Below are 72,089 nucleotides of genomic sequence, written 5' to 3'. Positions count from 1 at the left end.
TTTTTGACTCCAATAACAGCTGAAATAGCACATATCAAGGTTTTAGTAAATCTATGGTCAGATACAGAGTACAAATTCAATATGGCAGCCTCAGGATTTGCCCAGAAAGGAGCTAGTGCTCCCAGGTTAATTTCCCAATACTTGATTGTCTCAAAATAGAAGTTTATTTTACATATATGTAAGTTTGGAATTGTTATTCTCATTAAAGAAATTTCTAATTCTCCTATATGTTTATTATTTAAACTATTGAGGACAGTATTTAAGTTAGCCCTCCAGTTTTTCATAAGAGCCCTCTCCAAGTGTAATTAATTACTGTTCAAGCAAACCATTCGTTTAATCTTCTGTCTAGTCTCTCACCTCATTCTATGCTCAGAAATCCACTATAAGAATTTCTCTGCCTGCTGGCCCTCAAACCTAGAACCCTGTGTCATCTTCCATATCGCCCAATTCCAGTTTCTCCAGGGGTTCCTTTTTGTAACTATCAATCAGACCCCCTTCACTCCAGGCCTTGGCAGCCTCCACACTGCTATGGACAGCCTATCAGGCTGGCCACTACCAAGAAGATTGAATTGTAAACTTTATAGATGCTCAGTCTCTATACCCTAGCATAGAAAGACTTATCACAGGCATAAGCTCTATAGACAAGGGATCCCTTCAAAAGAAAGTCCTGGCAACCTGTGCCACTGGTTTAAAACCCTTTCTCTATCCATGCCAGGCTGGGCTCCTTGTGCTAGGTCACAAGGAGGGTCAGAGATGTCTGTCCAAAAATTAACGGGAGCATAGAGTACATTTGAAACTTCACCAGGTTCAAAGGGAATTTGGGGGATGCCCTGAATTTCTTCAGGTTAAAACCTCCTGGTAAATGATTCTGGGATGCCAGATTCTTTCTAGGAGTGCTCTCTTGTTCTCAGTTGTAGGTTACTCAACATGAGAGGATCCCCTTTCAAGCCAGAAGAAACACCTCTGGAATGTATCCTTAAGAACTGGAATTTTTTTTTTTTTAATCAAACCATTAAAAAAGGAAAAACAAGTTCTACTGTAGCAATGCCCGACCTTTGTGTAAATTGGGGAGTAGGTAAAAATGGCCTGAAAACAGGTATCTAAATTACAATACCTGTTGCAACTGGATCTTTATTCCCACAGCATAAGAAAGTTGAGTGAGAGTCCCTATATTCCTTAGAAAGACTTTTGTGGTCCTTTACCAAAATCCTACCCCATCTAGCTCTTGTAATTTAAAACCTGGAGAACCAAAAGGCTCTCCCAACATTTTGGATGATCCCCTTCTAAGCCCTCCTGTGGGAGAAACTGAGCTCTTGCTGCTCCAAACTTAGCTCTTCCTGCTCCTGACAGGAAGCCACTTAGCCAGTCTGCCCCTGATATTAGGGAGAAACTCCAAAAGTTACCATTGAGGCCCACAAGCTCCTAGATGTGGCCTTTAGGGTATTTAATAACTGAGATCAAGTTCAGGAGGAAGAGAGAACCCAATGTGAGAAAAAACAGGTCAGGGCACATGCACAACTGATAGCCATTGCTATCAGCCGTGCTTTGTGACTTCAGGACAACCCAACGGGGCCAAGAAAGTCCAACTATTCATCTAGGGGTAAGATCAACAATGGGAAATGTTACAGATGCAAGCCAACTGGCCATTGGGCCCAGAATCACCAGAAAGAGCCCCCCAGGCCATGCTCAGCCTGCAAACAAACAGGTCATTGGAAGAGGGACTACTCTCAGTTCCAAAGTGGGAAGCGGGGCTCCCACTCCCAAGATGGCCATGCTGGATGACTGAAGCAGCCCAGGGATTCTGGCAGCTCCCCTCAATAAGATGTCTATTACCATGAGCCCTGGGTAGTCCTTGAAGTGACAGCTAAGAAGATCCATTTCTTAATTGATACAGGAGCCACGTAAACTGTCTTAATTTCTCATGCTGGACCTCTCTCCTCCAAAAGCCATACTATGATGATGGAAAGCCTTGTACCCATTATTTTACTGGGCCTCTCACTTGCCAATTTGAGCAATGGTTGACTTCCTATGCCTTTCTAGTTGTGCCCCAGTGTCTTATCTCTCTTCTTGGGAGGGACCTCTGAGCTCCCTGAGGGCGATGCTCTGGTTAGAAGTTCCCAAGAAGCCCTTTATCTTGACTTTTACTAAGACACACCAGCCAGAAGAACAAGATTCTATTTCCAGCCATATTCTCCAAGCAGTTTGGGACAAAGGAATCCCTGGAAGGACCATAAACAACGAGCCTGTAAGAATTCTCCTAAGCCAGAAACCACTTTTCCCAATTTTGAACGTATGCAAACAACGGTTGCCAAAAATTCAGTACATTTATAAATGTCTGTGAATGAGTAGAGAATGAACTTTGGATTCAGTTCAGTTCAGTTCAGTCATTCAGTTGTGTCCGACTCTTTGCAACCCCATGAACCACATCTTGCCAGGCCTCCCTCTCCATCACCAAGGAGTACATTAAGGCTGTATGTTGTCACCTTGCTTATTTAACTTATACATAGAGTACATCATGTGAAGTGCTGGGATGGATGAAGCACAAGCTGGAATCAAGATTGCTGGGAGAAATATCAATAACTTCAGATATGCAGATGACAGAATGCCTTATGCCTTATGGTGTATGCCTTATGGCAGAAAGTGAAGAGGAACTGAAGAGCCTCTTGATGAAAGTGAAAGTGGAGAGTGGAAAAGCTGGCTTAAAACTTAACATTCAAAAAACTAAGATCATGGCATCTAGTTCCATCACTGCATGGCAAATAGATGGTGGAAAATTTGAAACAGTGGCAGACTTAATTTTCTTGGGCTCCCAAATCACTGCAGATGGTGACTGCAGCCATGCAATTAAAAGATGCTTGCTCTTAAGAAGGAAAGCTATGACAAATCCAGACAGTGTATTAAAAAGCAGAGGTATCACTTTGCCAACACAGGTCTGTAGAGTCAAAGCTATGGTTTTTCAGGAGTCTGTACAGATGTGAGAGTTGGACCATAAAGAAGGCTGGGTGCCAAAGAATTGATGCTTTTGAATTGTGGTACCAGGGAAGACTCTTGAGAGTCCCTTGGACTGCAAGGAGATCCATCCATCAATCCTAAAGGCAATCAACCCTGAATATTCACTGGAAGGACTGATACTGAAGCAGAAACACCAATACTTTGGCCACCTGATGTGAAGACCTGACTCATTAGAAAGGACCCTGATGCTGGGAAAGATCGAAGGGAGGAGGAGAAGGGGACGACAGAGGAATGAGATGGTTGGATGGCATCACTGACTCAATGGGCATGAGGTTGAGCACACTCCAGGAGATAGTGAACAACAGGGAAGCCTGCCGAGCTGCAGTCCACGGGGTCACAAAGAGTCAGACATGACCTAGTGACTGAACAACAACAAAGAAAGTGCCTATCCTAATAAGAGACAATATTCTATAATGTTGGAGGTGAAGAAGGTTTTACCACCCCTTGGATAAATTTCTAAGCCATGGCCTCTTGAGTACCCTGATAGTCTCCATACAACACTTCTATTCTACCAAGTGTTAAGCCAAACAGTGGATACAGGATGGTACATGACCTTAGAGCAATAAACCATGCAGTTGTCCCCTCTTGGCGAATCCTTACAGCATATTAGCTCAAATCCTTGAGGACACTACATGGTTTACTATACTTAATCTCAAGGATGCCTTCTTTGCATCCCAGTTCATTCCTCATCACCATGTCTGTTTACCTTCAAGTGGACTAATCTTGACTCAGGCCAAAGCAGAAGAATACCTGGACAGTATTGCCTCAGGGATGTTGGGACAGCCCACACCTGTTTGCCCAGGCCTTAGGAAAGGAACTGAGGGAACAGATGTCTGGTGGCACGTAGACCCAAAATTGCTCATACCTCCCTCTGACCAGTGGAAAATTATTAAAGGACTAGATGATTCTCTCCACCTGGGGAGAGAGGCAATGTCTATGATTTTTTTTTTTAATCTTTTACAGGGAAAGAGCTCCTGGAGACAATTATAATAGTTACTCAAGTCTTTGTGCTATCTGTAATCCAGGAGTCAATGTCAAGGAGAAGACTTGTCTAGGAGAAAACTGGCAAATAGATTTCATTCAGAAGCCCTCTTTCCAGGGCTTCTAATACTTATTAGTCTTTATAGATACCTTTGGGCTTCCCTTGTAGCTCCGTTGGTAAAGAATTTGCCTGCAGTGCAGGAGACCAGGCTTCGATCCCTGGGTTGGAAAGATCCCCTGGAGAAGGAAATGGCAACCCACCCCAATATCCTTGCCTGGAAAATCTCATGGACAGAGGAACCTGGTGGATTGCAGTCCATCGGGTTGCAAAGAGTCGGGCACGACTGAGCGACTAACACACAACACACACATAGATACCTTTATTGGATGGATGGAGCTCTTCCCTACTAGAACAAAACCTTTTAAGTTGCTGGAGATGAACTAACTGCTTGGATTTGGATTTCTTCATCTGTAATAGAGTTATATATTCCCATCATTCCATAGAATTTGGAACACTGAGAACATCTACACGAAAGACTGAAACATTAGTGGTTTGAACAATTCCCCAAATGTCAGACCACAGTTCCTTTCCCCATGACTCTCTGGAGTGAATTTGCCAGTTGATTTTTACCCGTAGGGGAAGCTAAGTAGCCAATCCATTGGCTACCAACCAAGAATCTGTGTATATATGGCATTCAGTTAAATTCTCTTGCTTTAATACCTGATAAACAGCTTGTAACTTGGCAAATTGGCTGCTTTCACCTTCCTTATTGTTGTCATTAACTCAGTAGTGACCAGATTATATGCCACCATTTTTCAATAGCTAGTGGGTCCTATATATTCCGTTGATTCATCAGGGAATCATACGTGCCGTTTTTCTCGTGCAGTTAGAAAGTCAAAGGGCGTTCCCCATTTTATAAGCGACTCAGTTATCTCAGGCCTAATTAGAGAGTCTTGCTCAAGGCCTTCAATAGAATTTCAGAAATCTTTTCATTGACTGCAGCGACCCCATGTGGCCCAAGTTTGGCTCAGTTCTGACTATTCCATTTCCATTTTATTATGCTGGACTCCTGGGTTTGCCCAATCCTGTAGGCTTTGGGTGAACTTTGTACCTAGTGCATGATTGGCACTTGAGGTCTTAATATTACAGTATGATCTACAGTTGATTGTTCCATACCAATCAAAGTCCAATAATAAGCCGATAACTGTTTTTCAAAAGCAGCATAGTTTCTCCCAGCCTCTGGAAACTTCCTACTCCCGAAGCCCAAAGGCATTCTTTTGCCTTGCTGTTTTTGCCATAAGCTTCAATTAGCATATAGTTCATCAATAAATATATGTGATCTTATGTTCCCCGGTTGTAGTTAATGGGGTATCTGATCTCCATCTAAAGGTAGACTACTGAGATAAACTTTAGAATAATTCAATGAAACTTTTTAGAGATAAAACATAACAACAAGGAACTGTCTGGGAAGTGAGTCTTGGTCAACATGAATCTCAATTAACAAAACTGGTAGTATTCAATAGTCAGTGAAATACATAATTTGTTTTGTGAGGACATTAACCCTGCAACCAGGAAAGGCTTTGTACCATCAAATTTAAAAAGTGAGGTTTGTCAGGGAGCTGGGAAAAGCCAGGCAGCTGTCTTGGATTTCCCATAGCCCAGGCTCTTTGATTTATAGCTATTGTTTACTCATTTTAAATTCCTTGATTTAGGAGTAGACTTTTGACATGTTATAAGGACCTCAGGATGGCAAGAATCCAATGAGGGGTTAATTTTTTGGAGCAGCAGAGCGTGATCTGTGTGTGTCACAGTCTTCATAGATCATTGTGAAATAATATTTATTAACTTTACCAAAGTAACTCATTCTGAAATAATATATATTAACTTTACCAAAGTAACAAAAGACTGTAAAAACAAATACAAATCACTTAAAGGCAAAGAAATTCACATAGGCTATTACCAAAAGCGACATTCCAAGAAAATCTTATTCTCTTAATGGAGAGAGAAAATCAAATTTCAGTCTAATACCAGCTTACTGTTAATAATAAAATTTATCTAGTTAATTTTAATTTCATCTAAGAAGGTCCTTTCCATAAGTCTTGATGAGATGATAGTATTTTTTTGCAAGAGAATCAGAGTAAAATCGTAGCTGTCAATAATAAAGGCTCAAGGAGGCACATTTAAAATCTAATTATATTTCAATTGACAAAATAACTTTGGTCACTGCTGTGACATGTAACACTTTAATACAATAACTAGAATTACTACTTAGAACATTTTATAAGGACATATCAGATATTTATGAATTCTTTATAATTTTTAGAATATCTGCATTAGTAGTACTTACTGTACACAATAACCTGAGAAGATTTATCCAGTATTTAACAATACTTCCCACATACCTTGAACATACCAAATGAACATAATTAGTTTAATATCTTTCTTTGGGAGGCCTCAGGGGCCCTCTGAAGCACCCCAAATTTACCAGAGGAAATACTAATTAATTTATTCAATTATCCAAATGTCTGCTCTCCCAGCCTTCCTTGAAGGTAGAGTGCTGATATGTGACTGTGGCCAAGACAACTAGATCCAACTCTAGACTTTGAATTGAGATCTTAGGAATCACATCAGCTAAAAGGTGGTTGTGCCAGTGGAAATTTGGAAATTTCCGTTATTCCTATAACGGAAATTCCAATGTCCAGGAGTGGCAGGGCCTGCCAAAGATTCAGAATCTGATATTCATGGTGTGAACGTTCAGTTTAGTCTCTCAGTGGTTTCTGACATTTTTCAACCCCATGGACTGCAGCATGCCAGGCCTCCCTGTCCATCACCAACTCCTGGAGTCCACCGAAACCATGTCCATCGAGTCGGTGATGCTATCCAACCATCTCATCCTCTGTCGTCCCCTTCTCCTTCTGCTCTCAATCTTTCCTAGCATCAGGGTCTTTTCAAATGAGTCAACTCTTCACATCAGGTGGCCAAAGTACTGCAGTTTCAGCTTCAATATCAGTCCTTCCAATGAACACCCAAGACTGATCTCCTTTAGGATGGACTGGTTGGATCTCCTTGCAGTCCAAGGGACTCTCAAGAGACTTTTCCAATACCACAGTTCAGCACTCAGCTTTCTTTATAGTCCAACCCTCACATCCATACATGACCACTGGAAAACCATAGCCTTGACTAGACAGACATTTGTTGGCAAAGTAATGTCTCTGCTTTTTAATATGCCATCTAGTTTGGTCATAACTTTCCTTCCAGGGAGTAAGTGTCTTTTAATTTCTTGGCTGCAATCACCATCTGCAGTGATTTTGAAGCCCCCAAAAATAAAGTCAGCCACTGTGTCCACCGTTTCCCCATCTGTTTGCCATGAAGTGATGGGACTGAATGCCGTGATCTTAGGTTTCTGAATGTTGAGCTTTAAGCCAACTTTTTCACTCTCCTCTTTGGCTTTCATCAAGAGGCTCTTGAGTTCTTCTTCACTTTCTGCCATAAGGGTGGTGTCATCTGCATATCTGAGGTGATTGATATTTCTCCCAGCAATCTTGAGTCCAACTTGTGCTTCCTCCAGCCCAGCATTTCTCATGATGCACTCTACATAGACGTTAAATAAGCAGGGTGACAATATACAGCTTTGACGTACTCCTTTTCTTATTTGGAACCAGTCTGTTGTTCCATGTCTAGTTCTGACTGTTGCTTCCTGACCTACATACAGATTTCTCAAGAGACAGGCCAGGTGGTCTGGTATGCCCATTTCTTTCAGAATTTTCCACAGTTTATTGTGATCCACACACTCAAAGGCTTTGGCATAGTCAATAAAGCAGAAATAGACGTTTTCCTGGAACTCTCTTGCTTTTTCCATAATCCAGTGGATGTTGGCCAGTTGATCTCTGGTTCCTCTCCCTTTTCTAAAATCAGCTTGAACATCTGGAAGTTCACAGTTCACGTAATGCTGAAACCTGGCTTGGAGAACTTTGAGCATTACTTTACTAGCGTGTGAGGTGAGTGCAATTGTGTGGTAGTCTGAGCATTCTTTGGCATTGCTTTTCTTTGGGATTGGAATGAAAACTGACCTTTTCCAGTCCTGTGGCCACTGCTGAGTTTTCCAAATTTGCTGGCATACTGAGTGCAGCACTTTCACCGTGTTATCTTTCAGGATTTGAAATAGCTCAACTGGAATTCCATCACCTCCACTAGCTTTGTTCGTATGGATATAGAAATTTTCCTCACCCACTTATTGAATAAATATCTGCATTTTCCCCAATGCAAAAATAAACATTCTTACTCAATGCAAAAAATGAGCAAGATTACTCAGTAACATGAAGTATACTGAAGGTATAAATTATGGTTTGAAGAGAACAGAATTTTCAAGAGTATAATTTTATGAATCCATTAAGAATTACAGTCCTCAAAACTACCATTTATCTTAGAATTTTTTAAATATATTCTCCCTCAGGGTACGAAAAAAGTGGATGTGCATAATGTATTCATTAATAGGAAAAAATCTTTTTCTTTAAATTTAAAATTCAGTTTATGTTAGAGAAGGCTACATATGTACACACACACACACACACACACAAATCTATCCTCCCACAAAACTTGTTGCTTTTGCTTTTGCTCAAAACATCGCTTTCCACTGAATATTGTCTCCCCTTTGGTCAGCTGTCTCATCTCTGCCACAGAATATCTTCCCGCACTTACTACAAATTCACAGAGTGGTTCTTGTCTCCTATCCTGGAACACTGTTCATCTCCTTGTTCCAATGAGTGGAAGGTATACATTCCATGGCAGGTGGCAGACAGAGCTCCTGACGAAATGCCCAAGTGCTCAATGACTACAGACGAAATGAAGGAAGAAAATGCAATGCCCAGGTCTTCAGTGTGCTGTGCGCCTCCCATTGACGTTGCCCACACAGTCAATTCAAGGCACTGGTGCCATCTGTCACTCTCCTAATTAAACAAGGCATTCTGGGAAGAGAGTTCCTCACTTGGCACCTTCCAGACAATTCTTTCTGTCCTCCTGACAGTGAAGAATAGAGAGGAAGTCGAGGGCACCCCCTCAGGGAAGGAGGCCCGTTGTGTACAGATACAAGAGTCTGTAGAGAAGTGTTTATGCTCTGGTTATTCCTATGTCCCTTCTCACTCCTTCCTGACCAAAGCTTCACTTGCTTGTGCTACATTAAAAAAAAAAAAAAAAGCACCCCTCTCCATTGCAAAAGCTCTCAGTACTCACAACTAGGCCGTGGTTTTCTCATACTAGATATAAACAGTCTCATGGATGCCGATTGCAAACGTGCTTACTCTCACACCATAATGAGACTAGGCAAGGCCACTTTTTCATCGTGTCTAAGCAGAGATAAAACTAGGAACACAGTGCTACCCACAGAACACCAAACATCCCTCTCTTGCTAAATGAATGACCTCTGTTCTTTATTCAACATAAAAGTGCCCCTGTGTCCTGACTGCATCCAATCTTGAGCAAACCCCTGTTTTCTCAGACCCTCTGCCAAATCACCCAACTCAGCCTAAACTCGGTCTGAGCCCCTCTCACTGAGACACTCCAGCTCCCATAGGCGCATCTTCCTTTGCTACCACGTGTCATGACCCAACTCACAGAACAACAGGTGTGTTCCAGGTGGTCTCTGGAGCCCTGGCACCTGCGTAAAAAGCAGAGTATTTAGTGTTCTGAAAATTTGTATCAAGTGCCTTCCGTATACCAGTTTCCCGTTCTAAGTACTAGGAATACAGTAGTGAGCCAAAAAAAAAAAAAAAAAAAAAAACCCTCTGCCTTCACAGAGCTTAAATCCTTGCAGGGGTACATGCATGCTAAGTTGTGTCTAACTCTTTGTGACCCCATGAGCTATAGCCCACCAGGCTTCTCTGTCCATGGGATTCTCCAGGCAAGAATACTGGAGTAGGTTGCCATTTCCTTCTCCAGGTGAAAACAGATAATAAACAAGGTGAATAAATAAATATACAGCATATTGTAATGTGGTAATAGCAAAGAAAATAATTAAGCAAAGATTCTTTTCAGATATGAATGCATCAGCAATGTGAAAAGAAGAGATACGAAAAGAAGATACAGCAGAAATTTGGAGGATGTCCAGGAAAGCATGGAGGTGGGGAAGCAGATACAAAGGCCCTAAGGCAGGCACATGCCTGTCATGTTTAAGGGAATACAAAGAGCCCACTGACTAAGGAAACAAGACAGAAAGATAAGAGAGAGGGTCTTGCATGTCCTTGTTGTGGTTCTGGCTATCAATCTAAGTGAGATGAGAAGGGATTGCAGAGTTTGGAGAGAAGAATAACAGGGTCTTGCTTGAGTTTAACCAGATTCCTCAGGCTGCTGTGTTGAGGCAAGCCTGAAAGGGAAAGTGCACAGGAAAGTAGAGACAGGAAGCCTGTGAGGAGGCTCTTGTCAATCCAGGACAGAGATGAAAGTGGCACGATCCAGTTATTTGGAAGAATTTAACAATATTTTTAACAATCACCAACATAGAAAAATAATATTATAAATCCGTAAATTAATCCTATTAACCTAGTGAGTCAGTGATATCGCTCAGTTGTGTCCGACTCTATGCGACCCCTTGGACTATAGGAGCCTACCATGCTCCTCTGTCCATGGGATTTTTCCAGGCAAGAGTACTGGAGTGGGTTGCCATTTCCTTCTCCATATTAAGCATTTTAAAAAGCAGATACATTACTTTGCCAACAAAGGCCCTTCTAGTCAAAGCTAGTTTTTCCAGTAGTCATGTATGGATGTGAGAGTTACACTATAAAGAAAGCTGAGTACCAAAAAATGGATGCTTTTGAACTGTGGTGTGTTGGAGAAGACTCTTGAGACTCCTTTGGACTGCAAGAAGATCAAACCAGTCCATCCTAAAGGAAATCAGGCCTGAATATTCATTGAAAGAACTGATGCTGAAGCTGAAGCTCCAATACTTTGGCCACCTGCTGTGAAGAACTGACTCCTTGAAAAAGACCCTGATGCTGGGCAAGATTGAAAGCAGGAGGAGAAGGGGACGACAAAGGATGAGTTGGTTGGATGGCATAAATGACTAAATGGACATGAGTTTGAGCAAGCTCTAGGAGCTGGTGATGGACAGGGAAGCCTGGTGTGCTGCAGTCCATGAGCCTGCAAAGAGTTGGACATGACTGATCGACTGAACTTAACTGAACTGAAATTAATCTTGCTAGTTTTAATTTTGATCGCAACCCTAAATTTCTGTGATATACTCAGTGTAGCTTTCTTTCACACAGCATGATGATTCATACTAATCTGTAAGATTAGACAGAATACTTTGGGAAGACTTATAAAAACACACACACTCATATATCTTAATATTAAAGTGCCAGTGGAGGCAATTAGGCTTCCCAAGTGGCTCAATGGTAAAGAATCCGCCTGCCAAAGCAAGAGATACAGGAGACATGGGTTCAGTACCTGGACTGGTAAGATCCTCTGGAGGAGGAAATGGCAACCCACTCCTGTATTCTTACCTGGAGAATCCCATGGACAGAGGAGCCTGGTGGGCCACAGTCCTGGGGTCACAAACAGTCAGACATAACTTAGCAACTGAGCACACTCGGAAGGAATTAATTTTACATATCTACAACTGAACTGTTTGTTTTCTTCATGATATTGAGACTTTTTTCCAAAACCTTTAAGATGCCAAGTGTGTCTGCCCCTAAAATCATAGGATTTAAAAAGATGTGTTGAAGGTCATGATCCCCATTTTTATTGGAAATTTTTAAAGGCAGTGTTTTATTTCCAAACCTTTAAGGAAAGTGCTTTCTGAGTGATATTTTGTTGTCAATAATAAATACATATGCTAAATATTTATCGAATGGAAAACAGAGCAAGGCTGCTGAGTTTAACTCAACTCTGTAGAAATAATTGTTAAGCCGCTTTCTCATAAAAGCTAATTCAAGGAAAAGTCAATAAATAATAGGCTTCTATTTTATTTTTTTTTCTCTGATTGATGCTATTACCTTAGCCAGTTAATTACTGTCTTATACTGATAGGTCTTAATTTCTTTGCCGTTAAATATTAACATCATGAAAGCTGGCTCTAAGTGTTCCACAGAGTAAAAAATGTATATTAATAGACAAAGTTTTCCCAATTAAGTTTTCCCATACATTTTCTTAAAAACTTGATGCCTATAGTATTACAATATAATCTACTAAATGATAAGGTCTCTAAAGTTCCACAATTCATTAGGTTATGAATTTTCTCACAACTCTATTTCACGCCATAATCAAAGAACACAGATGTCTCTCCATCTGAACAAATTTTAGTACTGGACTATCTGAATTGTATAAAACTGCTTCTCTTCCAGTCTTCCTAAAAATGAGCTTCTTTTGTAAGCATATAAAAATGCCTATTTAGTGTCACTTGTGCTAATGGGAAAGTCACTCTTCAGTTTGAAAGGCCATGTTTTTTATGAAGCAGGAGTGTTTTACAACCTGAAAGAGAGTGTAATTGTCATTATGTAAGTGCATACACTTGTCATTGTTGTTTATTTGCTAAATTGTGTCTTTTCAACCCCATGGACTATAGCCTTCCAGGCTCCTCTGTCTATGGAATTTTCTAGGCAAGAATACTGGTGTGGGTTGCCATTTCCTTCTCCAGAGGATCTTCCCAATCCAGATATCAAACCTGCATCTCCTGCACTGGCATGCGGATACTTTACCACTGAGCCAGCAGGGAAGCGCCAGTACATGCATTTAGTCTTTGTCAAAAAGTATTACTTTTCCCTTAGGACTTGAAATTCCTTACATTCGATATCAACAGCTTTCTTGGAAAAGCATGCGAAGTCTTAGGACCACATTTTGCATAAACTGTTCCCTCTGCCATACCAGTTGCCATGCCCTCCTGCGGGGATCCTGCTGTTGTTAACTAAGCTGCTTGAAATAACATTAGGTTGATTTAAATCCTCACTTTTCTACTCAAAGTTGTTGAGCTGTAAAGCAATTTAGTGGCCTGTGAAATGTTACTAAGAGTTTTTCAATGTCCATAGTCAAGATTATAACTTAAAGCACCCCATTATCCCAGAAAATGATGTAAACCAGAAGAGCTGGGATACCAGGCAGAGTAGGCAACAGAAACTAGGAAACTAAGCTAAGGCCAAACCTCAGGTCTAGGGACTGCACTAATATTTAAATGGGAGAGTTTGATCTGGGTTCTCCAGATACCAGATCTGAATGTCAGGGTACAGACTGGAGTGGCAGGGCAGGCACTTGAAGGACAAAGGTTGTGGTCAGGCAGGTCACATTGTTTTGTCTTAGGCAAGCATGACTTACTTTCAATTTCTGCCTTTGTCCTGAGAGGAATGGTTTGGAATCTAGGGTTGCCCTTGCTTTGTTAATGGCACTCTTTTCTCTGTACAAACATACAAATTTTAGCAAGGTAGGAAATTTGAGCAAGGTGAATTGTGCAAGGGCTGGCTCCAAACTGTAACAAAGAGAGAGTAAAGAATGAGGGCATATTCCTGGTGGAAATAGACAACTGGAAATTTCTATCTGAACAAAACTTTCACCTAGAAATGCTGCTTCTGCTGTTCATTGCAGCATTGCCCATCATTTCCAATTTGAAAACAGATGTCCATCAGTCAGGGACTGGTTAAATAAAATGTAGCTTTCCACACAATGGAATACTATGCAGCTATAACAAAGAGGTTGCCTCTCCATATTGATACAGATATTCACCAGGTACAATTACTCTTTAAAGTACATATTTGTTTTATATATATGTCTGTATATATATTTTAAATTGTTGAAGTATATGCTTCCATTATTTTTCTGAGTAAAGGATATACATATGTATACATAAGTATATGATATATATAATATGTATATGTAAATAAATGATCTGTACAAAGGAATATCTCTGGAAGAATGCTCAAGAGTTGACTACATTGTTTGCCTAGAACCAGAAGAACATCTAGGAGAAGAAGAGTGGGCAGCGGTAGGGTAAGATTTTGGGGAGAGGCAACTTCTGTTGAAATTTCTGTGCAGTATTGATGTAACAGCTCTTTGAAACCATTACTCAAATTTAAAAATATATTAATAAAGTTCTTTGGAAATGAGAAAGAAGATGCACATTGATTCTGTGAGGAATAGGCATGGCTCCTTAAAAACTGAGTTGATTTTATTACGAAGATCATTTTTAATAGAGTTACTTGAGAAAATGGTGTTTTTCTGCAATCAAAACTCTTTTCAGGAAATAACAGGGTTTTTGGGGGGTTTTTCTGTTTGGTTTTTTTTTTTTTTTTGGTAGCATCAGCCAGAGCTTTAAGTTACTCTGTTAAGAGCCAATTATAGGTTGTTTAATTATCTATGGTAAAGGAAAGCTAACTGTGGTTAATGGCTCAGTAGATGTTCAGTAGGAACACAGAGATAGGCCTGAAGAAATTGATTAGTGTCATTATGCACCACAAAGGCAGTGCATAATATCACTACATTATTTATTACAAGTGAGAAAAAGTAATAGGATTTCTCAAACTGTAAACAATACAAAGCTCTAGTTACAACAATAAAAGTATTTGGAGGAATTGGTAGTGAAAAAGATGTTGTCCTTTATTTCCTTGACTATGCATTGATTTTGGTGATTTATCCAACTAATTTTTAAAAATTAAGTTGTATTTGATCTATTCAACTTCAGATCATTTTTATTCTTGTATTTTCTTAACTACTTCAATTCCATTGTATCTTATCCAATTGTACCTTTCTGATGGAAATTAACTTTTGACCTCTCTTTTTAAATTCTTCAGTCTTTATGGCATTGTTTTTATTATTTTATTCTTCACCACACCTCCCTATCATAAACCCTTTCTCAAATCTAATTTCTTTCTTTGAATTCTCTCCAACTACCCTGGTGTGTTTGCAACACAAAATAAGGAAATCTCAAGGTAAAATAACAGAATTATCTTCTCCATAACAGAAGCCAGTATGGAGCAGAGGTTATAATCTTAGACTCCAGGGCCAGTTACCATCATTAGCCCACTAGAAAAAGTTTCACTATCTCACCTATTCAATTTTATTCACACTGTTTTAATTTGCCTTCCCAGCATATCACAGTACTGTCTTTGGCAGGAGTGGGGGATGGGGACAATGGTATGATGATAAATAATGAGAGTGTTTTATGTATCCAAATATAGTACTGACATCCATCCTTTGCCATGAGCTGAAGTCCAACATTTGAAATTTATTCTTGTGAACTTAAACCTTAATTTTTAAATGTATGAGTACAGAATTAGATCTAGCTATTCACTCCTTCCTCCCCTCCCCTCTGCAACTTTATAGCGCTTTGGTTGACATTTTCATACAGGGCAGATTTTCTAACCAAGATGGCAATCCCTCTGAATTGAATTTCTCTCTGGACATCTCACCACCATGGCCTGAATTCCTGATACTAAGTCGTTTCATGCCTGAGTTTGCAGTGCCCTTTGGCACTGCAGCTAACATCCTTGTCAACCTTCACTAAGCTTGCCTATAAACTGTGAAACATATTAAATTAAGCCATCTGAAAAGATTACGGCACATAAAAAAGTATGCATTGGTGTAATTATGTTGGCATGTATTTTTCTTCACTTTCCAGGTTTGGATCTTGTTTGTTTAGCTATCTCGATATCTCGTATCCCCTTTTAAGGCTCCTGGCTTCCACTTAGGGTATAACTGCTGAATGAATGATAAAGTTCTTGATGTTGCAACTGGATGTGCTGATCAGCCAGAGCTCCATCAGATTTTAATAGCAAATAGTAGCTACAATCATGTAACCAAGAAATCATGCTTTGTTTTTAAAAAATTATAATAAACTATTGAAACACAAAATATAGTAACTAGTCATTAATTTGTATGAATTTGAAAAAGAGCATTATAGAACTTATTCTCTACTATGGTTGCCTGTTCACATGATATGGGAAATGCATTATACTTTAATATTACTAAAGAAAGTTGAGTTTCTGCATTACTTATAGTAACATACTAACTATAAATGTGAAGTAAATGCTTTTTTATGCAATAGATTTTTAATTGTTTAAAAATGTTTATTTGTTCAAGACTGTTAATTGCATGCAGTCTAACTACATAAGCCATGTAACTTTACGCGGTGATGACCCAGAGAGATGTTATGGGGAGGGAGGTGGGAGGGGGTTCATGTTTGGGAACACATGTACACCCGTGGTGGATTCATGTCAATGTATGGCAAAACTAATACAGTATTGTAAAGTAAAATAAAGTAAAAATAAAAATTAAAAAAAATAAAAAATAAAAAAATAAACCACTTAAAATTAGATCTTAGTTTCCAAATGTAACCTTGAGAGAATCTCCTAATACAATAAGAAAGTTCAGAAATGTTCCATTCATAGTTTCTGGAATGCCTGTGACAAAGCCAGAGCAGTTCCAGCCTAAGATAATAACGAATTCTTGAACCACCCAATATAATGCATCTAAGAAATAGTGGTACTCAAAAAGTGGAATTTGGTTTTTTAAAATATACTTGATGAGAGAGAGCATGGGATTCATTGATTTGGATCTATTATGAACACTGGACCAATGCTTAGGTGGAAAGCTTCAGTCTGTGAAAAAGACAATTTGAGATTGTTCTTGTTAGAAATTAATAGCATCCGCAATTCTATTATATGTAGAAAAATTCAAGAAATGTGTTAACTTCTTAAGGAGGCTAGGTTTCAACAAACAAGTAATTATAGATGACGGTATAGCTATAACTTTAATTTCTGAATTTTCTAAAGTTTTTCTCAAGAAAGAATTCATTTCCTATAGGAGTTTATTGCTAAAAAAAATATAGCATATACTATGACAGAGGAGCCTGGCAGACCACAGTCCATGGGATCTCAAAGAGTTGGACACGACTGAGCAACTAAGCACAATGTGATTTCCAAAACTATTATAAAGAACATGAATGTCAAATATCTGCACATGAATATTTTATAACTTGTTATTTTTTTAAATTTTATTGACATTCTCCATTTAACATCTTTCAATTCTTTCTTCCTGATTCTACTTAACCATTAAGAATCTATGAATACTTCAAAAAGAGACCTTTTTTCTGTTATGAAACTGAATTCTAATTTATATACAAGGCAGAACTAAATTCTCTTAACTATTTCTACAATATCAGTATTGATTACTAATACAATACCTCAATTCATAATGGTTCTAGATTACAGTTAGTCACTTGGGGACTGGCAATGAAGCAGTTGAACATACCAAGTTTTATTGCTTAACCTATCTTATTCAACTCATAATTTTTCAAAATTTTCACTTTAATTTTGATTTATGTAGCCAGTGAAGTAGACAACTTTTTCCCTCCATCATTAGGAAATTTCTTGACTTTCAGATTTACTTTCTCTAATAGATTAAATAATTTAATATTTGTTTTTCTCATATTGTTTTCATACTTGTTTTTGAAAATCACAACCTTTATGTATATGTCTATAGTCTCTTCCCAACTACTGATTTTCTTGTTTGAAGTGCCTGTTAATTTTCACCCTAAATATTCAGTCCCTTTATTAGTACTTGGAAATAAAATTTAAAACCTACTTTTATAACCAAAAAAAAAAAAAATTCTGAACCAATTTAAATGTCATGTTTTCTGAAAACTGCAATACTTGTTCCAAATAAATCCTCTAATACTATCCAGTAGAGTAGGTATATAACTCTGTAACATATCTTTTAAAATATACTTAATTAATGATTGTGCAAAAATAAAATCTTTTGAAATAAATAAATGCATTTATACTATAAAGAAAACGTTTGGGTACATAAAGTTAGCTTGAGGGATTCTTCACAGTTATCAGTTATAACAAATATTAACATTTGGGCTCTGACATAAATCCATATGTTCTATGGCTTATCTAAGTGAATTGACTAACCTGCTTCAGAGAATATATTCTGACTCTATTGTAAGTTAAATATTAGATTATGATAACCCAACATATTGCAACCAGAAATCATGCATGTGGGAGAGAAATGAAACAAGGCTTGAATAATTATTTCATCCTCAAATACAAATTTACATTAAATAAAACATGACATGAACTTGAGTTTAAGTTCTATGTATCACCAACAAATGTATTTTTTTTTACAATGTTAGGTTTATAAAAGCAAATCACATTTTGAAAGGTATTGAATTTGAAAAGAAGATAATTTGGCTAGAAAAGAAATTGGGGTTTTCCAAGAAATGAAACAAAGGTAGTTTTCTTCTAACTCCTCTGAGAAAGCATGTTTCTAAAAACAGCCCTTAATTTTTTTTCCAAACAAAAAAAGTACCTTTGCTTTACCTTTACCTTTGCCTGTGTTTGCTGCCAGTCCTTTAGCCACCTGATGCAGAGCAGAGATTCAGTGGCAAAAGGATGCCCTGTGGCTGTTCAGAGAAACATGGTTTTTACAGAGGTGACCCAGTCCTCCAAGTTACACTGGAGCCTGGCATTACATTTGTTTATAACCAAAATCAGACTCTTTTAAAAGCACGTAGGTATAAGTGACAACTGCTTTCTGAAAGTACCCAGCTGAAATTCACCGACTTGAGAAGAAAACTTTGAGACATCAATTGGAAAATACAGAGGTAAAAATAACTGTACATTGAAAAGATTTTCTAGGATGTGCTATCCTTGATGTTTTTGGAATAATCAACTCTTTGTGGGGTTTTAGCTCTCATTCAGAGTAAATCCATTAATATGTTGGAACCAGTGGCTCAAGATGATGAACTGGGAATATGTATTTACTGTGTCATCTGCAGTACTTCTCCTTAAAAAAAAAAGTATACAGCTGAAAATGAGAAGGGGTGTCGTGTCTCAAAGATCAAAAACAGAATTGAATCAGAGATTTATAACAGTAGAAATTTACTTTAGAGGTGTGAATGTCACTTCCGCTGGACAAAAAATCCTTAGTTGCAGAGATAACAGATTCACGAAACACAAGTGTATGGAGGACCAATTGTCTGAGCAACCAACTAAAATACTGCTTCCAGTAGAGCAGAATCAGTCAGACCATTCAGTTTCCAAGAGTATGTAGAAGGACAAGTAAGAGAGACATGTGACCCCAGGACATTTAAATATAGAGAAAGACCTTCCCAGGGAGGGTTCAGAGCGGCTGTGCAACCAAATACAAGTGAAAGTTGCTCAGTCATCTCCGACTCTTTGCAACCCCATGGGCTATAATCCATGGAATTCTCCAGGCCATCATACTAGAGTGGGTAGTCTTTCCTTTCTCCAGGGGATCTTCCCAACCCAGGGATCAAACCCAGGTCTTCTGCACTGCAGGCAAATTCTTTACCAGCTGAGCCACAAGGGAAGCCCACCAAATACAACAGTGCTAAACTGAATATAGCTGGATCTCCCCAGCAGGCATGGAGGGGAGAAAAAGGGAAAGGCTGCTCAGTCCTCGAGGGACGTTTACTCCTCTTCCAAGATAATTTTCCCCTTACTTTGATAATTGTGAGGGTTCCTAGCAACCTGGCTCTTTTCTGCTCACATACTCCAGACGGACTCTTACTTGTCAACATGCCTCAATCCCTTTCACAGTCTACAGCCCATTCTCTCACTGTAACAGTCCTGTTGGATAAATATATACCCACACAAGTTCAGGAGGTTGGCAGGGATTAGGGGAATCCTCGTGACAGTTTGCAATCACTCTGTTCCTTCATAAATATAAATGGATAGCCAAGGATTACATACACATACAAGAAAGGAATCTTTGAAATTAAAAATATGAGTGTCAGAATATGATGAAGATGAAGCTAGCATTCTAGAAGAAAAAATGGGCAAATCCACGACACAAAACAAAAAAAAAAAAAGCTTAGAATACTTGAAAGATAAACAACACTGAGTATAGCTCAAGAAGAGCTAAGATCCATCTGATGATAATTTCCTAAATGAACAAAGAGAATGAAAATGAGCTGTTCAAAAAATAATGAAAGAAAGTTATCCTGAGCTGAAGCATCTAAGTTAGAAAAGAAAGCTAGAAGGCTTTGTAAAGAATATCTCTCATATACAAATAAACACAATGATATGAATTTACTAAGGACCAAAAAGTATAATTATGACATACTACTTCTGAAATAAAGATATATATTCTTTCTGATTTAAAAATGAGTGGTGTGGAACCAAGTATCTCATCAAAAAGTCTGTTTCCAATCAAGCTTTTTAAATAATTAATTGGAGGGAAGAAACAACACTGCCTTAGACATCAAAGTATCTTTGTTCAGGTAATTTGGAAGTGAGATGGGCGCCCTTAGGGCTCCTAACAGGTATTACCGTCATTTTAGAAGGTATATTTCATTTAATAAAGTGGTTTGTAGTATTTATAAGTATTTTGCTTACAGTTGTACCCTTTATTAATGTCTCTTGGAGAATTATAACCATAGGGATGGTGTTTAAATTCTGGTCTTTTACTCAAGAAAAATGGAGGTGTTTATGTTTGTCTTTGGATTAGATATAATTTATGACCTTTTATGAGACAGTTGTCTGGAAACTCCAAGTTATGCAAGTCAAAATAAGTAACAAAAATTCAATGTCTTCCATGATTTGTTTTTAAATTGCAGATTTTTAAACAAACCAAAAATTTGGAAGAACCTGTTGTTAGAAATGTGGCATCCTTTGGTTTTAGTTTCTTTTGCTTCCTATTAAATTTAAGTAAAATACAATTGTAACTTAAAAAAATTGTTTTGGCTGGGCTGTGGTGCTTACAGGACCTTAGTTCCCCAACTAAGGATTAAACCTAGCCCTTGACAGTGAGAGCACTGAGTCTTTGCCATTGGGTTGCCAAGGAATTCCCCAAATTTAATTTTTTATTTAGAAAAAGCTAAATGATTATTTGTGGGTAATATAGGATTTGGAGTTTCCTTTTTATTACTATGTATTTTCCATATGTCAGCTCATTTTTTCTTGTCTGCCTTAATTCTTCTTACACATTGACTATTAAATAGTGGAGAACAGTCACTTTAGATTTCAGAAAGAATATAAATGATTTTAATCTTACACATAGTAGTTTATGCCTTTGCAATCTTGCCCTCTACCTTAGGTAGCTCTTCAAAGTATTTCTTTCAGACAAGTACTATACTGCCTAAAAGAATAAATTTAGAAAACACTACCTATCTCATTATATGTAAATATCAATAAAAAATTATGTATCTCTTAAGCTTCACATTCTCTTAACCAAGATATCAAGAGGCTAACCCTGACCCTAATCCTTTTTTCCTCTGATTTATGATATGAATCCCACAATTGAACCTAGTGAAAATGTACTTAAAAATATAATTGCCACATCAAATAGGCAATCACGGGAATTTCAGGGTGGGGGCTTCCATGGTTGTTTAGTGGTAAAGAATCTGCCTGCCAATGCAAGAGACATGAGTTTGATCCCAGGGTCGAGATGATCCTCTGGAAGACAAAATGGCAACCCACTCCATATTCTTGCTTGGAGACTCCCACGGACGGAGGAGCCTGGTGGGCCAAAGTCCATCCATATGGTCACAAAGAGTCAGATACGACTGAGCAACAAACAGACCCAACATCCCAGTTCAGCAAAACAACTTAGAAAAACTTGCATAATTAAATTATCCTGTTTGTGTTTCTTTAAGAAAAAAAAGAAAGAAAACAATACAGCGGAGAACAGTGATGCGTATACCATCCTTTAAGTATTCACTAATTAGTGGGTAAAACTGGCTATACCTCTCATTCTCTCCTTATCTTCTAAATGATGATAATATTTGCCCTTGCCTGCCTTACTGTAACTTATTGAATATCAAAAAAGTAATCGTTAAAAAACCTATCATCACTGTAAGAAGGAGCTATTCTTTTTCACTTATCATGGTCTAATACTAACTTTAACAGTGGTAAAATCATTTCTAGCTTGGGCAGGAGAATCTAATTACTGTAATTATACCCTTGGTACAGCAGGATACCAACAAAATTGAGAAACTTACAAATAGCCCCCAATTTAGCTTACTCTATTTCACTGCCTCTTTAACTTTTTACTTTTCCTGAAAATGCATAAATAAATAGACAAACAAATGAAATGGTGTCTGAATCTGACTGTGGTCTACTATCAGCATTCTATGGGGGCTCAGTCACTTCAATCATACAACTCTTTGTGATCCCATGAACTATAGCCCACCAGGCTCCTCTGTCCACGGGGATTCTCCAGGCAAGAATACTGAAGAGGGTTGCCATTTTCTCCACCAGGGGATCTTCCTGACCCAGGAATCAAACCTGTGTCTTCTACGGCTCCTGCACTGTAAGCAGATTCTTTACTCTGAGCCACTGGGGAAGCCCATCAACATTCTATACACCTGGATAAAGTATATACAAGTGTCATAATTGAAAGATATCAGGCAGGAAAACGCCTTCCCTAAACTATGAAGGGAAACAGGATTTGATGGGTTTGGGTGGACTCCGGGAGTTGGTGGTGGACAGGGATGCCTGGCGTGCTGCAGTTCATGGGGTCAAAGAGAGTCGGACACGACTGAGCAACTGAGCTGAACTGAATGTCTTTTGAGTCTTTATAAAACAAAATTATCTGGATTGTAACTAGGTCAGATCAAGTGCCCAAATGAATTTTACAAAAGACTTGCCATTCATTAAGAACTAAAAGGAAATTAATTGCTTGGATACACTATACTTCAATAAATAACAAGCACCACAGCAAAGAATCTCCTATATAAATTCCATCTTATGGGAGTATAATAGGGCTTACTTTCTGATACTGATGACTGGCAAATGAACTTTCAAGAGCCCTAGTGATACTCTGGCTAGAAATGAATCCTACAGTATTCAGTATAGATTCCCTCTAGTCCCACGACTCGGTATCTTGGGGTCATTTGTGTTGTATAGGAATTCCCAGTCTATGGAGCAGAAACAGCTATAACCCAATGGTTGCCTTCCTTAGCTCCCATGTGCATTCCATATCTCATATGACCTTATTACAAATTTATCTGCTATTAACAATTGGAGTCTCAGAAACATTGTAGCAACATCTAATCAAAATAGATGCTCTTGTTGCTATCCAATTTAAGTGCATATTTATTTTTTTAAAAAATAAAAATACATCTTTCTTGATCACTTTCCTTCAGAAATTTCTCTTAAATTATTATTATTATTTTAATTACCTTCATTCAACCCCTTAGTTCAAATAGTCAATGACCTGACTCCTTCCTCCTTCCTCCTGCATCAGCCACACTGGCCTAAACCTGCTCTCACATAACGACTCTTGCATTTGCTCTTCCTTAATCTGAGAATGCTCTTCTCAGACATCTTGTGATCTGATCCTCCTGCCTGCAGGTCCTCTCATTAGGGAGCCATACCTGACCGCCCTGTAAACAATCTCCACTGCTCTCTCTTGTCCTTTACCATGCTTTGTTATTCTCCACAGCACTTAGCACCATTTGATACAAATGAATTTGTTTATTATCATTCATCTCCTCACAAGAATTTAAGTTCCCCAAGGACAGAGACTTTGGTACATTCACATCCTTATCCTTAGAGCCTCGCATGAGGTAAGCATCCAAGACAGAATTGCTCTATTTAATGGCTCTATAGAGCCAAAGATACCCACCAACCCACCCCCTCCTTTTTTTTTTTTTTTTTCCGCTTTAAAGAGAACAAATATTTTAGAAGTATGTTGAGGTTAAAGAAAAAAAAAAAAACCAGCATTTTCTGCTTTTCAGAATTTCAAGGAAAAAATGACACTGTCATGGGGGTAGAAAAATGAAGAGAATCACAGATAAGGTCATGCTGAGAAAAACTGATAATTTAAAGTCAGCAATACGGGCCTTATTCTTCCCTCTCAGGAGATCTGAAGAAAGCTGCTGGCAAGACTCTCCATGCCAGCCATGATAGCAGCGACACACAAACCCATCCTTCATGGCCTTTACTGTCTTCAGTTTATTGGCTGGAGAAAGGATGACTCTCACGCTCTTGCTTAGGCCATATCTCTTACTGCTGCTTCCTGGCAGATGCAGATAGGAGGAGGATTCAGATGTTTTTCGAATGCATCTTCCATTATTGTTACACAGACTTTGACTGCAGAGTTTGGCTGCAGTTGTTACATTAACAGCATAATGGCCCAATGGCCCTTGAATAAATTTTTGCACAGACAAGCAGGTCTCCTGTGGGAAAAACAGAGATCTATTTAGATCACTTTCAAAACATGATTCAATTGTCCAGGTACCATTTATCAATATTGAGGAGAAAGAGTTTCAGTGGATTTAGCATTTAAATGAAAGACTAGCCCATATAAAGTCCCGCAAGTGATGATCCATGCCTTTGGTTAGGAATACTCTAATGAACCAATTTCATACCATTTTCTGAGGAAAAGGATTCCACATTTTTCCATAAGAGTATCCTTTAAGAGATACTTGTACTGACACTTTAAAAAGAAAATCTTTATCGTGGGATGATTTTGTTAAATTCATGAAACAATTTTGGTACTGATACTTAATATATGTTAACATCAGGTCAGATTTTTCTCAGACTACCAAATTATCCCATTCTTCTCCTTATCTCTTCAGAGGTAACAGTTCTCCTGAAGTGGGGAGGGGTAGTACTTGCATCCATATTTTTATAACTTTACTACATGTAAATGTAATTGTGAACAATGTGTATATTATTTTGTGTCTTTAAATTCTTATACAAATTTATATCATTTGGAATATTTTATTTTCTACAACTTCCTTTGCAAACATTTTCAAGATCCTTTCCCCACATTCATACATGTAGCTCTTAAAAAAAATGTAGCTGTGGTTCAGTCTCATAGTAAAAATACATCGTACTTTATATATCCATTGGCTGGGTTGTAGGAGGGATTCTATAAAAGATTATTATTTATTACTAAATTCCTGAGTCACTTGTATACCATATGGAAAGTTAGATTGTCTTCCTATAAATCTGCCACTAGGCACCATTGATTGTCCACAACCTTGAGTTTTAAGGCTAGTACACAGTTCTACCTACTCATGTTCACACTATGCAGTTAGGATGTGCTGGCCGAATTGAAATGACACCATCAGCCAGCCCAGAAGAATCTGGCTAGAATCTTCATCAATGCTTGCCTTAATCCATAAAGGAAGTGCCATGGGAAAATCCTAGTAGATTCATTAATAAAAGTGTGCTTTCTATCAGCACTTCAATTATTTTGATCAATACTAACTCTAATGGAAGGGCTTCCCTGATGGCTCAGCCATAAAGAGTCTGCCTGCAATGATTTGATCCCTGGGTTGGGAAGATCCTTGGAGGAGGAAATGGCAACCCATTCCAATATTTTTGCCTGGAAAATTCTATGGACAGAGGAGTCTGGCAGGCTATAGTCCAAGGGGTCAGACATGACTGAGCGTGCATGCATACACAACATGAATGCATAATTAAATTCCAATTAATTTAAAACAGCAGGACAGTTTGTCTTTGAGAAGAAGCCCCAAAACTGTGAATCTATGTGGAAAGGATTCAGGGGTTCAAACGGAAAGTCATAAGGCAGAATAAGCTACTAATGGCAGGCAGTTGAACAAGGTGTCACTTTGGACAATAACAAGTTCTGAAAACCCGTGTGTAATATTTTTGTTCCAGGTACATTCAGTCTAGGTCAGCCTCACATTATGTTTAGGAATAAATGCTATTTTTAGTCAAGGCATGGCTCCTTATCTGAGGCATCTGAGGAAGTTTGTAGGACAGATGGGAAAAATGGAACAGGGAAACCACCGAACAAAACAAGAAAGAAAGAAGTAAGAAAGAGGGAGGGAAGAGGAAGAAAGAAGACTGAGAGGAGAGACGAATCAAAGAGAGTACAGAGTACAGGTAAACCCAATCAGGTTCAACTTGGGTTTCCCTGTTCTGTCCCAGCCCTCTTCCTTGAAATTCCTTCTTCACTTATCTTCTGGTATATCACACTCTCCTGGATTTTTCCTTTCTCACTGAATGCTCCTTCTTAATCTCATTTACTAGCTCATCTTCCCCACCTCTTAACCCTGGAGTACCCTAGGCTTAATTTTTCACTTTTCCAGCTATACTCTCTGGATAAACTTACCCCTTCTCATTGCCTTAAATAGAACTCCCAGATGTGTATTTCTCAGAATTTATCTCTGATCAACTGTACACCCACCTATCTACTGGACATCTCTACCTGAATGTCTCAGGAACACTTCAACAACCTTAACCCATTCCAATGTGATCCCCCGATCCTCTTCCCAGCCTATCTCAACATGTCAGCTCCCTCTCTCCAGTGCCTCAGGAGCAAAACCTTGAAGGTGCAAGTTGTGTGGGGGTTGGAAGCATCTCTAACCTCATGCAAGAAAGAGACAGACCCTATATGGCAGCCATGTGGGATGGTCTTCAAGAGACCACAGTAATTTTAAAAGCCACCATATAAATAAAAATTACTTTTCCCACTCTGCCTCCTCTCTACCCCAGTCTCCTGTACTCATCCTTGAAGCAAATGAGCAAAGAAATGAATGGTACTCCTCTTCCCCACAACTGAGACCCAAGCTTGGGGTGTGGGGAGAAGAAGCAAGAAGTTTCAACCTGGATAATAACAACCACCACTTACATGGCACTTGGCATGTGCCAGGTACTGTTTAAGTGCTTTACATGTATTAATAATGTAATTCTCATAACAGCCCTATAAGATAGATACTATTATTCTCACCATTTAATGGATAAAGAAATTGTAGAGATTTGTTCAAGGTCGTTGGCTAGTAGGAGACAAAAAGTGAACATTGGATTCCAAGTCGTTCAACCTTAGGCCTCCTCTTACCAATACCAGCTTGCTGATTTGTAGAATGCCAAATGAGAAAGAGCTGACTGTTTTTATATTTTATGAGACCGAATGTTTTAATACTTGAAAAGTGAACTATTTGTTAATGAAGTAAAGTCGCTCAGTAGTGTCTGACTCTTTGCGACCCCATGGACTGTAGCCTATCAGGCTCCTCCGTCCATGGGATTTTCCAGGCAAGAGTGCTGGAGTGGATTGCCATTACCTTCTCCAGGGGATCTTCCCAACCCAGGGATTGAACCCGGGTCTCCCGCATTGCAGGCAGACGCTTTACCGTCTGAGCCACTTCAATACCTGTGGATAAGTGTGTGCTTAGTCACTTCAGTCGTGTTCCAACTCTTTGCGACACCATGGACTGTAGCCCACCAGGCTCCTCTGTCTATGGGATTCTGCAGACAAGAATACTGGAGTGGGATTTTCCCCACTCAGGTATCAAACCCACATCTCCTGCATTGCAGGCAGATTCTTTACCCACTGAGCCACCTGGGAAGCCAATTCATTAATACCTAAATATGAGGAAAACTGTGGTTTCTGCATTTTCACTTAGGTAGTACAACAGGCCACCAACTGAACATGTTCAAAGTCAGTTGTGGAAAATGATAGAATTATTCCATGTGAGAATTGCTATCAAGGGTAGAATGTTAATAAACGTTTATATATACATATATATATATATATATATATATATATATATATATATATATATTTCTCTCCCATGAGCATTTCTATCACAGACAATCAGAAAATAAAGAATCAGTTTTGGAGAATCCATCCTTTGTGTGGTTGAAATATATTTATTTTTAAAATTTGGTATTCTCTTTTTTTCATACATATTATATCATTCTTGCTGTTGTTTAGTTGCTAAGTTGTGTTGGACTCTTTTGCAACTCCCATGGATATAGCCCCACCAGGTTCCTCTGTCCATGGGATTTTTCCAGGCAAGAATAGTGGAATGGGTTGCCATTTCCTTCTTCAGGAGGTCTTTCCAACCCAGAGATCAAATACTCAACTCCTGCATTGGCAGGTGGATTCTTTGCCATTGATCCACCATCTACCAAAATTCTTACAAAGTAGATTTTCTTTCAGTACTTTTTTTTTTAGATGAAGACATGGATACTCAGAGAGGTTAATAAACTTGCCCAAGATTACACCCCTAGAATGTAAAATTTGTATTCTTATTTAGGATTGTCTGATTGGAAAATGTGTGCTCTTTTTACAACACTGTGGCTGGTACAGACAAATCGCTCAATGTGAGTCCCTGTGCTCTCTGAGTTCTGTTAAAGTCAACTGAGCAGATAATTAGCAACCGTTTGTATCTGACATAAAAAATTAAAACAAAAACCAGAAGATGGCAGAGGAATAGGACAGGGAGACCACTTTCTCCCCCATAAATTCATCAAAAGAACATTTGAACGCTAAGTAAATTCCACAAAATAACTTCTGAATGCCGGCAGAGGACATCAGGCACCCAGAAAAGCAGGCCATTATCTTCGAAAGGAGGTAGGAAAAAATATAAAAGATAAAAAGAGAGACAAAAGAGGTAGGGACAGAGATCCATCAAGGGAAGGGAGTCTTAAAATAGAGAGAAGTTTCCAAACACCAGGAAACACTCACTGGTGAGTCTGTGGCCAGCCTTGGAACCTCAGAGGGTAACATAACTGGGAGGAAAAATAAATAAATAATTAAAACCCACAGATTACATGCCCAACGGTAACTCCCAGTGGAGAAGCAGCGCAGATACCCGCATCAGCCACTAGCAAGCGGAGGCGCAGGTTGCATTGCTTAGAGTGAGGACAGGGCCTCAATGCCCCGAGGGCAATCTGAGGGAACTAACTTGAAATAGCAAACCAGACTGTGGGATAACTACCCCGTGAAAAGCCCTAACCTAAGACACCGCCAGGCCCGCTCACAGAACAAAGGACTGACTAGAGCTAGCCGGCTGCGGACCAGCCCATCCCCCACCGGAGACAGGCAGACGAGGGCTGCTGGAGCCAGAAGGGGGCAATCACGGCCCCAGAGAAGCATCATTTACCAAACTGCAAGCAGGCTTTGTTGCTAACCAGGGCTTCTTGGGGTTCTGGATGGTCGACATCCGCCTGAGAAGGTGCGCTGGTTGTACACCCAGAAAACTGAGCGGCAGGGACAGGGGAGGCGATAAGTCGCAGAAACTGCGTTCGCCAAGCACCTGGTCATCTGAGCTGCTCGGACCTGGGAAGGACACAAAACACAGGCCCAACCGAGTCTGCGCCTTTGAGGAGTACCTGAGTACCTGAACCTGAGCGGCTTAGACCTGGGAAATGCATGCAACCCAGGGCTGGCCTCAGACAGTTCCTGGCAGAGCAGCCTAGAGCCTAAGCAGTGTAGACAGGGAAAGCACACATGCCGTGAGCAGGGGCAAAGCCAGTGTGGCCGAGGCTCTGCGAGCACTCCCCACACACACCAGCAGAACGACTGTACAAGTGAGCCTAAAAAATTGTCCACCACCGCCCCCTTGTGTCAGGGCAGAAATTAGACACTGAAGAGACCAGCAAACAGAAAAAGCTAAAACAGAGGGAACTACCTTAGAAGTGACAGATTAATAGATTAAAACCCTGTAGTCAGCACCGACTACATAGGAAGGAGCCTATAGATCTTGAAAAGTATAAGCTGGATCAAGGAACTATCTGAAAATGAACTGACCCCACACTGTCCACAAAAACACCAGAGAAAGTCCTAGATATATTTTTACTATTATCATTCTTTAAATTTTTTTTTTACTTTTAAGTCTTCTATTACTCCTTTAATTTTCATTTTTGTAATCTATTACTACTTTGCAGAAAAGACCCTATTTTTAAAGCAAACTTCATATATATATATAATCATTTTTGTGACTTTGGTTTTTTTCTTTAATATTGTATTTTTGAGAATCTACACTAGATTTTTAATCTTTGCTTTTTGGAATTTGTTATCAATTTTGTACTTTTAAGAGCCCAATCTTCAGTACCCATTTTTACTTGGAAGCGAGATTACTGGCTTGACTGCTGTCTCCCGCTTTGGACTCTCCTTTTTCTCCACCAGGTCGCCTCTATCTCCTCCCTCCCCTTCTCTTCTCTACCCAACTCTGTGAATCTCTGTGTGTTCCAGATGGTGGAGAACACTTAGGGAACTGTTTACTGGCTGGATCTGTCTCTCTCCTTTTCATTTCCCTCTTTAACCCTCCTGGCCACCTCTGTCTCCTTCCTCCCTCTGCTCTTCTCTGCATAACTCCGTGAACATCTCTGAGTGGTCCAGACAGTGGAGCTCACATAAGGAAGTGATTACTGGCTAGCTTGCTCTCTTCTCTTCTGATCCCACCTCATCTCATTCCAGTCACCTCTAACTGCCCCCTCCCTCTTCTCTTCTCCATGTAACTCAGTTAACCTCTCTGGGTGTCCCTCAATGTGGAGAAACTTTTCATCTCTAACCTAGATATTTTATCATTGGTGCTGTATAGATGGAGAAGTCTTGAGCCTACTCTAAAAATAAAACTGAAAACCAGAAGCAGGTGGCTTAAGTCCAAATCCTGAGAACATCAGAGAACTCCTGACTCCAGGGAACATTAATCGATAGGAGGTCATCAAACGCCTCCATACCTACTCTGAAACCAAGCACCACCCAAGGGCCAATAAGTTCCAGAGCAAGACATACCATGTAAATTCTCCAGCAACACAGGAACATAGCCCTGAGCTTCAATATACAGGCTGCCCAAAGTCACTCCAAACACACTGACATCTCACAACTCATTACTGGACAATTCATTGCACTCCAGGGAGAAGAAATCAACCTGCCTGACTTAAGGCTCTACTACAAAGCCACAGTTGTCAAGAGAGTATGGTACTGTCACAAAGACAGATATATAGATCAATGGAACAAAATAGAAAGCCCAGAAATAAATCCACACACCTATGGACACCTTCTCTTTGACAAAAGAGGCAAGAATATACAATGGAGAAAAGACAATCTCTTTAACAAGAGGTGCTGGGAAAACTGGTCAACCACTTGTAAAAGAATAAAACTAGAACACTTTCTAACACCATACACAAAAATGAACTCAAAATGGATTAAAGATCTAAATGTAAGACCAGAAACTATAAAACTCCTAGAGGAGAACATAGGCAAAACACTTTCTGACATAAATCACAGCAGGATCCTCTATGACCCACCTCCCAGAATATTGGAAATAAAAGCAAAAATAAACAAATGGGATCTAATTAAAATGAAAAGCTTCTGCACAACAAAGGAAACTCTAAGCAAAGTGAAAAAACAGCCTTCAGAATAGCAAATGAAACAACTGGCAAACAACTAATCTCAAAAATATACGAGCAACTCCTGCAGCTCAATTCCAGAAAAATAAACAACCCGATCAAAAAATGGGCCAAAGACCTAAACAGACTTTTCTCCAAAGAAGACATGCAGATGGCTAACAAACACATGAAAAGATTCTCAACATCACTCATTATCAGAGAAATGCAAATCAAAACGACAATGAGGTACCATTTCACGCCAGTCACAATGACTGCGATCCAAAAGTCTACAAGCAATAAATGCTGGAGAGGGTGTGGAGAAAAGGAAACCCTCTTACACTGTTGGTGGGAATGCAAACTAGTACAGCCGCTATGGAGAACAGTGTGGAGATTCCTTAAAATACTGGAAATACTGGAAATACGACCCAGCAATCCCACCGCTGGGCGTACACACCGAGGAAACCAGAATTGAAAGAGACATGTGTACCCCAATGTTCATCACAGCACTATTTGTAATAGCCAGGACATGGAAGCAACCTAGATGCCCATCAGCACATGAATGGATAAGAGAGCTGTGGTACATATACACAATGGAGCCATTAAAAAGAATACATTCGAATCAGTTCTAATGAGGTGGATGAAACTGGAGCCTATTATACAGAGTGAAGTAAGCCAGAAAGAAAAACACCAATACAGTATATTAATGCATATATATGGAATTTAGAAAGATGGTAACAATAACCTTGTATGCAAGACAGCAAAGGAGACACAGATGTATAGAATAGTCTTTTGGACTCTGTTGGAGTGGGCGAGGATGGGATGATTTGGGAGAATGGCTTTGAAACATGTATATTATCATATGTGAAATGAATTGCCAGTCCAGGTTCAATGCATGATATAGGATGCTTGGGGCTTGTGCACTGGGATGATCCAGAGGGATGGGATGGGGAGGGAGGTGGGAGGGGGTATCAGGATGGGGAACACATGTACACCCGTGGTGGATTCATGTCAATGTATGGCAAAACCAATACAATATTGTAAAGTAATTAGCCTCCAATTAAAACAAATTTATATTAAAAAATAAAATAAAATAATTTTAAAAAAAAACAATATCTGGAATATCTCCAAGATGCTGGTGGGGAAACCACTGCTTACCTTTGAATCAGAATAGTCATATCCTCCCCACAATATTACTCCTGATGCCCCCAATGCTGCACTCTCACCAATTGTATGCACTAGGTCCTCCTAAAAAAGAGAAGGGTCACAAGTAGATTCTGCCAACCATATTTAATCACCTACAATTCAATAATTTCTCAGTCCATCAACTGTGGTAAAGAACATACTGATAACATTATCTTTGTTTCTAAAACAAAGTTCTATAGAGCAGAATCGGAAAAGGTAATTCTGCCTGGGATACTTACCTGATAAATATGTATGATGTTCCAAGCAATATTCTAGACACTAAGAATATAAAAATGAAGTAGATTCCATTTATTGTTCTTGAGGGTGTGTTTTAGTGTGATGATTATGACAGACATACATAAATTGCAGGGTAAATAATTAAATTCTATATTAGCACCCACAAGATATACATAGAGTAGAGAAAGTGGTTAATGCTGCATGGAAGTGTATTGGAAGATTTCCTTTAAGAGGTGAAATTTCAGAGTGGTCTGTGGAAAAGAGTATAAATTGATAAAATAGACTTAAGAGAGCAGAGTTTTTTATCCAGTAGGAAAAAAAGAAAAGGCAGACTCATATGTAGGAAAAAGCACGATTCCTTGAGAAGTGATAGTAACTCTTATATTAGGTAAAAAGCACTGGGGATCTGGGGAGAAGAAAATGTATCTGAATCCTTGTATTACGTTAGCCAAAAAGTTCTTTGGAGTTCAAGGAAAGATAAAAGACACAGTTTTCATTTTCATGAAGAATTTTACTGAACAAAATATTCACTCTTTTGCTCCACTGCCTTCTGCTATTTTTCAGGCAACTTCATAATTTCATCTTCCTAAAACTTTTTATCTTTTTGAGCAAACAACTCCTTTCCAGGGAGTTTAATTTTTTTCTGTTAAGAGAATTTTGTAAAGACAAATAAGTGGACATCCAAATGTGTAGCGTCTGATGAATGTGGCAGATGAATCAGAACTTCCAGCCAAGCTATAACCGTTTTGCCTGGTCATCAAAGAAAGATACAGTCTCAAGCTATCCTAATGGACAATAATGCATTTTAAGTTGACTAATTCTAGATGTCTTTTTGTTTGAGTGCTGTTGTCAGTGATCTAATTGGAACAGTAGCTGTTGGAATTGTTTGGTCTCCAGAAGGAGCTCACAATAAAAGCCACCCTTTCTAATCTCACCATATACACAGCATCACCTTCTTTAGATGAAGATAGGCCTTTGGTGTGGTTGGTGGTGGTTTATTTCACTTGCCCCATGATCTCTTCCATTTCACATTATTGTACAATATCCACTTTTCATTGCCCATCACAATTTGTTGTAAAAACGGAACATTTTCATTATGTTTAAGTAGAGAATCGCATGTGGAAATTTGGTTAAGAAGGATTTTTTCTGCTTAATTTACATGGAACGCAGATATCAAAACAATGAAAATAACCAAGTTAGTGCAAATGATATTCAAGATTTGGATATATTCAGTATGTTGGCTATCTCCCAAGTGGTATAATGTTGATTGTTCTCAATTAATGGTTTGATATGATCACTATCAACTTCAACTTGTTTACTTCACCTTGGAGCAATGTCCAGTGAGAAATCTCCAGCGTGAAAATCTGCAAACCACTTTTGACATGTTTGATCGGTCACAGCACCTTCTCCATACACTGCACAAATCTTTTTATGCATTTCTATTGTTTTTACCTTTCTTGAAATAATAAGCATAATATGCAGAAAATGTTTTGCTTCCATCTTCAGTATTAAAATGGCTACACAAAATTTCACTCATTTGTATGACATTTTTAACTTTTAATTTTTTATATTTTTAATGAAGTATAAATGATATACAAATATTGTGCTAGTTTCAGGTATATGGCATAATGATTTAATTTTTTTATGTATTACAAAATGATCACCATAAGCTTAGTTACCATCTGTCACCATACATAGTTACTACAGTATTATTGACTGTATTCCCTATGCTGTACATTATATCTCTGCTGGTGTGGCTAAGTCGCTTCAGTCGTGTCCGACTCTGTGCGACCCCATAGACAGCAGCCACCAGGCTCTGCCGTCCCTGAGATTCTCCAGGCAAGAACACTGGAGTGGGTTGCCATTTCATTCTCCAATGCATGAAAGTGAAAAGTGAAAGTGAAGTTGCTCAGTCATATCCGACTCTTAGCGACTCCATGGACTGCAGCCCACCAGGCTCCTCCGTCCATGGGATTTTACAGGCAAGAGTACTGGAGGGGGGTGCCATTGCCTTCTCCGACATTATATCTCTAGGTATTATTTATTTTATAATTTCCAACCCTCTACCTCCTTCCATGGGACACGATCAGTTTGTTATCTGTATCTATGAGTCTGTTTATGTTTTTGGTTTGTTTGCACTCTGATATAATCAGACAGCTGTCACAATACAATCTAACAAAACTGTTTTGAATGAAGTTAAAGACAACTAAGTGCTACCAGAAGTATCGTATAGAAAAACACAAAAGAACTTTCTGGCCAACCCAATAGATAAGTAAACATCCAAATACCAGTGTCTTTTGTGTATATTTTATTACACAATTTTAAAGTGTTAGGGCTTAGCTGCAAGAAAGTTTTGACACTGGAAGTCCACACATTTGCAACTAAGATATTTTCAGCTGTCATAAAAACATATTGGAGAAGGAAGTGAAGATGACAGTCAGGGACCCCAATTAGGAGATGATGAAAACTGTTCAGTGAGAAATGATGAGAGCTTCAACAAAGGCAAGGTCAGTCCTTGTAAAGCAGAGAAGACAGATTGAACAGTTCTTTGGAAATTAAGATGGATAAGATTTAGTTGCCTTCTGGATAATAGAAAGAGAAGGGAGGCATCCAAGTGACTCTCAAGTGGGATGACTAAGTAGATGATAATTCACCAGGATGAGAACCAGAGGAGGTCATGTTCATGATTACAGATCAAGAGCAAAGAAGCAAGAAATAGGAAGAGATGAAAGAGAGAAGGAATGAGATAGATGGACAGTCTGAATTTTTTCCTTCCCTGCAAGGTGTGGAGAATCAAAGATCCAGTATAAAGGTGAAATATTCAAAACCAGAATGAGAAAATGGCCATGCTTCAGCAAAGCTCCTCTGCATTATATGAAGTTTGCAGTAACCTAGCACTTTGTTTCACAATTTGTCTATATAATGAAACAAAAAAAAAATCATTCTTCCCTTATACTAACTAGCATTGCCTTCATTAAAAGAAAATCAAGTGTCTCATTCAAATTGAGACACTGGAAAGAAAATATCCAGCAGAGTTAGCTTTAAGTGATTTCATAATTACAACATGAAGAACATAATAAATGGTGTTGTGCTTAGTCACTAGTCATGTCTGATTCTTTGTGACCCATTGGACTGTAGCCCACCAGGCTCCTCTGTCCACGGGATTTTTCAAGCAAGAATACTGGAGTGGGTTGACATTTCCTTCTTCAGGGAATAAAAGATGTTATAACATAATAATGCTATTTAAACAATAAATGAGATTCATGCTGTTTGTTCATGTGAAAAGGGAAAGATTCATGTGAAAAGGGAAAGGCAATTGCATAATATTAAAACACTTCAGTATGCTATTACTCAGATGACGCTATAATTTTGGTTTTCTGAAATAGAGCTCAGAGCTGATACTTAGCCCATAATTGACTTTGAAAATCAAATATTACCCCCAAACGGGGATGTTACAAACAAGAATTTCATTAAAATATGGCTTATCTCATTCTATCCTTTTCTATCAAGGCATAATATCTGACTGCATGGATTATTACTTTCTAATCATTATTCATAATATATTGTGACATACTGTAGACACTCAGCGCGGCCGAGAGGAGCTACCCCATGTCCGAGGCCAGGGTGGCAGCCGAGAGGAGCCACCCCACATCCCAGGCCAGGGGCGGCAGCTGGGAGGAGCAACCCCACGTCCAAGGAGTGGTGGCTGCGCAGGCGCAGGAGGGCCTAGAGGAGCCATCCCACGTTCAAGGTCAGGAAGGGTGGCGGTGAGGAGATACCCCTTATCCAAGGTAAGGAGCAGTGGCTGCACTTTGCTGGAGCAGCTGTGAAGAGATACCCCAAGGTAAGAGAAACCCAAGTAATATGGTAGGTGTTGCAAGAGGGCATCAGAGGGCAGACACACTGAAACCATACTCACAGAAAACTAGTCAATCTAATCACACTAGGACCACAGCCTTGTCTAACTCAAAGAAAACAAGCCATGCCTGCAGGGCAGCCCAAGAAGGGCAGGTCATGGTGGAGAGGCCTGACAGAATGTGGTCCACTGGAGAAGGGAATGGCAAACCACTTCACTATTCTTGCCTTGAGAATCCCATAAACAGTATGAAAAGGCAAAATGATAGGATACTGAAAGAGGGACTCCCCAGGTCAGTAGGTGCCCAATATGCTACTGGAGATCAGTGGAGAAATAACTCCAGAAAGAATGAAGGGATGGAGCCAAAGCAAAAACAATACCCAGCTGTGGATGTGACTGGTTATAGAAGCAAGGTCTGATGCTATAAAGAACAATATTGCATAGGAACCTGGAATGTCAGGTCCATGAATGAAGGCAAATTGGAAGTGGTCATACAAGAGATGGCGAGAGTGAATGTCAACATTCTAGGAATCAGCGAACTAAAATGGACTGGAATAGGTGAATTTAACTCAGATGACCATTATATCTACTACTGCAGGCAGGAATCCCTCAGAAGAAATGGAGTAGCCATCATGGTCAACAAAAGAGTCTGAAATGCAGTACTTGGATGCAATCTCAAAAATGAGAGAATGATCTCTGTTCATCTCCAAGGCAAACCATTCAATAACATGGTAATCCAAGTCTATGCCCCAACCAGTAATGCTGAAGAAGGTGAAGTTGAACGGTTCTATGAAGATCAAGACCGTTTAGAACTAACACCTAAAAAAGATGTCCTTTTCATTATAGGGGACTGGAATGCAAAAGTAGGAAGTCAAGAAACACCTGGATTAGCAGGCAAATTTGGCCTTGGAATGCGGAACGAAGCAAGGCAAAGACTAATAGAGTTTTGCCAAGAAAATGCACTGGTCATAGCAAACACCCTCTTCCAACAACACAAGAGAAGACTCTACACATGGACATCACCAGATGGTCAACACCGAAATCAGATTATATTCTTTGCAGCCAAAGATGGAGAAGCTCTATACAGTCAACAGGAACAAGACCAGGAGCTGACTGTGGCTCAGATCATGAACTCCTTATCACCAAACTCAGACTGAAATTGAAGAAAGCAGGGGAAACCACTAGACCATTCAGGTATGACCTAAATCAAATCCCTTATGATTATACAGTGGAAGTGAGAAATAGATTTAAGGGTCTAGATCTGATAGACAGAATGCCTGATGAACTACAGAATGAGGTTCATGTACAGGAGACAGGGATCAAGACCATCCCCATGGAAAAGAAATGCAAAAAAGCAAAATGACTGTCTGGGGAGGCCTTACTAATAGCTGTGAAAAGAAGAGAAGTGAAAAGCAAAGGAGAAAAAGAAAGATATAAGCATCTGAATGCATAATTCCAAAGAATAGCAAGAAGAGATAAGAAAGCCTTCTTCAGCGATCTATGCAAAGAAATAGAGGAAAACAACAGAATGGGAAACACCAGAGATCTCTTCAAGAAAATTAGAGATATCAAGGGAACATTTCATGCAAAGATGGGCTCAATAAAGGACAGAAATTGTATGGACCTAACAGAAGCAGAACATAATAAGAAGACGTGGCAAGAATACACAGAAGAACTGTACAAAAAAGTTCTTCACAACCCAGATAATCACGATGGTGTGATCACTCATCTAGAGCTAGACATCCTGGAATGAGAAGTCAAGTGGGCGTTAGAAAGCATCACTATGAACAAAGCTAGTGGAGGTGATGGAATTTCAGTTGAGCTATTTCAAATCCTAAAAGATGATGCTGTGAAAGTGCTGCACTCAACATGCCAGCAAATTTGGGAAACTCAACAGTGGCTACAGGACTGGAAAAGGTCAGTTTTCATTCCAATCCCAAAGAAAGGAATGCCAAAGAATGCTCAAACTGCCACACAATTGCACTCATCTCACATGCTAGTAAAGTAATGCTCAAAATTCTCCAAGCCAGGCTTCAGCAATACGTGAACCGTGAACTTTCTGATGTTCAAGCTGGTTTCCGAAAAGGCAGAGGAACCAGAGATCAAATTGCCAACATCTGCTGGATCATGGAAAAAGCAAGAGAGTTCCAGAAAAACATCTATTTCCGCTTTATTGACTGTGCCAAAGCCTTTGACTGTGTGGATCACAATAAACTGTGGACAATTCTGAGAGAAATGGGAATACCAAACCACCTGATCTCACTCATGAGAAATCTGTATGCAGGTCAGGAAGCAACAGTTAGAACTGGACATGGAACAACAGACTGGTTCCAAATAAGAAAAGGAGTACGTCAAGGCTGTATATTGTCACACTGCTTATTTAACTTCTATGCAGAGTACATCATGAGAAACGCTGGACTGGAAGAAACACAAGCTGGAATCAAGATTGCCGGGAGAAATATCAATCACCTCAGATATGCATATGACACCACCCTTATGGCAGAAAGTGAAGAGGAACTAAAAAGTCTCTTGATGAAAGTGAAAGAGGAGAGTGAAAAAGTTGGCTTAAAGCTCAACATTCAGAAAACGAAGATCATGGCATCTGGTCCCATCACTTCATGGGAAATAGATGGGGAAACAGTGGAAACAGTGTCAGACTTTATTTTTCTGGGCTCCCAAATCACTGCAGATGGTGATTGCAGCCATGAAATTAAAAGATGCTTACTCCTTGGAAGGAAAGTTATGACCAACCCAGATAACATATTAAATAGCAGAGATATTACTTTGCCAACAAAGGTCCGTCTTAAGGCAATGGTTTTTCCTGTGGTCTTGTATGGATGTTAGTTGGACGGTGAAGAAAGCTGAGCACTAAAGAATTGATGCTTTTGAACTGTGGTGTTGGAGAAGACTCTTGAGAGTCCCTTGGACTGCAAGGAGATCCAACCAGTCCATTCTGAAGGAGATCAGTCCTTGGTGTTCATTGGAAGGACTGATGCTAAGGCTGAAACTCCAATACTTGGGCCACCTCATGAGAAAAGTTAACTCATTGGAAAAGACTCTGATGCTGGGAGGGATTAGGGGCAGGAAGAGAAGGGGACGACAGAGGATGAGATGGCTGGATGGCATCACTGACTCGATAGACATGAGTTTGAGTGAACTCTGGGAGGTGGTGATGGACAGGGAGGCCTGGCGTGCTGCAATTCATGGGGTCACACAGTCGGACACAACTGAGCAACTGAACTGAACTGAACCCTGTGTAAGTCTAAGAATGCTGCTGCTGCTTCTGCTGCTAAGTCGCTTCAGTCGTGTCCGACTCTTGTGATCCCATAGACGGCAGCCAATCAGACTCCTCTGTCCCTGGGATTCTCCACGCAAGAACACTAGAGTCGGTTGCCATTTCCTAGAATACTTCTGTATAAACCACTTTCATTGCCGTGACACTCATCACTAGGTTAGATTTTAGATTTTTAAAGATAAAATCAACAATCTATATTACTTTTAAGTAACATAATCAATTAAAACATTAAAATGCAATATATTGAAAATATAGTTGGTAAATAATTTACCCAAGCTCTCCTTTGTACAGTTTTGATTTGGAAAATTGCTGCTACTGCTTTGTGTTAAGAGCTTCTTTAATATGAATTTTCTCCCTAGTTAAATTTAATCTGTTGCATGATTAAACTTAAACTTAACTACAGTTCTGCAGGAAACCCTTGTAAATGCTGAGGGAGTAAGAATCATCACTTACAAACTCTTAAGCAAACATCTAATTGTCAATGACATTGTTTCAGAATTGGCTTGACATTTGAAAGACTACATGGTTTTAGTAATAGAATAGCATTCTATTATTAAGGGGATATAAGCGTCCTAAAACATTATTCCCTAAATTTCATATTCTACTAAATTTCCAGTTTTTAGACTGCATTTTTTTTTCTTACCTGTGACAAAGCTTCAATACTGTGCAAATAAAATGGTCTGGAAAAAATAAAAACTGGTAAAACATAGTCATCTTTAGCCATTTCAGCAATTCTCATAGCTTCTCTAACTCGATAATGAACAAATTTCAAAGCATTTAAACTTGACTTCAATATTTTCTCCAAATACACTGAAGTATAAAGTGCTCTGCTTTTTTCCCATAGCCACTGGAGTTGGTCATTGCGGGAAATTTCATCACTCGGGCATTTACCTGTGTAGGTCTGTGGATTTATCCTATAATCATAATTGTAGCAGTCTGGATAGAGATAAAAGCCCCATAAACATTTTGGTCTCATTTCTAAAGCCAGTGTGAGAGTAGCATTCATAATACTCTTTCCAGCAGTTTCAAATTCCTTTTGGGCAACTGTTCTCACTTTCATTTCTGACCAATCAGGATGGTGGTTTCTAGTAAAGTCTAAAGAGTGGTTTTTGTATATTACTCTATTGCCCCAATTTCTGTCCCATTGTGGCTTCCAGCTTTCCCAGTCAATGATAACAAGACCTTCTGATCTCCACCAAGGAAAAACTTTTGCAATGTCACCAGCAGTCTTCCTCAGGTGTGTAGGAAGGCTCATATTCTGTGGTATCCCTCCATTAAAGGATTTTCCCTCTGGAGAGAAATAAGGATAATACCCTAATTCATTTGGATAAATTATGGCAATTATCGGTCCACTCTGAGTCTCCAAAGGATTTGATATAATATTAAATAACTGAAGATTCAGATCCACATTGAAGAAATGCTGACACTGCATTGTTGGGGCCGCCCAGAAAATGTTGAAAGGTCTCTTTGTGATCACTGGAGCCATTGCTGGCTTGAGGGCTGAATGAGTGAACACTGTCAAGAGCAGCAGCACTCCTAGCCATGCCACCCAGGGGTTACACATGGCTCATAGTTTTCACCATCACGTTAGGCAATCTCCTTAAAAATAAGAAGAGGAAGAAAAATTAAACATGATGGAGTCGAATGTTCCTTAAATCAAGTAAACTCATGGTAGTGTTTAAAGCTATTCTTTGAGTTGTAGACTGACTTTTTAAAAGATTTATGAGATCTATTGATATCTAGGCAAAATTTATACTTCTAACAGGGAAGAAAAATGAGGCGCTTTTTTTTAAAACCAGAAAAGTAAAAAAAAAAAAAAAAATCCAGTGAATAGAAACCAAAGTAAAAATTTTCGCACAACTCCTCAGTCATGAAAATTCTGTCTGCTAGTTGTTCTAATTTCCTATAATTCTGACTACATAACCATCTAGTATTTTTAACAAAAATTAAATCGAACAAAAAGAAATATCTAATGGTACCAACAGTAAATAAACACTTGCTTGCTATTTTGAAGTCACTGGACTCAAAAATGGGCTTATTCATTATTTGGTTTGTTTGTTTTTAAAAAATGGTAGTTATATTTGGAACTAATACAGGCTAAAATAGAAACAGGTAGAAATGGCATTTACCTGCTGTTGATTATGGATTTTGTTGCTATCTTCTCTTGGTACATAAATTTAGAAACCAACTGATTGTTTAATTCCCTGGTTTTCCCATGAAGAAGTTGGTCTGTATTTTCACCACTCAATTCCCAAGTGAAACTTGGCTAAATCGCTTCTAAAAAGACAGTTGAGCCAAAAACTGCCAAAGAATCTTCTCAAACAAGGATGGTCTAATAGTTATGCATTCCGGCCAATGAGATCTCACCATGAAAGCAGTATGATTGAAGTTATGTATCAAAATGATTTTATCATGAAGATTTTTCTTTAAATAAATGAATCACAAACTTGTCTATGATGTAATTAAACTCAGTGTCTTTTTAAGAGTCAAACCTTTTTTTTTTTTTTGTAGTTCTTACTGATCTATCTAATATATTATTTAATATATTAAATTCAGGAAGGGGTACTGACCAAAGTCATATTTTAATTCTTGCAACGCAGCATCCCAAGTTTATAAAGAAACTTGAATACATTTGAATCAGTTCTAATGAGGTGGATGAAACTGGAGCCTATTATACAGAGTGAAGTAAGTCAGAAAGAAAAACACCAGTACACTATACTAACACATATATATGGAATTTAGAAAGATGGTAATGATAACCTTGTATGTATGTGAGACAGCAAAAGAGACACAGATGTATCGAACAGTCTTTTGAACTCTGTGGGAGAGGAAGAGGGTGGGATGATTTGGGAGAATGGCAATGAAACATGTATAATATCATATATGAAACGAATCGCCAGTCCAAGTTCGATGCATGATACTGGATGCTTGGGGCTGGTGTGCTGAGATGACCCAGAGGGATGGAACGGGGAGGGAGGAGGGAGGGGGGTTCAGGATGGGGAACACGTGTATACCTGTGGCAGATTCATGTTGATGTATGGCAAAACCAATACAATATTGTAAAATAATTAACCTCCAATTAAAATAAATAAATTTATTTTTAAAAAAGAACAAAACCAAAACCATAAAAGGAAAAATAAATAAATAAATAGAATTTGCCTGTGGTGGGGTGGGGGGAGAAACTTGGGTAAGTCATTGTCTCTCTGTACATTGAAGATTCATTCATAGCTATGAATGATAATTTACACTGTTAAATAAAGTAGTTATTATTTTTAAAATTAAGACAGTATGGTACTGGCACAAAGACAGAAATATAGATCAATGGAACAAAATAGAAAGCCCAGAGATAAATCCACACACATATGGACACCTTGTCTTAAACAAAGGAGGCGAGAATATGCAATAGATTAAAGACAATCTCTTTAACAAGTGGTGCAGGGAAAATTGGTTAACCACTTGTAAAAGAATGAAACTAGAACACTTTCTAACACCACACACAAAAATAAACTCAAAATGGATTAAAGATCTAAACGTAAGACCAGAAACTATAAAACTTCTAGGGGAGAACATAGGCAAAACACTCTCCTTCATAAATCACAGCAGGATCCTCTATGACTCACCTCCCAGAATACTGGAAATAAAAGGAAAAATAAACAAATGGGATCTAATTAAAATGAAAAGCTTCTGCACAACAAAGGAAACTATAAGCACAGTGAAAAGACAGCCTTCAGAATGGGAGAAAATAATAGCAAATGAAGCATCTGACAAACAACTAATCTCAAAAATATACAAGCAACACCTGCAGCTCAATTCCAGAAAAATAAACGACACAATCAAAAAATGGGCCAAAGAACTAAATAGACATTTCTCCAAAGAAGACATACAGATGGCTAACAAACACATGAAAAGATGCTCAACATCACTCATTATCAGAGAAATGCAAATCAAAACCACAATGAGGTACCATTTCACACCAGTCAGAATGGCTGCAATCCAAAAGTCTACAGGCAATAAATGCTGAAGAGGGTGTGGAGAAAAGGGAACCCTCTTACACTGTTGGTGGGAATGCAAACTAGTACAGCCACTATGGAGAACAGTGTGGAGATTCCTTAAAAACCTGGAAATAGAACTGCCTTATGACCCAGCAATCCCACTGCTGGGCATACACACAGAGGAAAACAGAATTGAAAGAGACATTTGTACTCCAATGTTCATCGCAGCACTGTTTATAATAGCCAGGACATGGAAACAACCTAGATGTCCATCAGCAGATGAATGGATAAGAAAGCTGTGGTACATATACACAATGGAGTATTACTCAGCCATCAAAAAGAATACATTTGAATCAGTTTTAATGAGGTGGATGAAACTGGAGCCAATTATACAGAGTGAAGTAAGTCAGAAAGAAAAACACCAGTACACTATACTAACACGTATATATGGAATTTAGAAAGATGGCAATGATAACCCTGTATGGGAGACAGCAAAAGAGACACAGATGCATAGAACAGTCTTTTGGACTCTGTGGGAGAGGAAGAGGGTGGGATGATTTGGGAGAATGGCATTGAAACATGTATAATATCATATAAGAAATGAATCGCCAGTCTAGGTTCGATGCAGGATACTGGATGCTTGGGGCTGGTGCACTGGGATGACCCAAAGAGATGGTACAGGGAGGGAGGTGGGACAGGGGTTCAGGATTGGGAACACGTGTACACCTGTGGCGGATTCATGTTGATGTATGGCAAAACCAATACAGTGTTGTAAAGTAAAATAAAGTAAAAAATAAATAAATAAAATAATAAATAAAAACAAAAACAAAACAAAAAATAAAATAAAATTAACTTCATGAGGAATTTGTATCATGGCATCAGATGAGTCCCCCAGTCACCAGAGATACTCTATTCTCTTCACTCTTCTCTAGCCATGGATCTTACGGTGACTCCTCCCCTCAAAAAAAGAAGAGCCAATTTTTTTCTTGTCTTTGTCATCCAGGGAAAATGAAAGAAGACCCACTATCTATAAATATTACTCTATATCTCCCTCTTCTCATGACAGCATGTATGGTATAAATGGGTATATATATTTAGTTAAATGTCATATCATATTAAATTTTTTAAAGAAAAAGGGCTATAACTCAAAAATAGTATGCTTTAATAAAATGCAATTATAAATTTTCTTTTCTAAAGTATTTTAATCATGCATTCTCTTTATATAAAAGTTATACCCTGTCTCTGTGTCACTAGTCTATAGAAAACTTATTGGTTTAGCATTGTCTTCTTCACCAGTATACATTTTGTAACATATTACTTCTACAGTGACAGATTAAGCATTATGAATTGTTCAGTTCAGTTCAGTCCCTCAATCATGTCCAACTCTTTGCCACCCCATGAACTGCAGCATGCCAGGCCTCTCTGTCCATCACCAACTCTCGGAGTTTACCCAAACACATGTCCATTGAATCGGTGATGCCATCCAACCAACTCATTTTCTATTGTCCCTGTCTCCTCCTGCCCTCAATTATTCCCAGCGTCAGGGTCTTTTCAAATGAGTCATCTCTTCACATCAGGTAGCCAAAGTATTGGAGTTTCAGCTTCAACTTCAGCCCTACCAATGAACACCCAGGACTGATCTCCTTTAGGATGGCCTGGTTGGATCTCCTTGCAGTCCGAGGGACTCACAAGAGTCTTCTCCAACACCACAGTTCAAAAGCATCAATTATTTTGTGTTCAGCTTTCTTTACAGTCCAGCTCTCACGTCCATACATGACCACTGGAAAAACCATAGCCTTGACTAGACAGACCTTTATTGACAAAGTAATGTCTCTGCTTTTTAATATGCTCTCTAGGTTGGTCATAACTTTCCTTCCAAGGAGTAAGTGTCTTTTACTTTCATGGCTGCAATCACCATCTGCAGTGATTTGGGAGCCCCCAAAATAGAGTCAGCTACTATTTCCATTGTTTTCCCATCTATTTGCCATGAAGTGATGATACTGGATGCCATAATCTTAGTTTTAATGTTGAGCTTTAAGCCAACTTTTTCACTCTCCTCTTTCACTTTCATTAAGAGGCTCTTAGTTCTTCTTCACTTTCTGCCTTAAGGGTGATGTCATCTGCATGTCTGAGGTTATTGATGTTTCTCCCAGAAATCTTGACTCTAGCTTGTGCTTCTTCCAGCCCAGCATTTCTCATGATGTACTCTGCATAGAAGTTAAATAAGCAGGATGACAATATACAGCCTTGACGTACTCCTTTTCCTATTTGGAACCAGTCTATTGTTCCATGTCCAGTTTTAACTGCTGCTTCCTGACCTGCCTACAGGTTTCTCAGGAGGCAGGTCAGGTGGTCTGGTATTCCCATATCTTTCAGAATTTTCCACAGTTTGTTGTGATCCACATAGCCAAAGGCTTTCGCATAGTCAATAAGCAGAAATAGGTGTTTTTCTGGAACTCTCTTGCTTTTTCAATGATCCATCAGGTGTTGCCAATTTGATCTCTGATTCCTCTGGCTTTTCTAAAACCAGCTTGAACATCTGGAAGTTCATGATTCACATATTGCTGAAGCCTGGCTTGGAGAATTTGAGCATTACTTTACTAGCATGTGAGATGAGTGCAATTGTGCAGTAGTTTGAGCATTCTTTGGCATTGCCTTTCTTTGGGATTGGAATGAAAACTGACCTTTTCCAGTCCTGTGGCCACTGCTGAGTTTTCCAAATTTGCTGACATTTTGAGTGCAGCACTTTCACAGCATCATCTTTTAGGATTTGAAATAGCTCAACTGGAATTCCATCACCTCCACTAGCTTTGTTCGTAATGATGCTTCCTAAGGCCCACTTGACTTCACATTCCAGGATGTCTGGCTCTAGGTGAGGGATCAAACTGTCATGATTATCTGGATTGTGAAGATCTTTTTTGTATTGTTCTTCTGTGTATGCTTGCCACCTCTTCTTAATATCTTCTATTTCTGTTAGGTCCATACCATTTCTGTCCTTTATCGAGCCCATCTTTGCATGAAATGTTTCCTTGATATCTCTAACTGTCTTGAAGAGATCTCTAGTCTTTCCCATTCAATTTTTTCCCTCTATTTCTTTGCATTGGTTGCTGAGGAAGGCTTTCTTATCTCTCCTTGCCGTTCTTTGGAACTCTGCATTCAAATAGGTATATCCTTCCTTTTCTCCTTTGCGTTTGGCTTCTCTTCTTCTCACAGCTATTTGTAAGGCCTCCTCAGACAACCATTTTGCTTTTTTGCATTTCCTTTCCATGGGGATGGCCTTGATCCCTGTCTCCTGTACAATGTTACGAACCTCCATCCATAGTTCATCAGGTACTCTAGTCCCTTAAGTCAGATATAGTCCCTTAAATCTATTTCTTACTTTCACTATATAATCATAAGAGATTTTATTTATGTTATACCTGAATGGCCTAGTGGTTTTCCCTACTTTCTTCTATTTAAATCTGAATTTGACAATAAGGAGTTCATGATCTGAGCCACAGTCAGCTCCTGGTCTTGTTTTTGTTGACTGTATAGAACTTCTCCATCTTTAGCTGCAAAGAATGCAATCAGCCTGATTTTGGTGTTGACCATCTGGTGATGTACAGGTAGAGTCTTCTCTCGTGTTGTTGGAAGAGGGTGTTTCTATGACCAGTGCATTCTCCTGGCAAAACTCTATTAGCCTTTGCCCTGCTTCATTCCGCATTCCAAGGCCAAATTCGCCTGTTACTCCAGGTGTTTCTTGACTTCTTACTTTCGCATTCCAGTCTCCTATAATGAAAAGGACACCTTTTTTGGGTGTTAGTTCTTAAAAGGTCTTGTAGGTCTTCACAGAACCGTTCAACTTCAGCTTCTTCAGCATTACTGATCTGGGCATAGACTTGGATTACCATGATATCAAATGGTTTGCCTTGAAAACGAACAGAGATCATTTTGCTATTTTTTAGATTGCATCCAAGTACTGCATTTTGGACTCTTGTTGACTGTGATGGCTACTCCATTTCTTATAAGGAATTCTTGCCCGCAGTAGTAGATATAATGGTCATCTGAGTTCAATTCACCCATCTCAGTCCATCTTAATTCATTGATTCCTAGAATGTCAATGTTCATCGACATTGCCAACTCCTGTTTGACCACTTCCAATTTGCCTTGGTTCATGGACCTAACATTCCAGGTTCCTATGCAATATTGCTCTTTACAGCATCAGACCTTGCTTCTATCACCAGTCACATTCACAACTGGGTGTTGTTTTTGCTTTGGCTCCATCCTTTCATTCTTTATGAATTGTATGAATTGTAAATATAATTATTTCCCCATGCTGTTTAGTGAAATTTTATTCTATATTCTAGCCATTTTTATTACTTAGAATATAAAACTTGATTGCAATTTTCTGATATTATATATATGTATATACACACACAGACATTCACACATACATATGTACACTTGATCTTTTTAATCAAAAACTCTTGATTGAGTATCAGATATGTTTCAGGAAGAGAGCAAGTCTAGGGATGCAGTGGCCAAACCAACATAATTCTACACATTGCAAAAATTTGTAGATGCCTAAATGTAAGATGCAGAGAAGGTAATGGCACCCCACTCCAGTACTTGCCTGGGAAATCCCATGGATGGAGGAGCCTCGTAGGCTACAGTCCATGGTATTGCTAAGAGTCGGACATGACTGAGCGACTTCACTTTCACTTTTCACTTTCATGCATTGAGGAAGAAAATGGCAACCCACTCCAGTCTTCTTGCCTGGAGAATCCCAGGGACAGAGGAGCCTGGTGGGCTTCCATCTATGGGGTCGCACAGAGTCAGATACGACTGACGCAACTTAGCAGCAGCAGCAGCAAACATAAGATGCAATACTCTACTCCCAGTATATAACATAGAAGAAAATCTAGACGACCATGGTCATGACAATGACTTCTTAGATACAATGCCAAAGACACAGTCCATGAAAGATAGATTTAATAAGCTGAACTTTATTAAAATAAAAACATCTGCTCTGTGAAAGGCAATATCTAGAAAATGAGAAAACAAGCTAAATACTGGGAGAAAATATTTTCAACAGACACATATGACAAAGGATTGCTATCTAAAGTCTACCAAAACAAAACTCTTGATACTCAACAATAAGAAAATGAACAACTCAAATTTACAACGGGCAAAAGATCTGAACGTTAACAAAGAAGATATAGAGATGACAAGTAAGCATATAAAAAGAGCCTTCACATCATATGTCATCAGGGAAATGCAAATGAAAACAATGGTGATATTCCACTACACATCTATTAGAATGGCCGAAATCTGGGACACTTGTAACACCAAATGTGGTGAGGACATGGAGCAAGAGGAACTCTCATCCACTGCTGATGGGAATCCAAAATGCAACAGCTACTTTGGGAGCCACTTTGCTCAATTCATACAAAATTAAACACACTTTTACAACATGATACAGAAATTGTGCTCCTTGACATTTATCCAAATTGCTTAAAAACTTACAGTCACACAAAAATCTGCACAAAGATGCTTATAGAAGCTTTATTCATAATTGCCAAAAGTTGGAAGCCACAAAGAGGACTTTCAATAGGTGAATGGATGAATAAACTATGACACATTTGGACAATGGCATATTATTCAGCCTTGAAAAGAAATGAACTATCAAGGTGTGAAAAGACATAGAGGAAACTTAAGTACATATTACTAAGTGAAAGAAATCAGTCTGAAAAGTATTCCAAGCATATAACATTCTGGAACAGGCAATGGAGATGGTAAAATACAGTGTTTTCTAGGAGTTAAGAGGGAGGAAAGGATAAGCAGGAAGAGCATAGAGGACTTCCAGGGCCATGGAACTCTTCTATATAATGCAATAATCATGGATTCATGTCCCTATACATTTTTCAAAACCTGTAGACATACAATGTCAAGAGTAAACCACAAAGTAAACTGCAGACTTTGAGTGATAATGATGTGTCACTCTAAGTTCACTGATTTTATTGATAGTGGGGGAGGCTGTGCATATGTGGAGACACAAGTGTAAGAAAACTCTGTACTCTCCGCTCAAGTTTGCTGTGAACTTAAAAATTCATTTTTTTAAATTGTTTGCTGTACTGGGTCTTCATTGTGGTGCTTGGTCTTTCTCTAGTTGCTGCACATGAGCTTATTGACCAGTGGCAATAGGGATCTTAGTTCCCTGACCAGGGATCAAACCCACGTCCTCAGCATTGGAAGGCAGATTCTGAAACAGTGGACCATCAGAGAAGTCCCTTAAAAATTCTTTGAAAAATAAAATCAATTTAAGTGGCAGAGCATTATTGATAAAACTGTGTTCATGGGAGCTATATTTGCAACACAGAAAACCTAGAAACATGTATGTGTGATCAGTAAAGAGTTTGTTAAGTATATTGTGAAATATGTAATTCCATTAAACAGTGTGAAGTATTTCCTAGTTTCTCATTGTCTTTTAACTTTTTCTTTTGTTTTACCATCAAAGCCCTCATAAGACATAAGTCAGTTTTAAGGACTCAGTTACAGATTGATACCTGTCAAATAAATATTTCCTGCTTCTCCCTGAAGCCACTCCACCCCTTTTCCATCCTGAAGAAGCCAGCAGCAGCCTAGTATTTGGGAGAAAGACAACAGATAAGAAGCCAAACACACCTCACTTCTCTCATGGCAGATGTGTTCCTGACAGATTTAAGCCAAAGAAAAAAGAAAAATATTGACTTTCTATTAAACTTTGAATTTAACTCTATAATGACTGACCAGGGTGCTAAAATCTGGTCATTGTAACTACGGGCCTGTGAAAGATGCAACTCTGAGATGTTTAGCCTGATGTTCAATCTCATACCAGGTGTTTCAATAAACTGGGGTTGTCCAATAAGTAGCAAATGGAAGGGCGATATTCCCAAACAGCAATGAGGAGACACCTACTCTTTCCATGGCAATGGGAGGTGACAGGTGAAAGACAAAACAACCATCAGTCAAGAAGGCTGCAGGGGAAAATATCCAGGAGGTGGATAGAGGTTTGATTGCAAAACAATGTGAATGTACTTAAGGTCACTGAGCTGTACATTTAAGCAACCATTAAAATGGTAATTTTATGGTATGTTTAATTTACCATAGTTAAAAAATTCTTAAAAACAAATCTTCAGGGGAAGCAGAGGACAGCCAGTTTTCTGTTATATAAAGAAAATTAAGTGACCATTCAGAAAAGAGATGTTTGATCTAGAGGATTTTCTTGACTGCAGATTTAAATTACAGGGATAAAATGGACAGATTTGTCAGGTCAGGGAAAGATGTGAATTTGGCTCCCTGAGAAGATAGAGAGAGAAAAATACAAATGATAAAAATAACCTGGGTGTTTTGGCTTTATGTGTTAATGATGTGATGGATGCATTCTGATGGAGTCTTACAGGAAAGTCATACAGAGTGGTGTAAGTCAGAAAAACCAATATCATATATTAATGCACATATGTGGAATCTAGAAAAATGTTTCAGAAGAACCTATTTGTAAAGCAGAAATACAGACACAGACGTAGAGAATAAATGGATGGACACCAATCGGGGAGGAGGGAGTTGGATTAACTGGGACATTGGGATTGACATACATACATTACTATGCCCCAAATAGATAACTAGTGACAACTGTATAGCAGAGGGAACTCTACTCAGTGCCCTATGGTGACCTAAATGGGAAGGAAATCCAAAAAGAGGGGATATATGTGTTTGTATAGCTGACTTACTTTGGTATACAACAGAAACTAATACAACCTTATAAAGCAACTATATGCCAATGAAACTTATTTTTTAGAAAGAGATATAAATTGTCAGTTCCAAAGATAACCTCCACTGTCTATGGTATATTAGATATTGTGTACCAAGAAGTATTGGGAAAGGGACATCATTTTGCCAACAGCACTCAGAGCCCTGTGGGTCTCACATTCAATTCTGGCAAGGAAGCGTCAAAGGTGAAAAAGATGAGCTTTCACCAAGTTATTTGTTATGCCAAATAATAATGTGAACCAAGCAAAAATGTGAACCAATAAACATGACTCCAAAAGCCCGTGTGTATAGGTATGTGAACATATATGTCTACATATATATGTTGTTGTTCAGGCGCTAAGTCATGTTCGACTTCTTCCAACCTCATCAGATAAGCTCAGTTCAGTCGCTCAGTCATGTCTGATTCTTTGCGACCCCATGAATCGCAGCATGCCAGGCCTCCCTGTCCATCACCAACTCCCAGAGTTTACTCAAACTCATGTCCATTTCCATTGAGTCTGTGATGCCAACCAACCATCTCATCCTCTGTTGTCTCCTTATCCTCCCTCCCAGCATCAGAGTCTTTTCACAAGAGTCAGCTCTGCACATCAGGTGGCCAAAGTATTGGAGTTTCAGCTTCAACATCAGTCCTTCCAATGAATACCCAGGACTGATCTCCTTTAGGATGGACTGGTTGGATCTCCTTGCAGTCTAAGGTACTCTCAAGAGTCTTCTCTCACACCACAGTTCAAAAACATCAATTCTTCAGCGCTCAGATTTCATTATAGTCCAACTCTCATATTCCTACATGACTACTGGAAAAACCATACCCTTGACTAGACAGACCTTTGTTGACAAAGTAATGTCCCTGCTTTTTAACATGCTATCTAGTTTGGTCATAACTTTCCTTCCAAGGAGTAAGCATCTTTTAATTTCATGGCTGCAATCACCACATGCAGTGATTTTGAAGCCCAAAAATATAAAGTCAGCCACTGTTCCCACTGTTTCTCCATCTATTTGCCATGAAGTGATGAGACCGGATGCCATGATATTAGTTTTTTGAATGTTGAGCTTTAAGCCAACTTTTTCGCTCTCCTCTTTCACTTTCATCAAGAGGCTTTTAGCTCCTCTTCACTTTCTGCCATAAGGGTGGTGTCATCTGCATATCTGTAAGGTTATTGATATTTCTCTTGGCAGTCTTGATTCCAGCTTGTGCTTCATCCAGCCCAGTGTTTCTCATGCTGTACTCTCCGTGTAAGTTAAATAAGCAAGGTGATAATATACAATCTTGATGTACTCCTTTCCCTGTTTGGAACCAGTCTTTTGTTCCATGTTCAGTTCTAAGTGTTGCTTCCTGACCTGCATATAGGTTTCTCAAGAGGCAGATCAGATGGTCTGGTGTTCCCATTTCTTTCAGAATTTTACACCGTTTGTGGCCCACACAGTCAAAGGCTTTGGCATAGTCAATATAGCAGAAATAGATGTTTTTCTGGAACGCTTGCTTTTTCAATGATCAAATGGATGTTGGCAATTTGATCTCTGGTTCCTCTGCCTTTTCTAAACTCAACTTGAATATCTGGAAATTCATAGTTCATGTGCTGTTGAAGCCTAGTTTGGAGAATTTTGAGTATTACTTTACTGGTGGCTCTATGCTGGGGTTAACGCTGACCTCCCCCAAGAGGGCTTATGCCACACCCAGGTCTGCTGCACCCAGAGCCCCTGCCCCTGTGGCAGACCACTGCTGACCCAGACCTCTGCAGGAGACACTCAAACACTCAAAGGCAGGTAGTCTGGCTCAGTCTCTGTGGGGTCTCCTCGTGCGCGCAAGGTTTTGTTTGAGCCTTCTGAGTGTCTCTGGTGGGTATGGGGTTTGATTCTAAACACAATTTCGCCCTTCTTACTATCTTGCTGGGGCTTCTGCTTTGCCCTTGGACATGGATTTTTTTTTTTTTTTTTTTTTTTGGTGGGATCCAACATTCTCCTGTCGATGGTTGTTCAGCAGCGAGTTGTAATTCTGGAGTTCTCACAGGAGAAGATGAGCACACATCCTTCTACTCTGCCTTCTTGGGTTTTTTCCTGAATGGTTCAGGACTCTTGAATTCACTATCAGTTCAGTTCAATCGCTCAGTCGTGTCCGACTCTTTGCGACCCCATGAACTGCAGCACGCCAGCCCTCCCTGTCCATCACCAACTCCCGGAGTCCACCCAAACCATGTCCACTGAGTCGGTGATGCTATCCAACCGTCTCATCTTCTGTCGCCCCCTTCTCCTCCTGCCCTCAACCTTTCCTAGCATCAGGGTCTTTTCAAATGAGTCAGCTTTTTGCACCAGGTGGCAAAAATATTGGAGTTTTAGCTTCAACATCAGTCCTACCAATGAACACTCAGAACTGATCTCCTTTATGATGGACTGTATCTCCTTGCAGTCCAAGGGACTCTCAAGAGTCTTCTCCAGCACCATAGTTCAAAAGCATCAATTCTTCGGTGCTCAGCTTTCTTTATAGTTCAACTCTCACATCCATACATGACCACTGGAAATACCATAGCCTTGACTAGACGAATTCACTATACTCAACTGATTTACTCCTGATGAACTAAAAGATCAAACTAAAAAAGTCATAGCAAAATAATCAGGTGTGTGGAGCTTGAGGTCTTTTAGTTTTGAAATACTAGCAGGGTCAGTTTTGACAGATTTAAGAGATAATGGTAATGCTAGCTTTTACAATAGTATTCTACTGTAGATATTTCATAATCTAAAAAATATATTACATTTGAATAGCATTGTATCTTTCTTTTTAATTTATTAAGTCATCTTATTTTTTTCAAACAGTTTAAAATAGGTATTTTTTAATGGTTAGCTTTGCCTTTAGCACCTTTTGTTTCTGATTTTAAAATTAAAGAGTTAATAACAGGGAAAGAGCTGTAAGCTGCTCAACAGTGACATATATTCAAGCTGCAAACTTTCGTGGGGAAGTCTTTAAAAGATGAAAAAAAAAAAAAACCAAAATAAAAACTTCCCAACTTGGGCTCCCCAACATTGGGTTAGGTTTTAAACTTTAGATTAATAATAAATGTAGCTCTAGAATACACAAAATAGAGTGGTTTGAGCTTGATTTGCACCCTTAAATGGGTATAAAAATGCAAAGGATAAATTTAAATTTTATTAAACAGGATTCTCAGAAACAGAGAAGCCATTTTTTTGATAATATGGAAAAATGAGAAGAAAGTGTTCATTTAAAAACTCTCTACCTGAAGATTATGAAAAGATTTATAATAGAGACAGCTGTAGGGAAGAGAGAGATATTTTTAAATTTAATTTTTCAGAACTCCATATGGATATTTAAATTTAGAATTATCAAGAAAAATTTATTTTATAAAATAACAGAAACTTCTGCAACAGGCATCTGGGGAGATCTTTATTTTGGGAGGTATCAAGTATTACATTGTTTCCTTTGGCAGTAGTTATACTTAAGAGATTTCATGCTCAGCTTTCTCCCAAACTCATCAATCTTCTTCTTCAAGGGATGGATAAGAGATGAGGCAGAGGAAAGATAGAAGTGTTCCTACCATACTATTCTGTTTGTACACGAAAATGGTGGGAACAAATTTCTAATACATGTCTATAGGGTGAGCAGATGTTCTGATGTGCTGGCTTAGTTGTTCAGCTGTATCTGACTCTTTGTTACCCCATGGACTATAGCCTGGCAGGCTTCTCTGTCCATGGAATTCTCCAGGCAAGAAAACTGGAGTGGGATGCTATTTCCTTCTCCAGGGGATCTTCCCAACCAAGGGATCAAACTTGGGTCTCTCATATTTCAGGCAAATGCTTTGTGTGCTAGGGAATGTCACAATTACACCCATTATCCCAGGTGATTATTAGTAGTGCACCTTTTAATTCTTAATTTAGCTACAATTCAGACAATAAATATGTACATCTAGCATATGTAGTAAGTGCCCTATATAGACTGAGGAGAAGAATAACAAGATCTTTCTCAGTTTCCCATGGGATTGAGTTTTTGTGGCTCAGCTGGTAAAGAATCTACCTGCAATGCGGGAGACCTGGGTTTGATCCCTGGGTTGGGAAGACCCTCTGGAGAAGGGAAAGGCTATCCTCTCCAGTATTCTGGCCTGGAGAATTCCATGGACTCTATAGTCCATGGAGTCACAGAGTTGGATACGACTGAGCAACTTTCACTTTCACTTTCTTAAGTCTCAATAAGGCCATTATAAGTTGAAACTCCATTTAGTAAACCTAGCCTATAGAACATCATAGCTGTGTGCAGCCTACCTTAAACATACTCAGAACACATACATTAACCTCCTGTTGAGCAAAATCAACTAACAAAAGTTTATTTTATAATATAATGTTGAATATCTCATGAAATTTATTGACTACTCTAATAAAAAGAAAAAAAAAAAAAAACCAGAATGGTTGAGTGGGAGCAGAATGGTTATAAGGGTATGAGCTATTTACCCCCATGCTCATGTGGCCAGCTGGAAGCTGTGGCACTGCAGCTGCCCAGCATCACAAGAGAGTAAGTAGGGCAAATCACTAGCTCCTGGAAAAGATCAGAATTCAAGACCTGAAGTATGGTTTTCACTGGATGAACATTGCTTTTGCATCATTGTAAAGCAGAAGAATCATGGAACCACTCTAAGTCAGGAATCATCTGCACCAAAAACAGAAATTTCAAATCTCAAGGATCATTTCTATGAGCTTCCCTCATGGCTCAGACAGTAAAATTGTCTGCTTGCAATGCTGGAGACCTGGGTTCAATCCTTAGTTCATTATGAAAGAAGTTTCTCTGAATGTGTAGAGCACCTGAAACCCTAAGTAAGAAGCTTAGTGTTCCCTCATGAGTGTGAAGCTGCTTTTTTGGTGTTGGTTCTTCAACTGCCATTTGCCACTGATGATCATTCTTCTTTTCCTTTGGGGAACAAGAGGGAGAGGACACTGCCTGAGTAAAACAAAGGACAAAAAATAATCTTTAAAGTACTTTCTAATTTGCCTACAAACTGGAGGAATATATGAAATGGCAAAAAAATGTAAAATCAAAACAATAAATTGGTGACATCAGTTCATATGATAATTTTATTAACTTTATTCTTTATTTATGGGAATTTAACAGCTTAGAAATGAGGTTTTTTTATTTTAAAATTTAACTAGAGAATTATTAGTAATCTTCGTTAAGCCAATTTATACTTTTTCCCCTCTTTCTTCTCATGAGAGGAAAGTCTTCATATAATCTTTGGTTCAAATTAATGAGCACATTGAAATATTTTATATATTTGCAAGAGAATGTTAACATCCATTCATACAGAATAAACAAAAATTTATTTTCTCAATTCATAACTACAATGCTACCCCCAACCCCACTCAATATCACTTAAATTTAAGAAACAATAGTTTTAGACACATAAATTGATGGAACAGAATAGAGAGTTCAGAAATAAACCCACTTATATACATAGTCAATTAAATTATGAGAAGGGAGCCAAGAATATACAATGGGGAAAGGAAGCCTCTTCAATAACTGGTGTTGGGAAAACCAAAAAGCCACATGCAAAAGAATGAAATGGGACCACTAACTTATACCATATGCAAAAATTAACTCAAAGTGGATTAAAGTCTTGAATGTAAGACCTGAAACCATAAAACTCCTAGAAGAAAGCACAAGTCACAAATTCCTTGAATTACCGTGGCAATGATTTTTTTTTAATTTGATACTAGAAATAAAGGCAATGATGTTGAAAATAAACAAGCTGGATTAAATCAAAGTAAAATTTCTACACAGCAAAGGAAATCATCAGCAAAATTAAAAGGCAACCTACTGAATGGGAGAAAATATTTGCAAAACATATAGGATCAAGGGTTAATATTCAAAATATACAAAGAATCAGAACAACTCAATGGAAAAAAAAACAATGATTTTAAATGGGCAGAAGATCTGAATATTAATATTTCCAAAGAAGACATAGAGAAGGCCAACAGGTACATGAAAAGGTGCTCCACATCACAAATCATTAGGAAATGCAAATCAAAATCACAGTGAAATACCACCTGACACTATTAGAGTGAATATTACTAAAAAAGCTAGAAATAGCAAATGCTGGTGAGGAAGGATGTGGAGAAAGAGAACCCTTGTATACTAATGACAGTAAAGTAAACTGGTGTAGTCACTGGGAAAACAGTATAGAGCTTCCTCAAAAATTAAATGTGCTGCTGTCACATGATACAGCAATTCCACTTCTGGGGATTTATCTAAAGAAAACAAAAATACCTACTAGAAAAGATAAATGCACTCCCACGTTCAATGAAGCATTATTTACAATAGCCAAGCTATGGAAACAATCTGTGTTCATGGATCAATGGATTAAAAAATGTGATACACACATATGCATATATGATGAAATGTTATTTAGACATAAAAAGTGATATCTTGCTATTTTCAACAACACAGATGGATCTTGTGGGGATTACATTAGGTAAAACAAATCAGACAGAGAAAGACAGATACAATAGGAGCTCACTTATACGAGGAATCTAAAACCAAGCTCACAGATACAGAGAACAGACAGCTGGTTGCCAGATTGGGGAGTGGGAAGGAGGAGATGGGAGAAATGGGTAAAGTGAGTCAGAAGGCAAAAACTTTCAGTTATAAAAGAAATAATCCATGAGGATGTAATGTATAGCAGAGTGATCATCCTTAATAATACTATATTTCATATTTGGAAGTTGCTAAGAGAATGAATATTAAAAATTCTCATAACAAGAAAAAATTTTGTAACTATATATGGTGACAGATAGTTAACTAGACTTATGATGGATACCATCTAGCAGTATATTCAGATGTCAAATCATTATGTTCTACACCTGACATTAATATAATGTTGTATGTAAGTCACGGGGCTTCCCCAGTGGCTCAGCCTGTAAAGGATCCCCCTGCAAAGCAGAAGACCTGGGTTCGATCCCTAGGTTGGGAAGATCCCCTGGAGAAGGAGATGGCTGCCCACTCAGTATTCTTGCCTGGAGAATGCCATGGACAGAAGAGTCTGCTCCTCAGTCCATGGGGTCGCAAAAGAGTCAGACATGACTTAGCGACTAACACTTCACTTCATAAGTTATATCTCAATTTCTTTTTTGTTTTAGTTTTTAAATGTTTTAGTTTAGTAAGATTTTTTTCAAGTGTTTCAGTATAAACCAAAAATTAATGAGAAATATATAAGTAAACATCAAAATTGATCACATCCACATGAGTCAACAGAGACAAGAAATGAGCAGTTGATAAAAGAAAATTAATGAGGCTTCAAGGGAATGAAATAGAAATACAAAATAATTATGTTTCAAAATAACATTGAGATTTGAAATGGATGAGTATTATACTAGAAAGAATTTTTAAATGCAGAGAAACAGTGACTGCATTCTAATTAAATCATAACAGATGATAGACTTTTTTGACTTTTTAAGTACCAAAAGAAACATCTATTTTTACTTTATAATGAATTCATGTACCAAAAAAATATATTCAGAAAAAAATTCATATTGGGATTGAAGTCAAAGAAAGACCTAGTTTAAAATGCAAGACATTCATTGTAGAAAAATATGTCTGCTAAAAAGAACAAAAAGAACAAAAAATATGGAGCCAAAATGAATAAATAAAAAGTGTTTTACAAAAATGTTAACAAAAGAATTCATTATTGCCTTTCAAAGTAGTATATATCTGAAAAGATCTAGGAAAATGAACTGCTCATGAAAGAGTAAGGAATTGAAAATATTACCTAAAAAGGAGTTATAAGTCATTTTTTTCTTGCCTCATAACAAGAAAATTACAGGCAATGTACAATTAAGAGATAACACATCTTTATATAAGGCCATGAGGGGAAGGAAGAGAAGAGAGTACTTTGAACGTGAATCAGTCAGAGAGAAGCGGCACTACTATTTAACAGTATGAAAGGAGTTTGGAATAAGTCTACTGATGTATTTAGAGTTAACTGATAAATATGGGTGCCTCACCTGAATGACTGTAATACCCTCTTACAAGTCTTCCATGAGCTTCTCAGTGGTAAAGAATATGCCTGTCAATGCAGGAGGCCCAAGAGATGTAGGTTTGATCCCTGGGTCTGGAAGATCTCCTGGAACAGGAAAAGGCAAGTACTGCAGTATTCTTGCCTGGAAAATTCCATGGACAGAGGAACCTACAGTCCATAGGGTCACAAAGAGTCAAATGCAACAGAGGGCATGCACACACACACACACACACACACATACACACACACACACACACACACACACACATCTCCCAACTTATACTCCTGCATCCTCCAATCTAGCTGCAACATGGCAACCACAGAGTCCTCTTAAAACCTTAAGTCAGACAATACCCCTTCTGTGCTCAAAGCTCTTCAATGATGCCCCATGTGCCTCAGCATAAACAAGGTTTTATATGATCCTGGAAGGCCCTGCATGATTGGGACACAGTTACCTACCTCTCTGACTTCCTCCCCTTACTCTCCCCAGGATCACTCTCTGTAGTCACGTGGGCACCCTTGGAGTCATGACAACAGACCAGTGAGGTGTCTTCCTCAGAGCCTTTGCACAATAAATATTATATCTATTGTCTATCTGTGCAGCTCTAGAATGCAAGTTTTGAAAGGGTGAACACCATGGTCTCTTTCGTTCCATCCCAAGAACGTGGTAGAGTCTCTGATACATACTAGATGCTTGCCAAGTGAATAAATGAATGATGAAGAGTTAATAAAAATAGATTTCTAAGATATGTTGAAGTAAGAGGTTTATAAAATAAAGCAAATGCTACACAGATTCATCAAAATTTAATAATTGGGGAAATGTTTGCACTGTGCTTAGTTGCTCAGTCATAGCTGACTCTTTTCAACCCCACAGACTGTAGCCCACCAGGCTCCTCTGTCCGTGGGGATTCTCCAGGCAAGAATACTAGAGTGGGTTGCCATTCCCTTCTCCAGGGGACCTTCTCCACCCAGGGATCAAATCGAGTATTCCGCATTGCAGGTAGATTCTTTACTGTCTGAGCCACCAGGGAAGCCTGTAAACACATAAACAACAAACAATAATAAAAAGCAAATAAAGGCTACATCTTTATTTGGTGAAACTCTGGCAGAGGAAAAAAAATCTTTGAAAGACCTTGCATCAGTAATTATATGCTCTTGTCTGGAAATTACGTATAACACTTCCATCACAACTCATTACCCATTAACTTGAAATAGACACGTGGCCCCACCCAACAAAAACGGGGACCAGAAAGTACATTCCTACCATTTATCCGAAGGCAGGAAGCTAGAAACCCTTGATGAGTTAAGTGTTCATGATTAAGTATCAAACCCAGGTCTCCTGATTGCAGGTGGATTCTTTACCATCTGAGCTATCCGGGAAGGCCTAAGATATGTTACAGTCATCATAACGAATTTCATTAATGATTTTTACTTGAGGACGTTAATTTGTTACCCACATCTTTCCTTCCTTCCTTCTTCACTTTCTTCCTTTTTCCCTTCCTTCTTCCTCCCTTCAGCAAATATTCTATGTGCAGCTAATGGTACTGGACTATGAAGACACAACAGTTCATAACAAGATTCCTACCCCCACAGAGCTTATAGCCTACCAACAGTAAATAGGACAGCAGAATTTTAAAATGTAAATAGTCATGGATTGTGGTAAATGTTATAATGGAGATAAACACTTGATAAAGAATGAGCAGGGTAGTCAGGAAAATCTGAAGAGATACTGGAGATGAGATCTGGGGACTCTGAGGCAGCTAGGATTGCAAAGATCCAGCTGAATTCTGAAGAGAATTCCAGACATAAGGCACACGATTGAGGAATAATAGAGTCCTATATGGTCTAAACTGTGAGAGGGAGAAGGAAAGTGATGAGGAATGAAGTTAGAGAAGCAAGCAGAGACCAACCCACGCAGAGCCTTACACACACAGAGCCTTGTTGATGGAGATGATGGGTTTCGATTTTGTTCCAAGATCAATGGAAAGCAATCAAATGGTTTTAAGCAGGATTAATATGATTTCTTTTATGTTTTTAAAAGATTACATTGACTTCTAAGAGAAATACAGAATGAATGGGAGACTGTTAGAAAGTCAGATGCAGAAATAGAGTAGGTTTTGATTAATTTTAGAAATGAAAATGGGAAGAAAGGAAAGGAATCAAACCAATTTAGTAAGAAAGTCAACAAGATTTCCTATTGGACTAGTTGTGGAGATAAAAGGGAAAACTCAAAGACTGAGGAAACTGAAGAGTGAGGCCATTTACTGAAAGGAAAAGACAGAAGAAATAAATCGGAATTGAGGACGATTTAAGAATTCTTATTTAACACCCTAAATTATAAAGGCTTCTCAAATGGCCAAGAAGAGATGCCATGTATGCTAGAAGTTTTAATCTTGATTTAACATTTATTAAAGAGTCCTATAAGGCAATAGCAACACACTCCGGCACTCTTGCCTGGAAAATCCCATGGACGGAGGAGCCTGGTGGGCTGCAGTCCATGGGATCGCTAAGAGTCGGACACGACTGAGCGACTTCACTTTCATTTTCACTTTCATGCATTGGAGAAGGAAATGGCAACCCACTCCAGTATTCTTGCCTGGAGAATCCCGGGGATGGGGGAGCCTGGTGGGCTTCCATCTATGGGATCACACAGAGTCGGACATGACTGAAGCAACTTAGCTTAGCTTAGCTAAAAGCATCCTAGGTAGTGCTAGTGGTGAAGAATCTGCTTCCCAATGCAGGAGACACAAGAGACATAGGTTCAATCCCTGGCTAGGACGATCCCCTGGAGGAGGGCATAGCAATCCACTGCTGTTTTCTTGCCTGGAGAATCCCATGGACAGAGGAGCCTGGTGGACTACAGTTCATGGGGTCACAGTCAGACATAATTGAAGCAATTTAGCGTGCACACACACACACACTTATTATGAGCATTGGATGCATTACTTAATGTATATAGCATGGTCATAATTTTAAGTCATATTGTGTCATACATACATTTCACACATATATGTTTATTTATGAATATACTTATTGTCTTAAAAAATTACATAAAATGCAGCTGCTTTGTCTACAACTACTTGGGTTTTCAATCCTCTATATCTGAATAAGAAAAATTTTAACTGTCCAATTCCATTTAAGTTTAATCCAATCCAACGTCTTTAAAAGTATAATGTTTGTTTCTATAGTATAAGTCTCACCTGGTCTCCTCAATTTTGCCTCTCCCCTAGAGATGGTGTCCTTTCACACAGAGGTACGTGGGGACAACTCCTACAACCTCACGGCAGCAGGGAGCCATCAGGGGTCTCGAGCATCATGTCCTCTGCCTCTTCTGGTTTCAGTGGAATTTCTTTATCCATCAGGACGCTGCTGAAAGCTCTCCAGCCCAGTGTTCAATTTCTTGAGGTCAGCTCATCCTATATAGGCTCAAAGGCAACGCAGCTCTAGGACTTACTCCTTCTGACCTCGGTTCATCCTCAGGTTGGGATATGACCGCCCACATGGTGCTTCCTCCCAGAGCCTCAGATGGAGAGTAGAGGGTGGAAGTGAACCTCCCCACTCTTGGTGTTCCTCTCACTTAAAGAATGCCCAGATCTAGATGGAGCCACAACCCAGAGAGGGGAAAATGTGGAGAGACATCCGCTTTCTTTACTCTTTTACTGTTCTCTTCTTCCCATAATTACCCTTTGTTTGAAAGTGGTGAGTTTTACTGCAGAGAGGGCCTGGCTGCTGTCACAGGTAGAAGGGGTAAGATCTCTCCATCACTGGTGAACTGCTAAGCCAAATCCTCCAAGCTTATAAGGCTGTCATCTTACTACACAATCCAAACATATAAGTCAAAATCAGAATTTATTAATATATTCTATTTGTATTCCTCATATAACAAATTTTAGATTTATCCTGCACAGATAGAAACTTTCATAAGACCAAGATAAAAGTCATGAGTTCAGAGAAGCCAAAAAGAAAATTATTTAAAAATTATTCAAAATATATTTATCTAATTTAACCAATTCTCACATCAAACTTATAAGATCAGTGTTTTTATTAATCCTGTTTTAGAAAGGAGATGAATGATATGAAGTGTCTGTAGCACAAGTTATAAAATGACTTTATTGGGATTTCAGCCAATTCTATCTACCAAGTTCCTGCTAAAATGCTTTTTCTCGAAATTTTTGTGGTTAATCCTTACAAAGAGAAGAAAACGAAAGTCAAGGATTCCAACACAATATGTAATCCAGATGAATATAGATCGATTTAAAATCTATCCATTAACCAGATCCCCAAAGCTAAGTAATCTGAAATGGATTCAAGTCATGTATTGGTTAGGAATGATGTAAGAAAGTCGAACATATTTGCAGAGAGAAAGCTGGTGTTATTCTGGGCATGTGCTCAAGGGTTATGATCAACCCAAAAATCTGAGTAGCTTAACATAAGAAGTTTATTTTTGGTCCACATTACATCTCCCACTATGAGCTGGCCAACTTTCTGCGCCACACAGTCATTCGGAGACGCAGGCCAGTGGAGCTGCCGCCATGTTGGAGCTGCACCAGCCCGAGCATGCAGCTTCCTCAGGTGTTCTGTTAGGGGGAAAGGGGAAACGAGCCACTTGCAAGGTGTTTCAAATAATACAGTTACACCCATTAGGATTTCGCTGGTCAGAACGAGTCCCTCGAACCCATCTAATTGCGAGGTGAGGAGAAAATGCAGGAGAGCAAACGGAATGTTTGAGCTGCTCTGCCGCGGCGCCCTGAACATAATCCGCGTATCTAGCCTCCTGCCCCCTCCTGACTTCAGCTCTTTAATTTCCAAGATTGCTTTTACATTCAGGATAAATATTATTATCCTTGTTTTAGAGACTGCTTTACATATCATGGTTAAGGAAGAATACTGCAAAATCTTTACAAATCTTTGTTAAAGGCTAAGTTCTAAAATCATTGTAGGTAATATCGTGTGAGTGTTTTATAATGAAGCAGTGTTTATGGAATGAGAAGACGTTTATTTTATACGTGTCAGTGGTAAGGCACCACACACGTAGAAGAGTGGAGCCTGCTGATTGCATGGTTTCTATCCCCATAGCTTGCCCTTAACTTTAAACACACAACAGTGACTTCAGAGTTAAACATCTGATACAACTGACTGGGTTCCATTTACAAAATTCCTTATTATATTATGAGTCTCTAATAACAGAAGTTTGAGAATTTGAATATTAACACATGGAATTAAACCTCCTGAAAAACGTTACTTCAGAAGTTGAGGTCTTTAGGAAATGTAAGGAAGTAGCACCACCTGGTGGGTAAGAATGACAGAAGATTCTGGAAATTTGTTAGGAAGAAATGATAATTGCTATAAATATAACCATGTTCTCAAATAAAAGCCTTTAGAGAGCTTTGGAATTGAGACTTGAGGAATAAAATTCTCTTCTTAGGAAACAGGGACAAATAGAGGGTATATGACTTAAAAAAAAAATCTCACCTTTTCATTTCTGACTGACAGCTACTCAGTGGGACCTGGGGAAACCCAGGTCAATGAAAGTGGCCTATGGTAATAATGAAAGGGTGGTTTACAACTAACCGGACACCATTATCAGCAAAGAGCTGAGTGTCTTGGAAAGCTTAGAAAGTTTGCAGACGCTAGACCAAGGCACTGACCACGGGCTCCAACTCACCTAGTACCTGAGTCAGCAGGAGGTCCGTCTTCACATCTGCTTATTGGTCAGTATCGGAAATTAATGGTGAGATTTTTTTTTAATAAAAGCAAGAACAGCAAAAGTTTTCAGTGTTCAAGTATCTGTGCCCCATTTATTTAGCTGATATTTTCTCACAGGGTGACGATTGCGTTGTTAACCTGAAACAAATATTTCTGCCAGATATTTCTCCAGCAAAGATAGATTTGTTTGGGATCAGTAAAGAATCTCAATTCAGGGTCTGCAACCAAGTCAAGCCACTAGAGGGGCAAAGGAAGCTGGGAGGGCTCTAGTAAACAAAGAGTCCATGACTTTTCATTGGCTGAGTCCTTGCCAGGAAAGAAGAGGAGTCTTCTCTCGTTGGAGTACAAGCTGAAATGGCTCCCACCATAGTGCAATACCATGACTCTCCCTGATAATTATTGTACGTTCCACTAATTCTATTTCTGATTAAGCCAGGCACGCTGATAATCATGTAGACTACATTAATAGTAAGCTCTCAAGTCCTGAGGAGCTCTGTTTAACAGTAGTGACCAAGAGATATTTGGATCTCAGATTTTATCACTGTAAAATCAGTTTGCTTGGCATAAAGATAAATATGCTTTATAGTCATCTGTCTAGCAAATACATCAAATTGTTCTTAAGTGAAGAATACAGAAGGGGACTTCTGTTTGCTGAGAGCTTACTATGTTGCACATTCTAGTTGCTATAAGGAATATTTTGGACCAGGTCAAGGTTCAGCATGTCATAAGGTCCTCTATGTGTGCCTGATAGCAAAACTTCTTCTCACAAAATGTCCCAGGGGAGTTGTGACCATCGCAGAATGCTCTTAAGGACTGATACAGATGCGCTGACACACATTTTGTTTTGCACAGGTCCAGGATATCTGTAGGTGAGAACTTAAACCTGGTCCACATATTGTGTTCGAGCATCCAAACCAGTCTAGGGGGCTGGGATTCCTTGAAGAAGGCTGGCCTGGATAAAGGGACCTCAGACGCTATAAGAAGATATGGAAGAGCAACTCTAAGCTGGTAACTTGTCTGAATGTCAAAGGGAGGCAGGAGGTGGCACCAGAAGGCTGCACATGACCTTCCCTAATATTGCTCCTCATCAAGAGTGAGTGTGCTATGGCTGGGACCTACCTGAAGACTTGGTTCGAGGGAACTTACTTGAAATATCTTTCATCACGAAACCCGACAGGAATTTTTCTACTGTTCAGAGAGGGAACCATGAGAACAGCAGCCTGGGACTAAACACAGAGGATGTGAGGACAAAGTGACTGCAGGCAAACCTTACCCACAGGGCCCCATACAAAATTAAGTTAATGGGAAGAGCTGTCACCAAAAACCTGACTTTTTTTATTAGTTTAGCAGCTATAGACTCGAAGCCCTGAGATTTTGGATATTATCAGAAATGTGAAATACTTATATGTCCTGTCAGCTGAAGTCTAAGGCTATAGATTGCGTTTATTTAACCAATACAATTAATTTTACATTTTAAAAAAATGAGGCTGGATGAAACAAGTCATCTAAGTACACAGAGATAATAAGCAGCAGAGCCAGGATCAACACCTGAGCTGTGTGACTCAGGATCGTTCCTTATATCCTTTGCTTCATGAGACACAGAAGGTTTGGTGGAGCCTAATCAACATGCATTATAGTCTTCCAAATAACACTGACAAAAAGCAACGTATGTTGAGCAACTACTCAGTGCCTGTGCATCAATGTGATTACTGAATAATTAATATATTGACTTTATTGGGTTTTCACCAAAGAACAATGCCAAGGCTCTATGCCTCTGAAATTCAGATTTCTTTTAGCCTCAGAGTGAGAGTATAGGACTCATTCCAAAGTCCTCAGCCAAAATAGGGATTAAACTGGACTGTCCCAAAGGAGATGAAAATGGAGGCTTTGGGAGAGTGGCTCAACCCTGGAGGTGGTTCCTGAAACATGGGGAGGATTGTAGATTTCTTCAAGTGCCTAGACTCAGCATTGTGGAGACAACAAGCCCTTGTATGAGAATGGATGTTTGAATACCTGTGAGAATTATCTTTAAATGTTGCATCTTGAGTACCTCCAGTAAGACATTTTTGGCTATGAAGTCAGCAGAAAGGAATACTTGCAAGTATTAGTATACATTGGTTAGCTCACCCAAGGAGGCCCCTTTCAGTTTATGGCATAGAAGCAGTGCCCAACTATTGTGGAGCATTTAAAAGACTGAGCTGCCATCCATTTCTTTGAAGATTGTACCCCAGTGTATAGCAAGCAGATGGAGCCAATGGGGAAAATAGTCGTCCCTATTGACCCACAGCCAGGCCCTTCCCCATTTTCCTAGGAATATGTAAGCCCCAGGGATTTTGTAAGCTTCAGTGAAGATAACCTCATCTAATCACTTAAACTGGATTCAGTAAGTTGATCTTGATAAATTGTGATTTAGAGAAGGCTTTATTTACAAAAAGAGAATCATGACATCTCTTGCACCTTGATTGTTATGGAACTAGTCATATCCACTATACATATGGTAGGCTTCCCAGGTAGCACTAGTGGTAAAGAACCTTCCTGCCAATGCAGGAGATGTAAGAGATGTGGGTTTGATCCCTGGTCCTGGAAGATCATTGGAAGGACTGATGCTGAAGCTGAAGCTCCAATACTTTGGCCACTTGATGCAAAGAACTGACTCATTGGAAAAGACCCTGATGTCAGGAAAGATTGAAGGCAAGAGGAGAAGGGGACAACAGAGGATGAGATGATTGGATGGCATCACGAACTCAATGGACATGAGTTTGAGCAAGCTCTGGGACTTGGTGATAGACAGGGAAGCTTGACGTGCTATAGTCCATGGGGTCACAAAGGGTCGGACATGAGTGAGCGACTGAACTGAACTGATACATATAGTAACTCACTTTCTATTCACACAACACATTCTTAAGGTTCTAGTATCTTCCTCCTTTTTAAAGATAAATTAGACCTTAAAGAAGCTGAGCAACTTGCCCTTGTTCACACAACTCTTGAGCCTTTCTTAATATAGATAATTTAGCCTTTTTTTTTTTTACTTGCCAGCCTTATAAAAGGCACTGTATTACAGCTTCTTCCACATGCCTTGAAAATTTTATTCAAGGAGCCAGTCACCACAAGCAAATGGTTATCCAGCATTAATAGGATTTGTAGCAGAATTAATTCTTTAAAAATGTTTGATAGTCAATTATATATAGGGCATAAGAGGGTTATCTGTAATAAGGCAAGTCTTAGAATTTAGTTGGAGACAGAATACATATCAATAAAAGTACAGTTAACTAAGTGTGAGAAGAGTGTTACAGATAATAAGTACTACAGGAATTTGGATTGGAAAAGTAATAGATGGTGCAATGAAAAGATTAGATGAGTCAACAAAAGCAAGACCAGGAGCTGACTGTGGATCAGATCATGAACTCCTTATTACCAAATTCAGACTCAAATTGAAGAAAGTAGGGAAAACTGCTAGACCATTCAGGTATGACCTAAATCAAATCCCTATGATTATACAGTGGAAGTGAGAAATAGATTTAAGGGCCTAGATCTGATAGATGGAGTGCCTGATGAACTATGGAATGAGGTTTGTGACATTGTACAGGAGACAGGGATCAAGACTATCCCCATGGAAAAGAAATGCAAAAAAGCAAAATGGCTGTCTGGGGAGGCCTTACAAATAGCTGTGAAAAGAAGAGAGGTGAAAAGCAAAGGAGAAAAGGAAAGATATAAGCATCTGAATACAGAGTTCCAGAGAATAGCGAGAAGAGATAAGAAAGCCTTCTTCAGCGATCAATACAAAGAAATAGAGGAAAACAACAGAATGGGAAAGACTAGAGATCTCTTCAAGAAAATTAGAGATACCAAGGGAACATTTCATGCAAATATGGGCTCGATAAAGGACAGAAATGGTCTGGACCTAACAGAAGCAGAAGATATTAAGAAGAGGTGGCAAGAATACACGGAAGAACTGTACAAAAAAGATCTTCATGACCCAGATAATCATGATGATGTGATCACTAATCTAGAGCCAGACATCCTGGAATGTGAAGTCAAGTGAGCCTTAGAAAGCATCACTATGAACAAAGCTAGTGGAGGTGATGGAATTCCAGTTGAGCTGTTTCAAATCCTAAAAGATGATGCTGTCAAAGTGCTGCACTCAATATGCCAGCAAATTTGGGAAACTCAGCAGTGGCCACAGGACTGGAAAAGGTCACTTTTCATTCCAATTTCAAAGAAAGGCAATGCCAAAGAATGCTCAAACTACCACTCAATTGCACTCATCTCACATGCTAGTAAAGTAATGCTCAAAATTCTCCAAGCCAGGCTTCAGCAATACATGAACCATGAAATTCCTGATGTTCAAGCTGGTTTGAGAAAAGGCAGAGGAACCAGAGATCAAATTGCCAACATCCGCTGGATCATGGAAAAAGCAAGAGAGTTCCAGGAAAACATCTATTTCTGCTTTATTGACTATGCCAGAGCCTTTGACTATGTGGATCACAATAAACTGTTGAAAATTCTGAAAGAGATGGGAATACCAGGCCACCTGACCTGCCTCTTGAGAAATCTGTATGCAGGTCAGGAAGCAACAGTTAGAACTGGACATGGAACAACAGACTGGTTCCAAATAGGAAAAGGAGTACGTCAAGGCTGTATATTGTCACCCTGCTTATTTAACTTCTATGCAGAGTACATCATGAGAAACGCTGGACTGGAAGAAACACAAGCTGGAATCAAGATTGCTGGGAGAAATATCAATAACCTCAGATATGCAGATGACACCACCCTTATGGCAGAAAGTGAAGAGGAAATAAAAAACCTCTTGGTGAAAGTGAAAGAGGAGAGTGAAAAAGTTGGCTTAAAGCTCAACATTCAGAAAATGAAGATCATGGCATCTGGTCCCATCACTTCATGGGAAATAGATGGGGAAACAGTGGAAACAGTGTCAGACTTTATTTTTCTGGGCTCCAAAATCACTGCAGATGGTGACTGCAGCCATGAAATTAAAAGACGCTTACTCCTTGAAAGAAAAGTTATGACCAATTTAGATAGCATATTCAAAAGCAGAGACATTACTTTGCCAAGTGAGGTCTGTTTAGTCAAGGCTATGGTTTTTCCAGTGGTCATGTATGGATGTGAGAGTTGGACTGTGAAGAAGTCTGAGTGCCGAAGAATTGATGCTTTTGAACTGTGATGTTGGAGAAGACTCTTGAGAGTCCCTTGGACTGCAAGGAGATCCAACCAGTCCATTCTGAAGGAGATCAGCCCTGGGATTTCTTTGGAAGGAATGATGCTAAAGCTGAAACTCCAATACTTTGGCCACCTCATGCGAAGAGCTGACTCATTGGAAAAGACTCTGATGCTGGGAGGGATTGGGGGCAGGAGGAGAAGGGGACGACAGAGGATGAGATGGCTGGATGGCATCACTGACTCGAAGGACATGAGTCTGAGTGAACTCCGGGAATTGGTGATGAACAGGTAGGCCTGGCGTGCTGCGACTCATGGGGTCACAAAGAGTTGGACACGACTGAGCGACTGAACTGGAACTGAAGGTATCAGTTCCCTTCTGACACCAACTGTGCCACTTTTAGCTCCTTAACCTTCAAGATTCTGAATTTCTCTGGGCCTCAGATTTGTCATTTAGAAATTGTTGATAGCAACATGTTCCATGATTTCCTCATAGGGTTTTTAACATTACATGTGAAAAAATGCTTACAAAACTACGATGAACTATAAAGATGCTATTTCTCTCTTTTTATTACTGACAGGTTTTCATGATTTGTGGTAACTATTCATATGAAGATACTTTCGTGTGTCAACTTGGCTATAATGCCCAGTTGTTTCATCAAATATCAGTTTAGATGTTGCTATTAATTATTTTGTTTAAATTTTTTACATTGTTATTTAAATCAGTAGACTTTAAGTAAAGCAGATTACTCTGCATAATGTTGCCAGGCTTCATCCAATCAGTAGAAGAACTCAAGAGAAAAACTGAAGTTCCTGAAAAAAGAACGAAGTTTGCTTTCAGGCTGACTTCAGTCTCAAGGCTACAACAGGAACTCCTCCCGAAATATCCAGCTTATTGGCCAGCTCTCTAAATATCAGACTTGCCACCCCCTGCAATTGTATGAGACAACTCTTAAAAAAGCTCTCTCCCAAATCAATATGAAATGTATATATATATATGTATATATGTGTGTGAGTATACATAAATAAACAGTCTTCCATTGGTGTCCATGGGAGATTGATTCCAGAAGCCACCATCGATACCAAATCCTTGGATACTCAAGTCCCTTATATAAAATGATATAGTATTAATACAATGAATACTGTTGGTGCTCCTTATCTGCAGATATGGAGACCTCACCATATGAGTATATATACATCATTGAATATGTACACATGCACACACACGCATCCTATTGGTTCTGCTTCTCTGGAGAATATTGACCAATATAATAACTGTTCTGAATGAAGAACTTGACAAGAAAACCATGTAAAGCAATCAAAGAAAATCAGAAAATACTATTTTATTCTTAACAAATTTTCTGTTGGTCAATTTTTAAATATATATGAAATAGTAATTAAAGAGTATATTTCATAATACCTTTCATTATTTAATGAAATATTTACACACATTTAATATATCCGAGTAGGATGTATGATGAAATACAAATGTTTGCTACTGGGGGAGCTGATTCGCCTGTTGCAGCCTGAATGTGTGCCATTGCTCAAGGCACTCCTTGCATTTGAAATACCTTCCCTCTTAGTGATCCTCTGTGTAAATAGTATGCAATCCACTTTTCTAAGGCACAGTTGAATGACTCCTCTAAGGGGAAATGGCCAGTTGCTCTAGCTGAAAGTTGTCACTACCTCTGTTACTCTGTTCCTCTTACAGTATTCATCACGTTATGTTCTGAAGTACAGTTATTTGTGTTTGTTTTTTTTCCATCTCTGTAAATAGCAATTTTCTTGAGGACAGTAGTCACTGATAAATCATAGTTTTCATCC

General features: G+C 39.0%; 1 protein-coding gene and 1 non-coding gene across 2 annotated transcripts; one reads left to right on the top strand and one right to left on the bottom strand.

The window, feature by feature from the left end:
* Positions 1-23,698: 23,698 nt before the first annotated feature.
* LOC101101889 (hyaluronidase-4-like) lies at positions 23,699-41,165 on the bottom strand. Its single transcript, XM_027968382.1, has 3 exons — positions 40,245-41,165; positions 32,187-32,276; positions 23,699-24,115 (listed from the first exon to the last, which is right to left on the bottom strand). The coding sequence occupies exons 1-3, from the start codon at positions 41,163-41,165 to the stop codon at positions 23,699-23,701; spliced, it is 1,428 nt and encodes a 475-aa protein (XP_027824183.1).
* Positions 41,166-56,102: 14,937 nt separating this feature from the next.
* LOC114114662 (small nucleolar RNA U3) lies at positions 56,103-56,323 on the top strand. The gene has a single exon (XR_003589281.2). It is a non-coding gene; the product is annotated as a small nucleolar RNA U3 (small nucleolar RNA).
* The last annotated feature ends 15,766 nt before the right edge of the window (positions 56,324-72,089 follow it).

This window comes from Ovis aries, chromosome 4 (genome assembly GCF_016772045.2).
Source record: "Ovis aries strain OAR_USU_Benz2616 breed Rambouillet chromosome 4, ARS-UI_Ramb_v3.0, whole genome shotgun sequence".
Lineage (NCBI taxonomy): Eukaryota > Metazoa > Chordata > Mammalia > Artiodactyla > Bovidae > Ovis > Ovis aries.
Note: the sequence above shows the minus strand (reverse complement) of the source record. Positions and strands in the feature narration are given on the sequence as shown.

Coding starts and splice junctions, on each gene's coding strand:
- LOC101101889 (XM_027968382.1), bottom strand. CDS start 41,165: ATGTGTAACCCCTGGGTGGCATGGCTAGGAGTGCTGCTGCTCTTGACA. Junction 32,277..40,244: donor GTATTGAAGCTTTGTCACAG/GTAAGAAAAAAA, acceptor TCTCTTTTTTAG/GAGGACCTAGTGCATACAAT. Junction 24,116..32,186: donor ATGACTATTCTGATTCAAAG/GTAAGCAGTGGT, acceptor TTTTTCCCACAG/GAGACCTGCTTGTCTGTGCA.